We start from the raw sequence: 72,089 nt of genomic DNA on the forward strand, positions 1-72,089 counted from the left end.
AAGTAGCATTAACTAAACTTAGTAGTTAATAAAAAATGAAATTGGGAGAGGGCAAATTGAAGGGGATATGGAGGGAGAAAGTTCTAGGGTTGGTATACTCATCTATCATTGTATATGTATATGAAATCCTCATAATGAAAAAAATTTATAAAGTCAGTATCTGGCTTGTATTAAGTGCCTATTAATACATAGTTGACTTTACATTATTACCTTAAATTTGAAAAATCTTGGGCCGGGCGGTGGTGGCGCATGCCTTTAATCCCAGCACTCAGGAGGCAGAGGCAGGCGGATCTCTGTGAGTTCGAGGCCAGGCTGGACCGACAGCCTCCAAAACACTATAGAGAAACCCTGTCTCGTAAAACCAAAAAAATTTTTTTGAAAAATCTTGACTCAGATATGTTTATTAGCACATGTCCAAATCATATTTTAATTATTAATGGGTCAATTAGCAGGAAGATAGAGATAATTCTAAGATCATTCATGCCATTTTAAATATATGTTCATCATGGAAATCAAGTGCACATGAGTAAATACTGAGGAAAACAGTGCTGAAGTAGGATTTCATGTTAGATATGCAACTTGTTAATGCCATACAGAATGATACTATATTTCTTTAAGGGTTATTTCACCTACTGGACAAATTATAATAAAATTAATTTATAAAAATTGTTCCTCTCATAATATAAAATGTCCCTTTTCCATCCCTAAATTAATGATCAATATAGTTTTTTATCATTATTAAATGAATTTTTGAAGAAATTGTGAAACCTGCAAAACAAAGAAGAAAGAATTGATTATAGGACTGCATAGAAATAAGAGAATTAATGATAAGAGCTGAGGAAAAGGAGGGAAGGAAGATGGGGAGGACTGATGAGGGAAGAGGGTGGGGTGAGCAACTGGGGTATTTCTGTGTATGTTTAAGGACCATCTGTATGAGCCAGTATAGGACTCTTAGGAGTGTGCTCCTTGAATGGAGAGGGCAAAGAATTTTTGTGCCTCTCATGAAGTTTTCTCTTCCAGCAAATAGGTGCAGTGTCCCCCTGAGATACTTGTATAGTTTTAGAGATGCAGACTTTAGGGTGATGCATAGGAAGGAGAAGATTAAGAACATCTTAAGAGGGATTGGAAAAGACTTGGCCCTAGAATGTTTTTCTGAAGTTGATCTCTTTATGAGACTCTCTCTGTCTCTGTCTTTGTCTCTGTCTCTCTCTTTCTCTGTCTCTGTCTCTGTCTCTGTCTCTCTCTCTCTCTCTCTCTCTTTCTCTCCATCTCTCTCTCTCTCTGTGTGTGTGTGTGTGTGTGTGTTTGTGTTTTTCCTTTGGATTTTGCTGGTGTGGGATTATCTATTGCCTGTGTTTTTGTGGGTGTAGTTAACTTCTTTGGATTGGAGTTTTCCTTGTAGTACCGTCTGTAGGGCTGGATTTGTGGGTAGATACTTGACTTTGCCATGAAATATGTTGTTTTCTCCACATATGGTGATTGAAAATTTTGCTGGGTATAATATTCTAGGCTGGAATCCTTTATTTCTTAGTCTGCAAGAGTTCTCCTGGCTTTAGAGTATCCATTGAGAAGTCAGATATAATTCTGATAGGACTGTCTTTATATATTACTTGGCCTTTTTCCTTTGTAGCTTTTAATGTTCTTTCTTTATTTTGTATGTTTAGTATTTTGATTATTATGCGGTGAGGGAACTTTTTTCCTGGTCCATTCTATTTGAAATTTTATAAGATTCTTGTAACTTTATAAGTATGTCCTTCTTTTTGTTTGGAAGATTTTCTTCTATGATATTGTTGAATACATTTTTTAGGCCTTTGATTGGGGATTCTTCTTCTATTTCTATTATTCTGAGGTTTTGTTTTTTTCATACTGTTCCAGGTTTTCTGGATGTTTCTTGTTAGATATTGTTTTGATTTAGCATTTTCTTTGATCAATGATTCTCTTTTCCATCTCTTATATTCTGTTGGTGATGCTTGCGTCTGTAATTCCTGTTCACTTACTTAGGTTTTCCATTTCCAGTATTCCCTCTGATTGTGTTTTCTTTATTGCTTCTATTTCTATTTTCAGGTCTTGAACAGTTTTATTTGTTTCTGTCAAATGTTTGTTTTTTACTGGTTTTCTTGACATTAAGAGATGTATTGATTTCCTCCAATTTTTTGGTTGTCCTTTCCTCCATTTCTTTAAGGGAGTTTTTTTTTCATTTCTTCTTTAAGTACCTCTATCATCTTTATAAAGTCATTTTTAAAGGCCATTTTCTTGTACTTTAGTTGCATTGGAATGTTCATGCCTTGTTGTTGAAGAATAGCAGGGTTCTGGTGGTGACAAATTGCCCTTTGATTGTGTTCTCACACTGGAATTTATACATCCGTATTTGGGATGATTATAGGTCTAAGTGTTGATTCCTGTTTGTCTTTGTTGGTTTCTGTTTTCTCTCTGGCCTTCTGGCCTAAGTGGCCAAGGATTCTGGTGACTGGTGTGTCTTCAGGTCAAGTAGGATGTCTCTGATAGAGTTTTGGAAACCTTGGGTCACCTTAAACTGGTATGGCCTCTGGTAAAGCTAAAGTCCTTTTAGGTCTCTAGATCTGACATGGCCTCTAGTACAGCTACTGTTTTCTTCTGGAGTGTCTAAGACCAGGCTGCCTCTGGTAAAGCAGCTGGGGCTCTTCTTTCAACTGGTGTTGTCTATGTCTGGGCCTATGGAGTCTGCTGTAGATTAGCGAAGGGCTTGCCAGAGGGATGGTAATAAGGTGGGAGGGTTCAGGCTACTGTGTGGGTCTGGGGAAGCAGAATCTAGGGGCTGGCAACAGTTCAGCTGGCAGGCAGGTCACTCACCTGCTTGTCAACTGATAAGACTGCAGCAGAGCAGTGATAATCAGCTGGAATTAGGGCAGGGCCCAACTGTGATTCTGGTGCTTAGATGGGAGGGTGCCATCCCAGGACAGGTGGGTCACTCATTGGTTGTTCATGGTGTGGTCTGTGCTTCAGTGGTGGAAGTCCTCTGGGGTTTGGGGCAGGGCTCAGCCATAGCAGGGCCAGGGACCAGCTACTGATGGCGATGGTGTTGCCCTGGGGAAGGGTGATGAGGGACAGAATTCAGGGAAGAGTACAGTTCTGCTAGCAGGCTGGTCACTCACCCATTCTGCATCACCTTTATCTTAGTACACTTTGTAGGCAGGACAAGTTGTAGGAAGAAGGTTTTGTGGCTGGTGTCTCAGTCCCTCCACTAGAAGTCTTGCCCGGTTACAGGAGATGGCCAGTTCAAACTCTGCATCCCCCAGTGCTAGGAGTCTTAGCTAGGCATCATCCTCATAGATTTCTGGGAGTTGCCATTACACTAGGTTTCTAGCTTGTCCCTGAGATGCTCCCCGACTCCATTTGTCTTTCTACTTACTCTCTCTCTCCATTGTCCCACACCTGATCATGTCCCTTCCAACTCCACTCCTTCCACCCATGATGTCTGCTCTAGTTTCCTTCACATGAGATTCAGAGTTAGTAGATGTTGTTAACTTCAGAAATCAATTTTTGTTTCATATCAGGGAAACCTCCATACACATATCCATATATTCACACACGTGAATGTGAAAAGACATGGAAAATAATGCTGCATGACCTAAATCCAGACATATTCAGATGACCTACCCTGGAATCTCAGTTTAACCAGAGACATTATAAGTAAAATGAAGAAACAAGCTACATAAATGAGATAGTATAATAACGATGGAAATGCGTTCAAGTTTTATTGTCTGTATAATGTGGAGTACTATCCAGGCAATTGCGTTTATCTTTAATTTCCAAATATAACTTCTTGGTCTCATATCACAGACTTTCCTGCAAATTTTGGGGAGAAGTTAGATAACAGCTAAAGCAAGAAGCACGAATGGGGTGAAAGGGTTGCTTATTGACTCCTGAGTCTCATTTTAGGAAGGATCTGACAGCAACAGATTAGCTGAACTTGGCTAAAACCAGTCAGGTATAAAGGTCATAGAAATGTTGATACAGATATATGTATAATGTTTGATGTGTGAAAGATATTCTCAAAAAGTCCTTGTAAAGGTTTTTTATTTTTAATTAGTTTATAAAATTCTATACAATATATTTTGATTATATTCTCTCTCCCCCAGAGCCCTCCTCTCTAACCACCCAACTTCATGTTCTTTCTCTCTCTTAAACCCACCCAAACCAAACCCATATTAACCAACACACACACACACACACACACACACACACACACACACATACAACACACAACACACATACACGACCAACACCACCAACAAGAAATCTCTCCCCAAAACATGGAGTCTGTTTTGTGTGGTCAACTACTGAGCATAAGGCCCAACCACTGTGGTTGATATATCCAAGGTTGCTCCACTGAAGAAAACTAATTTTTCTTCTACCAACAGTGATCAATTGCAAGCAACTTGGTTAGGGGTAAAGTTTTGTGTCCACATCCCCTTTCCTGTGCTGGGATCTTTTCTGGTTTGAACTTGTATGTATGTGTATGCTGTCACAGCGTCTGTGAATTCATATGCGCACCATCTCAGTTGTGTCTGGAAAACACTGTTTCCTTAGAGTAGTCTGTCACCTTGGGTTCTTACAATCTTCCTGCCTCCTCTTCCACATAGATACCAGTGCTTTGTGGGGAGAAGTGTGATAAAGACATTCCATTCAGAGTTGAGTGCTTCAAAGTCTCTTACTTTCTGAGTTATAGGTCTGTGTGTTAGTTACTGCATACAGCAAGAACAAACGTCTCTAATGAGGGCTGAGTGATGTACTGATCTATGGATATTGCCATATAGGGAACATGGGGAGGAATAAGCATTGGTAAGGGCCCTTTGAAAAGTCATATGGAAACTTACTACTGTAGAGACTTCCTAAAATATGTACACATATAAAGGGAATTTACCTGGAATAACCATATATGAAGAAGATAATGCCCCAACCAGACATCCAGTACCACTAATTGGTTACATCTTTTTGAGTCATTGGCCAAAAGGGCCTCACAGATCAATTTCACCAAGACATTGCTAATGCTATTGGTTACCCTCTATAACCTGAGAAACTTCACCCTCACTGACTAGTATTCACAGTGCTGGAAGGTACTATGTACACCGCAGCAGGAGGAAAGCCATCACCAGTCTCACTCAGCTACAATTCTGATTAGCGACAACAGTGACTTGCCTATAAGATATGCCTATGGGTACAATAGTGGCAGAAATGCTGTAGGAGTAAAGGTTTTGGTTGGTTTTAGAACCTGTTCTGTGAGATAGAAACGAACACCTGACTGTAAATAAGGTTAAGAGCCCGAGATAGGTCATGGGCCCTAGGAGAAAAAAACTATTAATAGTATTCTGCTAAATGAACATAGCAATGAAATGACTCCTAAGGCCATATGGCTTCATCATTTTGATCATATTTTTTAGGGAGGGATTCCTACCTTGTGATTATTACAGATACCTGGACACATAGAACTTGCCAGTTGTCATGCCAGTTGACAGTGATTCATTTTTCATATATATGCAAAGCTCAGGAGGACACCGTTCCTTGCATGGAAACTGAGAGACTTGAGTAAGGATAGAATAAGCTGCTGAAGGCTGTAGGAGGCAGGTTTAGACTGCCAAGAGGCTGACTCTGTCCTTTTCATCTGAGATACCATTGATTTACTTGAATTATTCTGAGGACAGTCAGGAAACTGAAATTCTAGGATACTTGGGGATAAGTAAGTTCACTTGCCTGGTATGCACTATAAAGTCAGTTTCTCAGGTAGAGTGCTTTGTCAGGAGACCAAAGTAAGGACTAGAATGTACAGGCAGGCAGCCTGAGACTCCCTGATACACTTAGCAGCTGATAAAGCATATAATGCTGGTCTTAATTTTAGGTTACATACTGTATGCACACATTCACATACACAAAATCACTTACATACTTTCTTTATGCAAAGATATGCACACATATATGGGCACATACATTAAAGATGAAATAAAAAGATGTAAAAATGAAATGTAGCATTTTGATTGTCTATGCCAAATAACTAGTTCTGTTTTGTATATAGTAACAAACTTACTAAGTGACAAGTTTCTTCAGGAAAAAAAATTCAGAGCTGGGAAGTCAAGTTTGGTTTCATAATCAATGCATATGGATGGAGAGGCCTATTAGGAATAAAAATCATATTAATTTTGGTTGCCATTTTTGTATTGTGCAAAGTGAACATAACTAGTTTGGGCTACAATTTCTTTTGCATGGGATATAAGAGACGAAGAAAACTTTTCCTTCTTTGGTGGGCACATAAGCCCAGGTGATGCTGGTATCAGAAGAGAACTAAGACCAGATGGTGGCACTTTTAGCAGACTGGACAGCTGGGTGGAACACGTGCCACTGGCTTCTTCCTTTATGTTCTCTCTAATGCTGGGCTCCCTGCCCTTGGCCTTTCTACTGTCTGATCATCCTGAATTGTCCCAGCCACCTTGCTGCTCTCTCCCCCTATTTTTATTCTGTTGGTTTCATGTTTATTTTTCCTGGCTCCACTTATTAAAATCAGTCTATGCATAAACTACACATAACTACCAGACAGTTTGGGTAGATACAAGTCTACCTGATAGAACAAAGGAACCAAAACAAAAAGGGTGATTAAAGATGAGCTTTGTTTGTATGTGTGCATTTGAATGTGTGTATTTTGTAAGGTAGCATATAGAGAAATGGATTCCTTCTTGACATATACATATGGCATTATTATTTTTCTTAGTCCTTATATTTCTCCATAGGCTTCCACCAGATGGTTCCCTCTCTGCCCTAAATTATTCCTAACTTTTGTTTTCTTATTACACATATTCCTTTACCTCAATTGAGATATCCTCTTCTCTCATGGCTCCATTATTAGTTTCATGACACCATCCTTCAAATAAGTACACACACATAGCTGTAGAAATCTAGGTTAAAAATGCTGGAGCCTTTGAGGTTATGATGTGTTTGCATATTTAAAAGAATCTCAATTTGAACTTTATTTTTGAGCTCAGCATGGCCACACATGTTTTCAATTCCTGAAATTAAGAACCTAAGGTGGGAAGATTCTAAGCCTGGAACACACAGTGAAACTTTGTCTCAAATAAAATAAAACAAGTTTTATTCTTAAATGTAACTTCTTACCAAAAAGCAATGAAAAAATATCAAAGGTAATTTTGAGATATAAAATTAGTATTTCCAAAATAGAAGTTATTTTTAAAGAGAAGGTTGTTATGAAAAGGTGAGGAAATTTGCAATAAAGAAAAACATGAGATAGAAATGTAGGAAAGGGAGCTAACTACTTGATTAATAAAATTCTATAAAGGTTATTTGGTTGGTTTTAATACTAATAAGAGTAAGTTTGAGGTTTACATGATTTCAGGAATGTTTTTGAGTGAAATATTTTCTCAAATACTAGGAGCAAATAGTGTGAGTGCTGATAACACACAGCTGGACTGGCATCAGAAAGCCCCCTTCCAAGTCTTCGTGAGTAGGCTGCTGAGGTGAGATAGGAGAAATATGGGATAGAATTCAGATTGGAGGCTTAGAAATTAATGTCTTTATCAGGCTGAGAACACAGGAGGAGACTATTGTAGGGATAATATAAATTATTTTCCATAGTTGATTTTTAGGTGTGTGTGAGATATTCAAGTGGAGATGTTTGGGGATGTGTGGACAGTATAAGGCTGAGCTAGACATGAACCTATGGTCAGTTGTCAGTTGCATAACATGGAGCTGTCTTAGCCACTGTAGATTTATTTCATGTTCATTTTGGGGCTTACTAGTGTGTGGCATTGGCCAATGGCCAATACAATGGAGTATGTACTTATAGTAAAGATAAGATGTGTAAACAGGGATCTATGAGCTGTTCCAGGGCTAGAGGCTGCCAACACTGACCAGAAAAAATATTTAGATTATATAATATTACAATAGTGGACATATTATGACTAATTTTAGCAGAGCCTAGGCATTCTTAAGCTTGGCTACGCAAGGGGATTTTTGTCTACCAGAAGCTCATTATAAGTTTAGTAGACTTGTCTTCCCACTGTGAATTGAGGTCCTGAGAAAAAGGCCACACCCATATTAAAATTCTTTCTGAAAGTTCAATTGATGGGTTATGGAGAGTTAGGATTTTACAGGTTGGAAGGCAAGACTGTCTTTGGCTCTCTAACTGGACATTCATTGTCCACATTGTGTGTGACCTAACATGATCGTTCCTATTAGGTGACTATTTGTCAATCTCTCTCTATTTTCTACCATTCTATAGGCTAAGAATGTCATCAGATAGTATCTGAGATCTGAAGCAGAGATTTCTTTGCTTCATTGTAACCTGCCATCTTACTTTACTGTTGCTATGAAAAAATACCTTAACAAAGGAAACTTATTAAAAGAAGTGTTTAATGTTTAATTTGAGCTTATGTTTTTAGAAGGTTAGAGCCCTTGATGGTGGCAGGAACAGCCAAGAGCTTACATCTTGATTTGCAAGTAGGAGGGAAGGAGAGAGAGAGAGAGAGAGAGAGAGAGAGAGAGAGAGAGAGAGAGAGAGAGAGAGAGAGAGAGAGAGAGCAGACAAAGATAAACAATAAACAGATAAACTCAGAATGAATCTTTTGAAAGCTCAAAGTTTGTCCCCAGTGACACGACACACCTTCTCCCATTAGGCCATATTTCCTAATCCTTCCCAAACAGTTCCACTAACTAAGGGACAAGTATGGGGTTCCACCTTCATTCAAACTACTTGCTGTTTCAATCAACACACTTTAAAAATGCTTAAGATTATATGTGCATGCATGTGTGCTCTCTCTCTCTCTCTCTCTCTCTCTCTCTCTCTTTCTGTCTCTCAAAGTAAAAATTGCGTCCAATAAACTGTATCTTATTCCCTTTGAGGTGACTGTTTCTTACAGCAATACAAATGTTGCTGTTGGTTTTAGATGATGTACATTTTTGTAACCTTGTGGTGAGATGTATAAGAAGGCTCTAGAGAGCTTTGGACCTTTCCAAGGCCTATGTTTTAGGTGCTGAACTATATCATTTATCCATAATAAAGTTTTTTAAGTGTAAATGGTTAGTCCTTTTTAGCAAATGAATACTTGATATAACTACAACATAGTTAACACATTAAAGACGGTAAGCTACAGTAGTGGATGAAATTATTCCCAGGCAATTACATGGGATGAAGAGCTAAGAAAAATAAGGATGGAGAATTGAAGAACTTCCATGTTTATTGATGGAAAGGGATGAAGCCATGAAGTGTGACATGCATAACTTCCCGGGCTAGGTAAAACACATTTTGATCATTCATTTACAGAAGAGGGAAACTTAGGCTGAAAACATTTAGACTTTTCCAGGCCACAAAACTACGTGTGTAGTCCTGCTTGGTTCTTTGAACTACAGCACATTAATTCTAGAGTAAAACTGGTCCTAAGAAGACACTCCCCTACCAGAAGCTTGAAAAGTCTGGTAAAATTTTACAGAGAGGTTTTATGGCTTTCTGTCCAGCAGAGATGTTAAAAAATAGCAAAGAGCCTTTACCATCCTGCAATTAGGGTTTTTGAGACATTTCTGTTCAACAGAAAGTCTGTTGCTTTCTACTGATTAGCAAGTCTTCATGCTTGCAATTTACTAAGACCATTTGACATCACCATCAATGCCAAACGTTACCTTCTTCCAGCAAGTTGTCTTTATATGATGCCATGGTATCTCCTTGCATTTCCCTCTCTAACACAACCTTGGGCCGCAATGTTCCCTTTACACACCTGGAAAGCACATATTTTATGCTGCCAGTGCTGGTATAATTTGCTTTTTAAAAATATAGCACATATATTTCTGAGATGAATGTCACTTAAAAATGGATTCCTATTTTAAGAGCTCCAAACTGTGGGCTATGATGAGACTGTGAGCTGGGCAGCTCTTAACTTCAGAAGTCTTTTTGTAGCTTTTTGTTACCGAGTAACTTTCCTTTTGCTAGTCCTTAGAAATCTCAGGAGGGTCCTTCTAATGAAAAAACTCTTGGTACTGGAAGTATCTTTCAATATGGGTGCACCATAAAGCGTAGGGGTGAGACATGCAAGTTTAAAATCTTAAAGATTCAGTCAAGTTATGTGTATATAATCTATATTATTTAGTTTTAGACGTTGACTCACCCTGTAGTTATTTATTTATGGAAAACTTGAAATGAGCTTTACTAGTATTTGACAAAAATAAATGTATCCTTGAATTCATTATTTTTGAATGTGGGTTTATATTGAACATATTATTTTCCACGTTATTTAGTAAACATTGCTAATGAATATATTTATTCATCATTTTAGTTTATATTGGGCATGCAGGGTAATTAGCATTTGAACATGTGATGCTAACTTCAATAGCATGTAGCATAGCTGGAGCTGAGGTAATTGACACCCTGGATTCCTAATACAAAGACAGATAAATATTTAAGAAGAAAGAAACACTAATTACCCTAATTTTATTACTATAGATCATTTAAATTCAACAAACTGTTATACTCTATCTTATAAGCAGATAGCATTGCAATGCTGATAGAAATATAAATCTTACATCTATTTAAAAGTTAGATAAAAGGCAGAATTTGACCAAGTAACTATAACGAGAAACAAGTGAATAAGAACCTTGTGTTTTATTAATGCAGAGATAATTATTAAATATTGATATCTAATCCTAAAATCTATCTGTCATTGTGTTGATATCTCTGTTTACAGATTTCATCATTGTGACCCAAACAGTTTAAACTCACTAGGCAATGAAAGAGGTGATTAGAACACAGGTTATTCGGCTACAAAGCCTTCCAGGATAGCCATAGACCTTTGCCTTCTCTAACACATCCCTGTTTTAAAAAATTAAGTAACTGAGTTCTTGATCATTTCTTTTTCTATTTTCTTCATTCTTTATGAATTTCATGCATAATATATAATGTGTTTCGATCATATCAACTCCTTACTGCCCCTCCAACTCCTCTCTGACTCTGTCCCTTATCTCCCTTCCAACTTCATGTTCTTTTTCTGTAGCCAACTGAGTTCAGCAGGTTTTGCCCCTATGTGCAGGGGAGTAGGGTCATCAACCGGAGCATGAGCAACCTGCCAGGAGCCACACCCTTTAAGAGAACTGATTCTTTCTACCCCTAGCGACCTTCAACTGCCAAAGCTCTTCAGCTGCGTGGGGGTGCTTCATGAACTCCTCCCCATCTATGGGGAATGTTGACTGTCTCCTGGAAACACAAATTCTGTGAGTCTATGAATGTGACAGCCCTGATATATCCAGAAAATATCGTTTAGCAGCAATCCTTGTCTCTTACAATCTTTCTACACCCTTTCCTACAATGTTTTCTGAGCCATAAGGGCAGGGTTATGATACAGATATACCATTCAGGGACTGGCAATTCATACTTATTCATTCTGTGTAGTCTGACCAGCTATCAGTCACTGTAACCATCATCTACTATACAATGAAACTTCTCTCACAAGAACTGAGGGCTGCCCTAATAGAGATGACCAGCTTGAAGACAACTTGATACTATGTCCTTTTAGCAAAATAGTAACAATAGATTCCCCCTTAGTATCTATAACCAGCATGGGATGTTGGCCAGGTTTGTACTGCCAGGAATGAGTTCCAGTCCGTGTAGTGGATTGAAAATCTAATCTGAAAGAGGTAGTTATCTCTGTAACATTCATGTGACATTGCACCAGTGGGCATATCTTTGTATACTGGTCATTGTTGTAGCTCCTAGGATCCAGAACTTGGTAAGACTGTTGATGATTTTTATTCACTAGTAGTTTATATAGCATCTTCTGGCACTTTAAAGCAGCTTCTAGGGAGGAAGTTTCCAGCCCTATATCTTCATGTTCTATGACACGAGTATGTTACATTGTCAGAAATAGCAAATAATCACCAAGTTTTGATGGATAACAAAGAACAATGTTAATAGTAGCCTGTTTTGTTGGAGGGTGGTCTATGGGACACCACCTGAAAAAATACCTTAGAGGCTAGTATCCTACACTTGACATTTTACTGATATGGTAACAAAGAGAAACATTGTCTCTCTGTGTAAGGTAACTCCACTTAAGCTCTTGATACACACACACACACACACACACACACACACACACACACTTTTAATTAAGGAAACTTGTAAAATAGTAAGTTTCTACATGGATCTTTCAAACTTCTTTAGTTTTTTTCTATAACTTTCCTTCTCCCTCCTCTCTTCTACTCTCCCAGCCTTCTTTTCATTAGCCACATCCATCATTCCATTGGTTCCCCTTATTCCATCTGTATTCTTTCTTCCCCTTAAAAATTCCCTCATGGCATTTTTCTAGTTTCCCGATTTTTCCAAGTGCTCCAAGGTAATCACACTCATCTAAAGATTCAAAGCTAGAATAACACTTGAGAGCGAACATATGGTGTTTGGTTTTGGGGTCTGGGTTACCTTATTCAGAATGTTTTCCCTAGATCCATCCACTCATACTCATTGAGAATTTCATACACGTGTATAACACATTATAATTATTCCCAGCTCCCATCCTCCCCTTTCTCTGTCAACACTCCCCCTCCTACCTGTCTGCTTTCTGCATTCATGTCTTTTTGTTTTGTTTTCTGATCTGTGAGTTTAATCAGGGTTGTTTTGTAACCTCAGTGTGAACTGTCCATTAGAGCAACAGTTTCCTTTTCCTTTTGCATATTGTGTGTGGTTATTTTGTTTCACACTTAGCTCAACCTGTGTCTTCCATAATCCTCTCTAACATATGCCTTAATATTTTCTCTCAAACTCTTATACTAAGAACCTTTTAAAATTTCACAGTTCAAATAAAAATTGATGTATAGTATTTATACTTTTTGAGGTAATATTAAATTTAATGTTATATATTTATTATATATAATTAATAATTATAGTATTATAGTTTGCCCTATATATTTGATTGGTAATGATCAAATTGCATGCTTGGCCTTTTGATTTCTTCTAACACCATTGTTTGTGCATATTGGGTCTTTGTGTATATTGGACTTATTTTCATATGCTCTTGGATTTACTTTGAACACCTGGTAGTTGGATCTAAATTCTGTTTGCTCTCCATTTGTGGCTACCCTCATTATAGCTTCTGGGATTGAGGTTTTAGTCACTTTTAACAGGTAACTTTTCAGCACTAGTTCTATCCTTCCCCCATGACCATCATTGTAGCCAATACTGTGGCTCCTCCACCACAGCAAATAGCATTCCAAACTAAAAGGTTGGATTCCTTTGGCTCACAGACATGTTCTTATGCAGAGCAGGGCAATAATAGAGTCTACTTAATACTATTTTTTAAAATAAAAATTATCTGAAGTAATGTATGTAAAGTACTAAAATAAAAGAATTCTATTATTAATATTCCTAATCCATCAGGTGATTTCCCTTTTTGTTTTATATATTTACAGCAATTATGTATAGACTGGAGTATTAAGGAGTTAAAAACAATAAAAGTAAACAGAAACTGAGAATGCAATCTAACTGATGCACAGATTCTAATAATTTGTCTTCTGGAGCTAAAGCAAACTTCTTTCTATCTTTACTTTCTGGGAAGGTTCAGCAGTTTAGGAAACTGTACATGATCACTCTTGCTGCATGGTGATGGTTGATGTTCTTGAGGTGACCTCCTCAGACTAGAAGTATGAGGGTTAATGCACATGCTTCTGAAATATGCGCCTTTCCATGCATCATATAGATAATGACACAATAGAATGCAATAGACATAGAAAAACAGAAGTAAATAAACAGAGATGCATTCTACAAAAATCCCCATTCTGGAAAGAAGAGAGAACTGCAACAAAAGGGATGGTTAAGAATAGTTCTTCCTACACTGCTTTTTGCCTGGGCTTCATCTGCTCCTTAGGGAACATGACTTTAGTGAGTCCCCTGTTGAGAGGATTTGGAGACATAGTTCCCATGGCAACAGACTTCAAAGTAACATAAATGCAGAAACACTTTACTTGCTTATTCTTTCATACCAAGAAGAATCCTCTGCGGTACCAGGAGAAATGTCAACTTTTAATGAAGTCTGAGTGGGCTGTCTGTGCCCCCAAGGAGTCCCTTTCCTGTGGGTCCTATTTCTGGTTTGTAATAATAGTTTTTTAAATTGTAAGTTAACAACAATGAGAATGAGAGGAAAATTGGGATTTATCATAATTACCAGGGCAGTGACACATTTCTAAGCATAAGGTTTACACTTGTTACCAAGAGGTTACTGAAGCAAATTTCATTAAAACATTTTTAAAATATTTGCTTTGACTGTATGCATGTGTGTGTACCATGGACATACATGCCTGGTGCTGATGAAGATCAGAAGAGAATATTAAATTCCCTGGGACTGGAGTTACACATGATTATGAGACACCATGCATGTGCTAGGAATTGAACCCTGGTCCTTTGTAACAGCAGCTACTCTTAGCCACTGCACTGTCTCTCCAGTCCTGAAATATATTTTACAGTGAGCACTGATATACATACAAACATCACCTAACACTCAGACCTAACACCCATGACTGATGCAGGAGTTGCAACTAGCTTGTTAAATGGAATACAAGCAGCTGCTAACAGGATTCTCTTGACAAAAATGACTATAACAGGGTATGGCATGTGAAGGACTCCTAACGAGCTGTAATAATGATTGGGAGCCAGGCTGGCCTGGGACTTTCCCTGAGGCCCTAATGTATGGAGAAAGAAATTAGTTCCTTGTCTAAAACTAGACACATATTGGAAAATTCAGTAATGTCCTAGGGCCTTCGGGTACTGAGGTTTTGGATCATGGCAGACTTTCCTCATCCCTTTGCAAGTCTGTGGTTATCAGTTCCAAGGTTGCTGAGCACTTGGTCTATAGTGCACTTGAGATATCCTGTGCTCTTCTTGTGTAACATTGCTTGAGCAGCTTCCTGCTGACTTTGTCCCATTGTCCCCCTGCAAACTGCATATAAGATGCTGTACTTCTTAATAAATGTGACTGCATGAGCCATCAGCTTGTACAAAACCTCCTGGTCTCCAATTTTCCTGTCTTCTTTTTTTTTTTTAAATCTCATTCCCTGGTTCTCCCTCTCAGGAACCTGTCACTGATGAATGACTTGTTGATCCAGGTCGAGTAAGAATGTCCTGGTAGGTTTGTGAGAACCTTCCAGAGAACCAATGTGGACAAAGAATGGAAGGCAGAGCGCACGTTTAGCACGGGAAGGTTTGAAGAACGTCTGCTGAAACTACAAGTGGGTGCACAACAAAGAAAACGCGAGGCTGGAAGGGAAATCGTCACTTCTACAGTTTAAGCTTTGTGGTATGATTGAGCATGGGTTTTTGAGAGATAGGGCATTGATGGTGGGGTCAGAAACAAGCAAAGGATAAAATAGTGAAGGACCCTGGTACTGTCTTCAGCTATGTGGGGAAGATGAACCTTAGCTAAAGTTTTTTTCTTTTCCTCATTTTTCATTCTTTGATGTTTTCATATGTATATCCTGAGTTTTCACTTATGCTCTCGTCTGTCTTCTTTGCTGAGACATTTCTTCTTCTCAGAAGCTCCCACCCTAATTTGATGTCCCTTAATGACTCTCTGAGTTTAACTATGGTTACTTGTGTGAGTGGAGGGCTATTTACTGGCTATAGCTTTGAAGAAACAAGCACTGCTTCAAAGCTCCCCCAATCACCCTCATTTCTCCATTTTTTTCTATTCAGCCCCCAATTGCCTCTTTCAATCTACATCACTTTCAGCAAGACTTATTCTTTCTCACTCCACCCCTAAATTGTATACATCTTATTTTTGTTTCTGCATATATTTAGAATGTTAAGCAAGTCTTATCCATGCATAAGCCATTATGCCAGGCTCCTCTATTTTCTTGATCTAATTTGGCTCTCATAACACCTTAAAGTTATCATTTTTATCCCTATTTTGTAGATGGGAAGATGGAGAGTTGGTTGTTACTGAACATCTATACCAACAAGCCATGTTCTGCATTTATTCCTAATGGTATAAAATGAACAAACTTACTTGTCATTCATCAGTCCACAGAGGGATCCACTATTATAAGGAACAGAATGTCTCAAGGACAATAGAGTCATGAGTGGAGCTGTTGGATGCTTGGTGATTAAGTGCACAGAACTTTCTGAGTTAGTATCCATTAGTCAGTAAGCTGATAATGATTTGAGATCCAACAGCATTCTGATGTTTGACAGATTATGCTCAAGATACAATTTCTAGAATATGAAATTTCAGGTAATTGATAAATGCAGTTTCTCATGTTTGTTTTTCTGACATGGGATCAAACAGCTCTGGGTAAGAGTATATTCTCCCAGGTCAGGTAAAGTATCTAATACTTTGTTGAGAACTATTCCCATACCACTTTAAGAACATCTTAGCTGGGGTTTCCACAAAAATCTTTGATGGACACAGAAATGTGTGGTGTTGGTAGATTAGTTTTTTTTATTTTTAAGAAAAGATCCTTGGGCTGAAATGGGGTAGTCAATGCAAGCATATAGTCTTGGTTACCTTAATGGGAGTCTTTGGGATATTGCAAAACATGTGACCCATTAGAAAATCAGAGCGGCATTTAACCTTCATTAGTACCTGGCAATGACTTCAATGCCAGGGTTACACAAGCATCTGAATGACTGATGGGTCATCACATGCATTTCACTTTGTGTCTACAGAGACCCATGGCAGAAAGTAGGAGATAATTGGTGCAGTCAAGAAGCAATGTTCTTTGGCCATATCTGGACATAGCTTGCTGCCATAGTAAAAGTATGAGAGGTTGAGTAAAAGGGTAGGAGGAATACACATATCCAATGCAGAGCCCTGGGTGATGGAGACTAAACTCAGGACTTGGAAAAATGTTCAAAGTAGAGGGTAGAGTCACCACAGCTACTCGGCAGGGTCAACATTAGAAAATTTGTAAGATCCTATAAAGTATAGAAAGATAATCTGATCCAGTTACCAAGTACTTGTTATAAAAGTTCCAAATTTTTTATCTTAATGCTGGCTCACTTAACCAATAAATTATATCTGAATTAGAAATTTCAAACAGTACCTGAAGAGCTTTTCCATCAAATGAGTATCTCATTAAATTGATTTGTCTCCCTCAGCATAATCTTACCAAGTCACTCATTTGTTCAATGTGGTCCACAGAACCACATAATCTATATTACTATTGTGATATTCAAGTCTCGTCCCTGCATGACCCTGGGGTGCCATTCCAAGTCTGAGGCCAAACTCTGCAACTGACTTCAAAGGTCAACTGTGAGGGTTGGAAACTCATATTTCATTTTTGATTTTACTACCAAACAGCCCTATGACTATTGGAGTTTCACTATTTCCCCCCATGAAAGTATAGAATTTGAAGGGAGATGTTGGTTACAAAGTCTTAACCCCTGGAGATTCTGATTTATTTTGTTTTCATTGGGGGATCAGGATCCACATTTTAAATGAAGAAAAGTGCAATTGTCTAATTGTGCAGCTAGGGTAAAATGATACTTTTAAATACTGTTTTAAATCTATGTGGTCCTCTGAGTGAGACTGGACTGCCATTAAACTCAAATGAGGCTCAGAGAGCCATGGTCACCAAGGAGGTGAATTTTGTCACAGGAGAGGAATTGGGAACAGAGTAAAGGAAGAGCATCATGACAGTGAATGTGTGGTAGAGAGAAGGGAGTCAACCTATAGCACTTTCTCTGGCTAGGTATCAATTATGGAGAAGCAGCTCATAACTGATAGTGATTTCTCACTAATACCAAGCTCAGACTCTGAGAGACAGCAAGCTGACTTCTGCCGTGGCATGGTACTCTACTGCTCTCTTGATGAACTGAAGGGAAGCAGTCTGTTGTACACCCTCCTCTGAACCAGTGCAGCATTTTATTCTTACTCTTTCTGGACCTTATCATATATCTAGTCGGGTATTGAATCATAATATCTAAGACATGTCAGAGCTTTGAAAGAAAGGATCTTACTTTGTATATTTCATCGTTTCCCATCAGGAGATACTAAAAGTCATTTCGACATTACATTTGAAGTAAGGTGGGCCTAGGTTTAATGTGGTCTCCATAGCTTAACATCTGGAGAATTATTTCATATCTAAAGCTGGGTTGATAAGTGCAGCCCATATGATTCAAGGGTGAAGAAAAATGGGTATTAGATCCTATCATGATGGGTTAGACTAAAGCGCTAGGACAAAACATTTTTTAAAATATGCATTAAATAGTGTGTAGTGGGCTTCAAAAAATCCTTTACATAGTAACGAATATGAACACACACACACACACACACACACACACACACACACACACACACCCCACACTCAATTTGACAAAGGGTTTTCTCTATTCCAGACTGGCCTCGAACTCACTATATAGATGAGGATGACATTGGATCCCGGACCCCATCATGTTCATCCTTCCTGTCTCATATTCCCCATTGCTAGGATTACAGACAAGCACAGCCCAGCCTGGTTTATGTTGAACTGGGGATTACACCCAGAGGGCTTCATGTATGCTAGGCAAACACTTATCAATAAGTTGCATCCTCAGTTCCTCAACAAATATTTTTATTACCAAAAGCCCATTCAATTATTATTAATGCAGTAAGCAAAAATTTTCCTCTTCTTCTTCTTTTTTTTTTTTTTTTTTTTTTTTTTACAGGCTAACATCCCGTGTTGTGTTGTAATCCCCAGGGAATCTCAGGCTTCCTACATTAACCAGGTCCCAGATCTCCAAACCCAGAATGCAATGGTTCAGCCCTCGTTAAAGTCGAAGAAGATCAGGAAGAGCTCCTCTGTGAAGATCTTGTTCTCAACCTTAAGGCGCGTTCTGGCACGCCCACTTGCAGAGGAAGTGGAGGTGTCTGTTTTTAGCGTCTTTGAACCTTTCTGAGCAAAGGGGGATAAGAGCTGGGCAAAAGGCACAGTCCCGGCCACAGGAGCCGAAGGAGGGTGAGCGGTTGGATCTGAGTGAAGATTTGAATGATTGCTAAAGCTCTGAGCAAAACCCCAGCACTCTTCTGCTCTGACTCGGAGACGTTAGCTGGACACCTCGGAAATAGGCTGGCTCCAGCCTCTGAGAGCTCTTCCGGGAGACTGGCACACCTGTGTAAACTTGAACAGAGGCTGGAGTTAGCGGGGCACAACAGCACAGCCAAATTAAAGACCGGAGAGTCCGTCCCCCGTCCCCCCCTGTCCCCCTGGCTCTCTGAGGTCCTTTCTAGCCTCACTGGCTCTTGTGTCTTCCTTGAGGCACCGCGGTGCTGAAGTGCTGCTCAGGCAGCCAGAAACCAGACTCTGCAGAAGTTAAGAATCTCCGCATATGCAATTCTCTAGACCCCGGGAGGCGATGGGGAGGGCAGCAGTGTCTCTGTCTTCCCTACAGTGACCCGCTTCTCTTGTCTCTCTCTCAGCAGAATGCCTTGAGGATGGCAGCTGAGAATGCCTCTTTGCCAGAGTTCATCCTGGCAGGCCTGACAGACCAGCCAGAACTGCGCATGCCCCTCTTCTTCCTGTTCCTAGGCTTCTACATGGTCACGGTGGTGGGGAACCTGGGCCTGATTACCCTGATAGGGCTGAACTCTCATTTGCACACCCCCATGTACTTTTTCCTCTTCAACTTGTCTCTCATAGATTTCTGCTATTCCACTGTTATCACACCCAAAATGCTGGTGAGTTTCGTCTCGAAGAAAAACATCATCTCCTACCCTGGGTGTATGACTCAGCTCTTTTTCTTCCTTTTCTTTGTCGTCTCCGAGTCCTTCATCCTGTCAGCAATGGCATATGACAGGTACGTCGCCATCTGTAACCCTCTGACGTACACCATGACCATGTCTCCCCGGGTGTGCTTACTCCTTTTGCTAGGTGTCTATGTGATGGGATTTGCTGGAGCCATGGTCCACACAGCATTCATGGTGAGACTAACCTTCTGTGCTGACAGCCTTGTCAACCACTACATGTGTGACATCCTTCCTCTTCTGGAACGCTCTTGCACCAGCACCTATGTGAATGAGCTGGTGGTCTTCGTTGTTGTGGGCATTGATATTGGAGTACCTACAATCACCATCTTCATTTCTTATGCCCTCATCCTGTCCAGCATCCTCCGCATCAGTTCCACGGAGGGCAGGTCTAAAGCCTTCAGCACCTGTAGCTCCCACATAATTGCAGTTTCTCTTTTTTTCGGGTCAGGTGCATTCATGTATCTCAAACCTTCTTCCCTTTTGCCTATGAACCAGGGGAAAGTGTCCTCCTTGTTTTATACCATTGTGGTGCCCATGCTCAATCCATTAATCTACAGCTTGAGGAATAAGGATGTCAAAGTTGCTCTGAAAAAAACATTGAAGAAAAGTTCGTTTTCCTAAGAAAAGGGCAATGTTTTGAATAGTCAATCTTTTCACCTTTCATATATGACTGGGTTAGCATATGTTACACTGAGGAAAATTTCACTTTTCCATGACTGAGTTCATTTTCTCCATTTGAAAGTTTCATTAGCTGATTCTTAAAGCTGCAGAGGGCTCATATTTAGCCAGCCTTTTGGAGGACCACACAAAACAATTCTTATTGCTGGGAGTGGATGCCTATTTATGTCCCTTCATGGTGTGTGTTTGTGAGAGAGAGAGAGAGAAAGAGAGAGAGAGAGAGGAGAGAGAGAGAGAGAGAGAGAGAGAGAGAGAGAGAGAGAGAGAGAGAGAGAGAGAGTCTCAGCAGAACAGCAGGTAGACCACAGGTTGTATATTTCTCATACTGGTTGCTTTCCATCATAGCTTACTTTCTTCCTCTCTCAGGCCGTGCATGGAAGACTTCATTTTAACCGTGAGCTGGGATAGATGTTAAAGTCTGGTTGTGACTATAGAAATTTTATGCAACTTTTAAGGGCTAATTTTAGATGGAACAATTTTTTTTTGCAGAAAGGTAGGAGGTTTAGGATTTTGTTAAGAAGGTCTTGATAAAATGGCCAGAAAAGTTACTGAGGCATTTTATAGATTTTAGAGGAAGTGTGTTATGACTTACAGGGTAGTAACATGAAACCTCTCAAGACAGTGATGTGGAAACCTGGATGTTCCAGGGTTTGGTGGTGCTGCTGCCTGGAAGAACTTAGAGAAAATGTTAAGCTTCTGAATGGTGGACACTTTCTTTTGCCAGGAAACAAGACCCTCTGTATCTCAGACTGGTTTCAGTTTCACTATGCGGTGAGGCTAGTTTTGAACTCTTGATCTTCATGCCTCTACCTCCCAAGAGCTGGAATTACAGGCATGTACCACCATGCCTAGATCAATTAAAGAATTTGTATATTACTTCAAACAAATTAATTTCCTTCTTTTAATATTACATTTGTAAAGTTAGCATGGAGAAGTGTATAGTAGCTCAAGGTTATTGGTTAAGAACCTGGAGAATATTTTAGGAGCACATAACTGTTTGCGTTACAAGTCGTAATCAGGTTAGCCCCACTGTGACCAATTAGTGAAAGAAATGTGCATGGAAAGTTACAGCTGTTGCAAGCAACAGAGACTGTGAAGTTCGTACCTTTTCAGATCAACTCGCTGCCACTTGGTACCTTTTCTCTCCATGTCTTAGATGAAATTCTCTAATGATCTTCTTCCCTTTCTTCTGGGTGATTTTTGTGGGTCAAGTTGACTGCAATCTTGACAATGGAATCAGGAAGCAAGCAAAGAGTGATATGGTGGCATTTATTTCTGGACTTCTTCCAGTTAGGCAAAAGGGGGCAGTAACTAAAAGCTCCATTTTCTTTCTTTCTTTTTTTTTTTTTTTTTTTGGTTTTTTCGAGACAGGGTTTCTCTGTATTGTTTCAGAGGCTATCGGTCCAGCCCAGCCTCGAACTCACAGAAATCCGCCTGCCTCTGCCTCCCGAGTGCTGGGATTAAAGGCGTGCGCCACCAACACCCGGCAAAAGCTCCATTTTCTATTGAGCGTCCCTCCCTTGATTCTTCCTGCCAAGACACCATAGTGCATCCTCTAATGCTTTTGCTGGACAAGCTTGGCAGTCCCTTTGTGATTTTCTCCACCACAATCGTGCCCAAACCCGTGCAAATAGTTATTACATTGTACTTTTAATGACTTTGTTTGACTGGATTATTTGTTTTCTCCTGGGACTCATGGGGATACCTCCCAGTGAGAGGTGGATGAGCTGATAGACCCCATACTCATAGATTATTAAGCTGATGTCATCATGTGAAACCTTTTGGTTTCTAAGAAAAGTATGAATGGTAGATCTTTTTTTTTTTTTTTTTTTGGTGAAGTAATGATATGTAAAATGTTTGTCTCCAGGAGCTGTCTTTAGAAACAGCCTTTTCCTTCTCAAAAATGAGAAGTTTGAACAGATGTATATAGTTTTACCTCTTGGATTAATGCAGATCTATGAAGATAAAATCATAGGAGTGAGCATGGATGCAGGAACAGTAGAATTTGGACAAATAGAGCAAGGAGAGGGAAGACAGCACCAAGACTAAGAAAGAGCAGAGACTAGGGAAAGGCCTTAGAGTCAGATTGGGTTTCTAGATTTTACTCAGTAGTTATGTCACTTTAAGCCACACTATAGTTCTGAACAAGAAATAATTAAATTAAATTAAATTGTGGGAATTAAATGGCAGGCACTCAACAATTCTGTTTTCATTACCTAGGTCTAGACTTTTTCTTCACATACTAGCACTTCTAATAACAGTCACTGTGCAAGTTTGGGCCATCATCACCTTTATGAGTCCATGCATGCCCACATTAAAAAACAACATGTTTGATCAGATCATTTCTACATTCATTTATAATAGATACTTATTTGCATATTAACTAGAGAGTAATTGTTTGCTGTATATGACTGCTAATGAACTGCTCTAAATTAAAGGACACATTAGGAGGTAGAACCTTTGAGAGGCAAATTCATGAGGGTGAGGTCCTCATGAATGGGATTCATGTCTTTACCAAAAAGAACACTTGACTAAGTCTCTTTTTTATAAGGGCACTAAGAGACTCTGATATTTAAGGACACAACAAGAAGATTCGGTCTGTTAACCAGAAAAATCAATTCTCCAGTAGAACAATCTATCTATTGATAACTTGACCTTGTATTCCTAGCATCTGGTACTGTGAAAAATAAATTGCCTATAAGTCATTTACTGGATAGTTTTTGTTATAGCAGTCCAAACAAGCTAAGAATATGTTTATAGAATTTGTAAATATTACCAAAGAAAACTATGGAGAAGACATCTCCATTTATGCTGGCTTTCTGGTCCTCCCTAAGTCTCACCCAGAGTCCATTCTTAGCCCATCCACCTCTTAGCTGTGCATTTTTAGACTCAATGCATGTCCAAGTGTGTGTGCATGCCTACATATTTTGCCACAATATTTTTCTTGTTTCCAAGTCAGGAAAAGCATATTTAAAATGTATCTTCTGATAAAATTTAGTCAGAAGTGGAAGAAATTGTTATCATGTAAATAAGTGAATAAGAAAAAATAAAGATGAGCATTCAGGGTTGTAGTTATGGGAAAAGGAGTCAGGAGAGATTGCAAAATAAAAAAGCTTATTCTTGGCTGCCAGAATGTGAACACTGAGGAAGACATGGCTCACAGAGAGACTTGTTTCTCATCTTTGTCTCTGACTCAACTATCACAATTGCATAACATCCCGTCATATGGATGTAGTTTGCTTAATTAGTAATCCTCTATTATTGTACATTAGGTTAATTTCTATCCTTCAAAATGATGCTTGTTAAGCACAATTATATACATCATGTCTTAAGGCTCTCCCCTATTAGGATATCAGGTTATATCCTTAGATAGTTATTGGATTATGTAAGATTCTCCAGTTTTATAGAAAATTCCTTTATGCATTTATTTATTTATGTAGATGAGTGTTTTTTATGCATTTAGAACTGTGTGCCACGTGCATGCCTGGTGCCCCTGGAAGTCAGTATAGGGCTTCAGATCCCCTGGGTCTAGAGTTACAGGCAGTTGTCAGCTGCCGTGCAGGTGCTGGGAATTGGACCTAGGTTCTCTGTAAGAACATCCAGTGGCCTTATCCACTGAGCAATCTCCGGCCCCTGAATATTTATTCTTGAAAGTTTTTTCAACTTGTTCTCTTTCTCTGGAAGCTGCTCAGGGAGTCTACTGCCTTTGACTTTTGGTGATGGCAGCATTTACTTTATTGTCCTCTTCTTTTACACCCCTTTCTACTTTATTTCATCATCTGCTGTGATAAATGTCTGAAGAAGGAAACAAAAAATGGGCTATGGAGATGTCTCCATGGGTAAAGTGCCTGCTTTTGCAAGCATGAGGACTAGAGTTTGAATGCCTAGTGCCCACATAAAAAGCCAAGCATGGCATCTGTAACCCTAGCATGCAGGGCGGCATGGGGGGGTGGGAGTTTGGTGGGGCAGAGAAATTGGTGCCGAGGACTTGCCAACATAACCAATTGGTGAGCTTTAGACTCGGTGAGAGATCCTGCTTCAAAAATGTATGGTGGACAGTGACTGAAGAAAGTGTCTGGATATCAACTTCTGGATTCTACATGTGCCCAACGAGGCAGAGGACACCACACAGATATGTGCACACACACACACACACACACACACACAAACACACACACACACACACTCCCCACTCACAAGGGGAGCAGCAGCAGAAGAATCCCAAATATGACCTGTTCTCCACATGCAAACATACACATGTACATTTACATCCTTGTGTAGACATACACATACACACACAAGTACTCATACTACAATGTACATAGAAAAAATAAGCAAAAATAAATAAGGAAAAAGAGCAAAACTGGAAAAGGTCCTTCTTTTCTTATGTGAGTTTTTTCCTAAATAGTTCATTTTATTGCAGGAGGAGGAGAGTATCAGGAGACTTAGCTTTTGTGCTTATGTATTGTGAGGTGTCCTTCTAGAATAGCTCTCCCCGCTTTGGCGTCCGTCTTTTCTGTGTGTTCTCACAATGCTTAGCACTTAGCATGGGACGCTCTGGAAGCAAGGTAGAGCCATTGCTTGCTCACTTTTCGGTATTCATCCTCACCATAAATTGGGTGCTACATTTTGTGCATGCAGCCCCAGATGTCCTTGTTGAGGTATCACACCACTCGCCCCTGGCAGATTAACCCTTGTCAGGTAGGTGTTAATGCCATTGGACACAAGCATAGGGCATATACTTTCAGGAGGTGACTTACCAAATGGGCATTCATGTTCTCCTTCTTGTGAGAATGTCCGTCTCTTCCAATATAGAAATGAACGTGTTTGGACTCACTGTACCATCACTGCAAAGCCTAATTATATTTTCTTTGTTTGCTTGAGACCTCTGACTTGGTGGCTAATGTACAAATGTCAGTTTCAGCTTTCCATACCTTCTTATGTTAAAATGAATGACATAAGCTAAGATGATTAAACTAAATCTTTAATTAAACCTTGGAAGGATGTTTTATAAAATTCCTAGGCTTGATACTCACTTTTCATTCTGTCTTAAGTAGTATCCCAGAGATAATAGGAGAGAAAACCTGGACAATGGAGAAAAGGAATCGCTCACTAGTAACCGCTGAATTTCTGCTCTCACAAGATAAATTTGATGAGTACAAAGACTCCAAAATCAGCTAGACCTGGTGGCACACATCTTTAACCCTAGCATTTGGGAGACAGAGGCAGGTGGATCTCTGTGAGTTCAAGGCCAGCCTGGTGGTCTATAGAATGAGTTCCAGGATAGCCAACGATACACACAGAAACCCTGTCTTGAAAAATAAAAACAATCAAACAATAACAACAACAGCAACAAAACCAAAGCCTCCAAAATCATAGCATGGTTTATGTTTTTGTTGTTGTTGTTGTTTTGCTGACTTAAGCGTGTTCACTACTGCTATGTCAGGATACATCTTCATTATTTATTCTCTCAGACACAAATATGTATTGTATACCCTTCTGCAGACATTTGATAATATTAGGTTTTGTCATGTCATCTGTACATTTAAAATTGACAGTAGTTGTAATGAGTACAAAATATGTTGCTATCTTTCAGACTTTCCCACAGAATTTTAGCATACTTTGATGACTATTGCCTGAGTATTATTATTTGGATGTTTAGAAAATAGAGATCTTTGAAACTCCATACGACTTTCTTAGTTGGAATTCTTCTACAAAGATCCTTTTTAGCCACCTGTCATGTGTATCATTGTGAAAGCATTCTAACTTTGTCTAGTGGATTATGAGTCTTTATTACCAGCCCCTTTATTACCTTAATAGCCAGCTTGCAATGACTTGTCTGGAGGAGCTTTCGTATGACTTATTTCTTTGTCATCTTACTATACCTTCATTAGAATTTGGGGATTTTATTTCTGGAAAATCATATATCTTAGACCTATCTTGTTCAAAATTGCCCATGTTTAGAGACTGTTTGAAACCGAGGCATGAGCGTGAGGTAGGATGTACCTACCTTATTTAATGTGAATCCATGATCAAGTATTTAGTGGAAAAACATGTTTAAAAAGAAACATTCAGGTGTTTGTGTTCCTGAGCGAATGGGGTCTGTGTTAGTAGGCAGTCTGCTGGCACTCAAATATGATGACCCATGTGTGTCATTTGTGGTCTCCTTTTCACCTTATCCCATGACAGCTTCCTCAGCTTTCTGTTAAAGTTTTGTGGGGCCACCCAAAAGAAAGAGATGGACCGAGGATGAGAGGGAAAAAGCCATACAGTTTGCTTGTAAATGGAATTTGGTTTGGTTTTCTTCAAGATATAACCCCTTGTTAAGAGAAGCTTTTTCTTTTGCTAGCCGCTTTGGTTTATCCCCCGCCAGTCGCCTGGGCTCTGCCGTGCCAGCCTGGTTCTAGATCCGCATGAGTCCCAAATAAACACACAGGAGGCTATATTAATTATGAAGCTGTTGGCCTTGCTTGTCCCTTACTGGCTAGCTCTGCCTTAAGTAATTACCCCATAATTGTTAATCTAAGTATGTTTCTTACCGGAGAATAGTTCTCGGCTTCCTACCCCCATGGCGTCACATGTCGACTCCCTTGTGTTTCCCCTCCCAGAATCCTCCTCGACTCCTAGTCCCTCCTATCTAGGTTTTCTATTGGCCAGACAGTACTTTATTGACAAATGCACAGGCAAATAACAGGACTTCCCCAACAACCCCTTGCTCCATTTGCTTTCTTGCTTCCTTTCCATTTATAGTAATAGTTCCCTTTAAAAGAAAACTTTCTAGACTATCATGATTTGAACATTATAATAGATATGTGGACAGGAAGTTCCAAAGTAGGCCCTCATGATTTTCAATCCTTAATATGTTTTTGAGGCTTTACTGTGCACTGTGAATTTTATATACAAGTTCCTATTTAATTTTTATGCAACTGTACGAGACAATTTTTACTGTTTTATAGAAGAGACAGGCTAAACTTAACAAAGTGAAGGGACCTGACTAGATTGCACAATAATAAATGGCATAATGAAGAATTGCATTTGCATTGTGTAACTCTAGAGCCCACATTCTTCACACTAGCTGCCTTCCAGAAAGCTCAATCTGGGTGTGTAAGAAATAGAACATGCAGTGCATATATATTCACCTGTAAAAAGTTCAAGTTCCTGTTGTTTTGAGCTGAGTAAGACCCTGAATTTACTCTCACTTGTAAATGATTTGCACAAAAGCATATGCCAAAAGAAAGACACAAAAGTAGTACTTTAAGGAGGTACTAAGTTAATAGAGTCAGAATATATATATATGAAGACTGATGGACTATTGTATTACAGATACCACGGTTACATATTCACAAGTTGTTTATTTAAGGTTATATTCTCAATTTCAGCCAGATGAGTGAACATGTTCAGGGAAGTTGGTGCCTGCAGATACAGAAGGTGTTAAATGAAAGTTGAACAAATCCCCAGTGATACCTTAAAATACTGAAATTATGCAGTGTTTTATTCTTAATTTAATTTTTAAAAAGCATTTTTGTTGCAAATTTGAAAAAGCAATGCTCATATGGTGAAAATGTGTGAGATAAGAAATACATATAAGCAAATCTTTGAAAAATAAACCTCCATGATCTTAGCACTTAAATATTACCATCCATAACATTTTGGTGTATGTTCTTTCAGAATATTCCACCCCAACCCACTTTCTCTTTCTCTTCCTCCCTCCTCTCTCTGTAAGTAGAATAAGATGAACCTGCTTGCAAAATTTTATATATGCATATATAAAACATCACATTAAGTATCATTTTATAATTTTATTTTCCTTCTATAAACATGTAAACAGCTTTCAGTACAATTAATTATGTATTAAATTATGTTTTTAAAATTGTATTAAAATAAATTATGTCTTAGAAACACACATGCATGCTTCACATGTCAATCCCAACTCCCTCTCCCACCCCTCCTCCCTTGTCCCTCCAATAGCCCTCCTCCGGCCCCCCACCCAATCCCTACATCACTCCCCAGGGAGGGGGAGGCCCTCCTTGGGGGGATCTCCGATAACTGTATTGTGTTTAATGCTGTGATGGCAGTGGGGTGCCAAAACTTTCTGATCATTACAGAGAAAGATAGTATTGTTTTCTTCTTGGTAAAGGTTTTTAAATAGCCACATGTTCCTAAGATGTCCTAAATTCCTTTTATAAATCCTAAGCTGAGTTTTCCCTTTGATTTTTTAGTAGGTGTTGAATTCTGTACATCTATTTCACCTCTTTAGTTTTCCAGTCCTCAAGGTCCCAGGACACATTCGTTGGATTAACTTTCTTTCATAACACACACTAGCCAGTTAACTACTACTGCAATTAACTATGGAGCTATCTCCCTTAAATATTAAAGAGTCCCCTTTTTGATCATCCTTTTGATTTTGTTTTGCCTTGTTTACCACTGATTATAATCAAATAGACCTCTCTGGTACCATTCTGGTCTCACTTAGTCTTCTCTTTATGTCCTCTAGATGGAGAGGAGCCCTGTGTTCTTCTGGATATATAAGGAAGCAACATTTTCTTGATGCCTAATTTCTCTCTATTGCACCCTAGGAGAGAAGACATATGGTTAGAACTGATGAGGAGCTGGCACAACAAATCTGTGGCTCAGTGTGGTTCACCCTCTTCTTCTGGGTCCCAGCTCCCAACTTTCTATTTAGGACAGGTTCTCAGGACCTTGACTTGCTGGACCATTTACAAACCCATGTTCTCTGGACAGAGGAAAAACTGTTCTCCAGCTTCTTTTGGACTTGAACTTGGATTAAAAATTTCGTCCATGTTGTATCCCCTTGATCTCACTATTTGCAGATGATATGATAGTCTACATAAGTGACCCAAAGAATTCTCCCAGGAAACTCCTACAGCTGATAAACACCTTCAGCAAAGTGGCAGGATACACAATTAACTCAAAAAAATCTGTAGCTCTACTATATATAGACAATAAAGGGGATGATAATATGGACAATATCCATAAACAACATAAAATATCTTGGGGTAACTCTAACCACACAGGTGAAAGACCTTTATAACAAGAACTTTGAGTCTTTAAAGAAAATAATTAAAGAACATACCAGAAAATGGAAAAATATTCCATATTCTTGAATAGGTAGGATCAACATAGTAAAAATGTCAATCTTTCCAAAAGCAATCTACAGATTCAGTGTAATCCCTATCAAAATAACAGCACAATTCTTCACAGACCTTGAATCGACAATCCTCAACTTTATATGGAAAAACAAAAGACCCAGGACAGCCAAAACAACCCTGTACAACTTCAGGAGATATCACCATCCCTGACTTCAACCTCTACTATAGAGCTATATTCCTGAAAACAGATTGGTATTGGCACAAAAATAGACAGGTAGACCAATGGAACCAAATTGAAAATCCTGATTTTAACCCACACACCTTTGAATACCTGATCTTTGACAAAGAAGCTAAAACTATATAATGAAAAAAGAAAGCATCTTCAACAAATGGTGTTGGTGTAACTGGATGCTGGCACATAAAATACTGCAGATAGATCTATATCTATCACTGTGCACAAAACTGAAGTCCAAATAGATCAAAGACCTCAACATCAATCCAACCACACTGAACCTCTTAGAAGAGAAAATGGGAAGGACCCGGCCAAATTGGTACAGGAGACTGCTTCCTGAACATAACACCAGTGGCACAGACAATTAATAAATGGGACCTTCTGAAACTGAGAAGCTTCTGTAAGGCAAAGGACACAGTCAACAAGACAAAACAACAGTCCACAGAATGGGAAAAGATATTCACCAATCCCACATCAGACAGAGGGCTGATCTCCAAAATTTACAAAGAACTTGAGAAGCAAGTCTCTAAAACACCAAAGGATCAAATTAAAAAGTGGGGTACAGAAATAAATAGAGAATTCTCAATAGAGGAGTCCAAAATGGCTGAAAGACACTTGAGAAAGTGCTCAACATCCTTAGCCATCAGGGAAATGCAAATCAAAACAACTCTGAGACACCATCTCACTTCCATCAGAATGGCTAAAATAATAAAAAAACACTAATGACAGTTTATGCTGGAAAAAATGTGGAGAAAGGGGAACACTCCTCCACTGCTGGTGGGAGTGCCAATTTGTGTAGCCACTTTGGAGATTGATATGGAGATTTCTCAGGAAATCAGTCTACCACAAGATCTAGCAATTCCACTCTTAGGCATATACCCAAAAGATGTACACTCATACAATAAGGACATCTGCTCAACTATGTTCATAGCAGCATTATTTGTAATAGCCTGAACTTGGAAGCAACCTAGATGAGTGGATAGAGAAAATGTGGTACATTTACACAATGGAGTATTACTCAGCAGAAAAAAAACGGAATCTTGAAATTTACAGGCAAATAGATGGTACTAGAAGAAACCATCCTGAGTGAGGTAACCTAGTCACAAAAAGACAAACATAGTATGAACTCACTCATATATGGATTTTAGACATAGAGCAGGGGATTGCCAGCCTACAATCCCACCACCAGCAAGTCTGGGAAAAAGGGAGGACCCTAAGAGAGATATGCATAGTAACTTGGAGAAGGGAAGTGGGACCAGATCTCCTAATTGGAATGGGAGCAGGGGGGAGGGGAGGGGAGAAGGAGATGGGAGAAAAGGAGGGGAGAGGAGGACACAGAGGAGCAGGAAGGTTGAATCAGGGAAAGAATAGAGGAGAGAACGATGAGAGATACCATAATAGAGGGAGCTATTATAGGTTGGAGGAGATATCTGGCACTAGTGAGTTTCTCAGAGATCTACAAGAATGACACCAACTAGCATTAAGGCTACCTTAAATGCCCTTCCCTGATAATGAGATTGATGTCTACCTTATATGCCATCCTAGAACCCTCATCCAGTGGCTGAGGGAAGCAGAGGCAGACACCCACAGCTAAAAATCAAACTGAACCCCTGGAACCCATTTGCAAAATGGAGTGATGAGCAAATGAATCAAGACTTGGTTGGTGAAACCCTCAGAGGCAGCTGACCTAAACAAGGGGGAATGCATGGACCCCAGACTAGTGACTGAGAGGCCAGCATGGAACTGATCCAGACTCCCCCCACCAACCTGAGTGTCAGAGAGGAGGTCTCTGTAATCTATGGAACCTTGGAGAGTAGATCAGTATTTATTCCTGGCATACAAATGGAATCTGGGAGCCCATTCCACATGGAGGGATGCTCTTTCAGGCTGGACACATGGGGGAGGACCTAGGCCCTGCCCAGGATGATATGACAGACTCTGAAAATCCCTCATGGAAGGCATTACCCTCCCTGAGGAGCAGAGAGGAGATGGAGTGGGGTGTGTGGTTGGGGGATGTTGGGGAACTGGGGAAGGAGAGGATGGAGAGGGAACTTGGAGTAACATGTGTAAAAAGTTAAATAGTTAAATAAAAAATTGTTATTAAAAATTTCATCCATGGTGTGATGTGCAATGACAGAATTATAAGATCATATAAGAGGTGTGCATCCAAGCTATGACTTCTAATCCATTTTATCCTCCACAAAGCTTTCATTTTCTGTTTGACTCATAGATAATTTCTTAATTGATTATGGACTTATAGAGGGAGGAGAGGATAGTGAATTTACAGAATTAGCACACTCTAACAACACCAAATTCTCCTTGCAAGTATAACATGACTCAGTTGTTAACATCATTGACCATTTTCTAAATTTGAAGCTTTGGACCTTTCTACTTTATGACCCTCCTAACTTCCCTTTATGGTTTCTTGTGCCCAGAATACCCTGCTGATTTCTCAGTTTGAAATCTCTTTGCTATTCAAAACCAATATGATATGAAGACTATATGATAAAGCAGAGTGTGCATTTCCATGGTAACAACATGATAATTAGAGACTGTTTCTGAACAGAATTGGCACAAACAACATGCTATTAACTCAAAGATACATTTTCTATAAAAGCCTGTGACAATTTTCTGAGTAAAACTATTTTCCATATTTTAAGAAATAAAATACTTTAATTACTTGAGAATATCATACATGCATATAGTATATTTTGGTCATAATCACCCCATTCCTCATCCAACCTCCTCTTATATTTATCTCTTACTTTGCCATCCCTTCGCAACTTTTTGTCTTCTTGTTCTTAAAAAAAACACAACTATATACACATGAGTGTGAGGCTATCAACTTCAGCATAGTGATGCTTCTTCCTTCAGAGGCCGTCAACTGTCAAAAGCCATCAACAGTTAGGTGTGGAGGCTGATGAAGCCATTCACCTCTACTTGCTAGAATGCTGATTGGCTTGATCTTATATAGATCTTAAGCAGCTGCTGTGCGTTCATGACTGCACTGGTTTTTTCGTGTCCAGAAGACACCATTACATCCAGGTCCTCCCAGATCTCTAGCTCTAACAATACTTCTGCTCCTCTTAAGAGATGGCCTCTGAGCCTTTTGGAGAGGGATTTAATATAGATATCCCATTTGTGCTTGGCTGCTCCACACTTCCTCTGCATGTTTCACTTAAAAAGCTGGCCAGATATTTAATTGTATGCATATGTCTTTATTCAATAAAGCAATTTGTCCTCATTATAGCATAGTTTTCTTCATTTTATTAGTTCTCTGAGAGTTTCATACAATATTTTTTGATCATTTTTGTTCCTTCCTTCCAGTTCTACTTGCTTTCCTACCCACTCAGCTTTGTATCTTGATTGTTTAAAGCTACTCAAGTTCCATCTTTTGCTGCTCATGTACTCTTCTACAAGAGCAAGGTAAACCTACCAAGGACCATCTCTCTTCCATTAGCTATCAATTGCCAATAGCCCCTTATCTAGGACTTCATGACAACCTCCCCTTTCCATGCTGGCATTTTGTGTGTCTTGATCTTGCAACAGGCTTCTTGCTTGCTGTCCAAACTGCTGTGAATTCATATGTGCAACTTCCCCACACCCATTACCTCTAGCTCTTAGCAAAAATACTCTAGAAAGCAAAACCTTTGTGGTTATTTTCTCGGTGTTGAGAGAGAACATCCCTTTGGGGGTGTGCATGAAAGGAAAAAGCACCAACAAAGTGACCAGGGGAATAACCAGGGCAGGTTTGGGTTACTTGAACCAGCCAGATCTTGCTCACTATCATAAAAAATGCCCCTTCTGTATTTGAATGATGTTTTTATATGCAAGTCAAGGACTTAACTTTGTAAAACAGAAGTGTTGATTATGGTTAGCTTAAGAAAAAGGATGCTTATTGCTAAGAAATGGGGTAGGTCACAGGTTCTTAGAACAGGCTGGTGAACCAGCTGTCAGAGTCAGGCATGATGGGAAAGCCAGGTGGTGAAACTGTGGCCAAGTCACACTGAAGAACTGTCTGGCTAAGCTGCACCAGTTGCTCCTGCTGGCTGTGCCAGAGCCCTGTCTGTGTTTCTAATGGAGATATTTGTTTTTTCTTAATCTTTGCCAAAGCGCAGTGTAAACAGTTTCTGATCATAGTTTGTAGGAGTTATCAGAAGGATTTGGAATCTGGGACTACTAATAAAGACTCACATGCGGGCAGATTTCTCACACGTGGAAGGAATTCAGAGGCTGGGTAGTCACAAAATGTAACGAATTTCATTTCCACGTATTTTCAGTCTTGCAACTTGATTTCAGTTTCTTAGGGAGATCTTTTCAGACCTTCAAGACTTACTAGGGTTCCACTTAAGTAGTTTCACACAGGAGTCAATAATCCCTCCCTGCACACTAACTGTATTTCTAATCAGTTATGTGTAGGCTTTGTTTAGGTCCAGGTTTTTCCATCTGGATTATATGTCTGAGCCATAGGAGCTGTGTCTATTTTGATCACTGCCTCATTTTTAGAGCAGAGAATTGGGTCTAAATTGAGTTAAGTGTTCTGTGTATGTAATTGTCTCTCAATGTACTTGGGGGGCTAGAACAGATGTTCAGATTAGCCAATTTAAAATTTCTTATGTAAAATGACATACTGTTTAAATACAATTGCATGTATATATAGCATTGGTAGATCATTTATAATACCTAATATAATGTTGGTGCAACATATAAGTGGTTGTATGTTATTAGAACTACTTACAATAAAAATAATAATAAAAAGAAATAATAGAAAGAATAATAAAAGGAATGATAAAAAGAAACAAGTTTGGGTAAGTTCAGTATAGATGGAACTTATTTTTCTTTACACACTTTTTTGAGCCACTATTGTTTGAATCTGTGACATGGAAACCATGACAGCAGAAGGCTGGCTCAGCTTACTCAATATTTGTTGGGCCTTCTTATTTCTAGATTTGTTACATTGTATCTTTAGTCCATGGTCTCCATACTCTCTTCTGATACCCACTCTGTAGTTGACTAATTTTATTTTCTATTTATTTTGTCCACTATGTTGTTTAATGTATTGATATGGGTTCCTATTTCAAGGACTCTATTTTCCCGTATAAACTGGGTCCCAATTTCAGTGACCCTATTTTCATGTCTAAAAGAGCTACTTGATATTTTTTAGCATTTTGATGGCTCCTTAATTAAACCTTCAGTTTGTTTTTATTTAAACATATTCAGTTCATTTATTTAGTATGCTGCCATGACATGCTTAGCAATTCTGTGAGTAGTAAACACTATGAGGCATGGCTTTTTTGTGTGTGTTTGTCATTCATGTGATTCTCATTTATGTTGTCTTATTTTGTGTTTGCTTAATGATTCACACAATGAGCTCTTGAGCCTCAGATGTTTATCCAAGGACTTGCTTTGGCATTTGTATTTAAATTAAATTCTCCATAGGTGATTTTTTGTTATTATATTTGTAATATGGATTTTTTTACCTCACACATGGAGGTGATTATAGATTCTTAAGAAATATTTTACCAATATTCTATGTATTTATTTTATTATTATTTTTTATTCTCTCATACATTACATCATCCTGACCATAGGCTCTCCATCCTCCTCCTCATCCCTGTCCCCACCTTCTCTCTCTCCCAGATCCATTCCTCCTTTCTTTCTTTTCTAAAAACAGAGCAGGTCTCCCAGGAATATCAACCAAACAAGACATAACAAGTTACAAAAAGACCAGGCAGAAGCCCTCATGTCAAGGCTGGATGAGGCAACTAGTAGGAGGAAAAGAGTCCCAAGTACAGGCAAAGGTTTCAGAGACTCACACTGTTGGGGGTCCCAAAAGAATATCAAGCTACACAACCATGCACATATGCAGAGGAACTAGCTCAGATCCATGAAACACAACTAGCAAAAAAAGAAAGAAAAAAGAAAACATAAATTTTCTATCTACTTAAGACCAAGCTTAGTCAGACATGTTTGAACCTTTTCCTTTGTGACTTTTTTCCTTTTTATTTACACATAAGAAGCTTCCTTTGGGGCTTGGCACTATGTGCCAGGTTTTATCTTTTGTGTTCCACATAGGAAACTCATTCAATCCAAACTCACAGGCCACCAGGAACCCACAGGCTCCATGTTCTAGTGGTTGTTACCCTAATTTTACTCTTTACTCTTGAAGAGTTTTTACTTAGTTTCTATAAGATCTTCTAGGAAAAAAAATAGATCATTTATATTTCATTAAGAATTCCTACATTTTTTAAATCAAGAGAAATCCTTCTGAATAAAGCATTTTAATACTGCAAAATAGCTGATCTTGATAAATATTTATTAAGGAATGAGCAAAGTGACTTCTAAACTGATGACCAGGGAGAATTCGTTGCCATACAGCTGTTAACCTGCTGTCCAAAGTAGTAGAGTGCAGTTGATAAGAAAATACATGCACTACAAAGAAACTCCCATTTTCTTCATAGAAACAAACCTCAAAACCATCATTCAAATATAGAACTGAAAGGAGACTTTCTGGATAGTGGGAAAGATCTAACTGGACCAAGTAACTTAGACCTGTATTAGTTACTCCCCCAGCCACTTTGTGGTATGTTTTTTCCAGATATCTACTCCATTTCATGAACATTCCAAAGGGTGTCTGTTCTCTTTCAACACTGGAAAAGCAATCATAGTTTTTGTCTTGTAGTGTGCTTTGCAACAAGTTCAGATTGCTTTGAATATACTGTACCGAACGAAGCTGAAGGGTGACAGGCGAGAAATAAATGCAGTATGAATATCCTTATATAATCTCTTGTTGGATGTCATGCAGCATCAATTCTACCATGCTCTGTTGGTGCAAGACACCCCAGACCATGTATACCATGAATAGAGCCAAGATCTCATCACTTCACTGAAAAAATGTTAGTTCCGTTACACCAAAAACAAGTGGGTGCAAGCTATGTGTGTGTGTTGGTATGGCCATCTTTAGAAAATACAATCTGCCACATGCATATACATTCCATAGTTGTTATAAACACAGTATTATATTAGAAAACATCCTGCATAATGCTTGGAACTCTGTAATTGCTCCAAATGCATTAATTATCTTTTCTATAGCTTTCCTCCCTTTATGTAAGAAAAATACAACAGGATTTTATTTTAAGAGATATATAATGGATGAGAAATAAAAAACAGTGTTATTTTTCTTGCATGTTCTACTATAATGAGTTGCCAGGCCAGCAAATGCCCATTTTTCAAATGAGAGAATTATGGCACAAGATGTTTAGAAACTTTATGCTTAAACTAATTTGGTAAGATGATTTTTTTTGTTCTCTATTTGTTCTTTAAACATTTAGTTTAAGCTAACGTATATCTATAACTTGATGAGTGTTTTGCTAACTAGATGCAGTTAAGCAGTAGTCATGTCAGAAATAGAACACGGCCAGCAGCCCATATTTTATATCTCTTTCCAGTCACCAGTCTCCAGCTTCCCAGCAAGAGGCAGCAGCTTGACTTCTAAGATCACTGATTAATATTGTTTTACAACCTGTATGCATATTTGTTAGTTTTATTCCTCCTGTTACCAAATATTTGGTAGAAATGACTTAATAGAGATAAGATACATTTTATCTTACATTTTTTTCTGGGCCAGTTATTTGGCAGGAAATCTCAGAGGTGGGATGTGTGGAGGAAGAAGTCAATCACCTCATGGTAGAAGGAATCATAGAGCAAGGAAGGGTCTAGTGACCAGGTGTGATCTTCAGTGTCACAGATCTAATGACCTACTTCTTCCTGCTATATTTCCTAAAGGTTCTACAACCTCCTCAAATGCCACAACCACTTAGGAACCAAGAATCCAGTGCTTGTGCCCAGGAAGGCATTTCATGCTTAAAGCACAATTCCATAGCATCACAGGCAGGTGCCATTTTGTGCTTGTTTTCTTTTGTTTCATGATAACCTGATAATACAAACTTTCATGGCTAAATGGAATCTTATTTTGCTAAAATCCCTGTATTAATTGCCCGTTCTAGAGTTGGTTTACGTGTAGCTTTCAGCTTTTGACTGACTTGTATCATCCTGCTATGAACATAATTTAGCATGAGTTGTGGTCAACCCTTCGTACTTACTGAGCATGTACCTAGCAGTAGAAAGTGCTCTTTTTGGAGTTATACACTGTCGACCAATTTATCATACTGTTCTTGGTTCCACTGTAGTTTCTCTACACTTAGTTTTCTTTTCTAATCTATTTTAGGTAGGTAGCTTGAGTTTCTAGGTTCCTGCTTAAAGCTCCTGGCTTCAGTAAATCAGAAGCAGCTTGAAGTTTAAGCCCTTCCTGTGTTTGAAGGCAAAGTGATAATGTACAGGAAGGGTAACTTTAGTTAAGGAGGACTTTGAAGGATAAAGAAGGCAACAGACAGAGGGTTGACAAAAAGCAGACAAAAGTCATGCGATCTGTAAGACCACAGGGCCAGAGGGCTTGAATACTTGCTTATGCTCTTTTTAGTAGTGCAAACATAGAATCTGTGATCTACACTGGGGTATATTTAAGAGTGAAAGGACATGTTATTAATAATTATACAAGGGGAATGTGTGTCTTTTAGGGCCACCTCAGGAAAAGTGGGATTATTTTAGGTAGCTTTAGGGGAAACTTACAAATGTGGATGCTTGAGAATGTGAAAGGCAGCTTTATTGTCTAAATAAGACCAGATGGTGAGTGGTGGCACAAGCCTTTAATCCAGCACCCAGGAGGCAGAGGCAGGAGGACCTCTGTGAGTTTGAGGCTAGCTTGATCTACTGAGCAAGTTTTAGGACAGGCTCCAAAGTTACAGAGAAATGCTGCCTCTCCTTTCCTCCCCCCAAAAGAAAAATATAGTAGGGTAAAACTCTGAAGTGCCTCCTATCCCACGGAGATTTCAATGCTCCCGTCATGTGTGCTGTGGTATTTTATCTGATATATGATCGAGGCTTGTTTGTGCTTTTTTTGTGGCATAAGTGGCATATGTGGAGGTGTCTCATAGTTCTAAGAAAGTCATTGACCTAGGAACATTTTATGTGACTTGTTCTCTTTGTTTTCCTCTCAAAGTTCCCAGAAGAAATTGGAAATGGTAGAAAATAAGTTTGGTGTCAATTTTAGGCTCCAAGAATGAAAGAGAGGAAAATGAGCTCCCAAACCTAGCAAAGAATAATCTAACATCCCTGGAGTTCAGGGGAAGTATGGGTAGAACTTTAGTTCCCCAAGATGATACATAAATATCCAACCCAGCTTGTAAACAAAGGCAGTAGCTTCATCCCCATAGAGGCCGCATTTAGAGAAATTCCCAGGAGAAATTTGTCTAATCAGGTTCCCAAGATCACTAAACTGTGCAACTTCCTGCAATAAGCCAGTTTTTAGTTCTTTTAAAAAGGGATGTTTGTGTTCTTGAAGTTGATTGCGAGCAACTTGGACAATCCAGTTGAACAGTGGTCCATTCCTTGAGCACTGCAGAGACCTTGGGTCAGATAAAGCTCCGTTTCTAAGCATCAGGAGAATAAGAAGAGTGAGTATCCATTGCTGTCAGATTCTGGATAATGGATAAAGCTATCACATGAAGCCTTGTACTGAGAAGAACCAAGGAGAAGGAAAGGAAAGTTCTGAATTCTGTCTTTCCTGATGGTTTTGTGCTAAACATATACACAAGGGTTCTAGAAAGCATTGACCACTCCGCAGCCCTCAGCACTGACTCTGAGGTAAGTAAAGGAGTTGAAAGGCAGTATATACAGAGACAGTAGGGAAGACCATGGGCTTGGTTTTCTCTGTAGGCAGGAACTTTGTATGTGATTAAGAGGGAGAGTTGTGCAGAGCATAGTTTCTGCAGGTCTACATTTAATAAAGCCTAAGGCAGTGGACTGGATTGTATTCTTGGATCTTCAGTCATCGTTTGGAGAGGTCATGGGTAATCAACTGAAACCATCAGCTTTTTCATGTATCAAGCAAGATCAGAATCCTTGTTGCCCATGAAAACAGAAAGGTTGAATTTTTAATCAGCCCAGGGGAAATGAGATACTTTCAGTCATTCTATTAATGGCTTAAGATGAAGAGAAGTGTAGATGAGGGAGGAGAGGCCAAAGAAAAGAGGGCACGCATATACATTGACTTGTCTTCTAGAGCCTCCGTCCATTGTGCGTGCTCATGTCTGTCACCTTCTGTGTGTTTTACTCCACTTCCCCAGGCATCTTGTCAGAAGAGAATGACCCTGAGAAACAGCTCTGTGACTGAGTTTATCCTTGTGGGATTTTCAGACCAACCAGCTCTCCAGCTACTCTTCTTCTTCTTCTTCTTCTTAGTCATCTATGTGCTCACTGTGGTAGGCAATTTGGGCTTGATCACCTTAATTGGGATGAATTCTAGCCTTCATACCCCAATGTACTTCTTTCTCTTCAACTTGTCCTTAATAGATTTCTGTTATTCCTGTGTGTTTACCCCCAAAATGTTGAATGATTTTGTCTCAGAAAATACCATCTCCTATGTGGGGTGCATGAGTCAACTGTTTTTCTTCTGCTTCTTTGTCAATTCGGAGTGCTATGTGTTGGTGTCAATGGCCTATGATCGCTATGTGGCCATCTGTAACCCTCTGCTGTACACAGTTATCATGTCTCCGAAGGTTTGTACTCTGCTGATGCTTGGTTCATATGTGATAGGGTTTGGTGGGGCCATGGCCCACACTGGAAGCATGCTGAGACTTACTTTCTGTGAATCCAACACAATCCACCACTATCTCTGTGAAGTTCTCCCCCTCCTACAGCTCTCCTGCACCAGTACCTATGCCAATGAGCTTGTATTTTTTATTGTTGTTGGCGTGGTCATCACAGTATCCAGTATCAGCATCTTTATCTCTTATGCTTTGATTCTCTCCAACATTCTTAGGATTCCTTCTGCTGAGGGCAGATCAAAAGCCTTTGGCACATGTGGTTCCCATGTAGTTGCTGTTGCTCTGTTTTTTGGGTCCGGGGCATTCACCTATTTAACAAACTCTTTCCCCGGTTCAATGGAAGAGGGAAGGTTTGCTTCAGTATTTTATACCAACCTGGTCCCCATGCTTAACCCACTGATCTACAGTTTGAGGAATAAAGATGTTAAACTTGCCCTAGATAAAACCTTGAAGAGAGTGCTCTTCTGATGGGTCTGGTGGTATCATTGGTAATTAAATACTAGTAAGCATACTCAAATATTATTTTCCACAAGCAAAGCTTTCCTTCTACTTTAAAAAAATTGATATGTTTTTGAGGATTATACCATTTGGTGTCTCTTTGCCATAACCTTGCATCTACTATATGATACTGTTTATTGGATACAACACTAAACCCAAGAGAGAATTATCCTGATGTACTTTTCATTTTTCTTTGATTTGTCCAGGAAGAATATTTCTAGCTGGAAAAAATGGCACAGAGTGGTAGGAGTCCCAAGAACAATTTTATCAAGCTTTGTAACATGTCTTACCAAAGACCCAAGATAGAGTCTTAGTGTCATAGGCAACAATCTTCTACCTCTTGAAGAGGCTACTTGACAAAGAAGGCTGTAAACTTCCCTTTCACATATATGTATGTATACACACACACAAGAAGACCTCACCCAAGAAATTTATATGTCTTGATTTGTAAGGACAGATCAATTCTTAAATATTCATTACAAATTCCTGGTCCTTGGGATGGTAATCATAGTGAGTGGTTTTATAATTGATAAATCTCCTGTGCTCTAGGATTGAGGGCAAGAGGAAGAACACAGAACTTCTATGGATTTGCATGATGATATAACATATTGCCCCCCTGGAGAACATCATGGAGCTTTGGAACTTTTAGAAGAATTATTTTTATTTTTACTTATTGAGTTTTTTGAGGTAGTATCTTTGTAGTCCAACTGGACTTGGACTCATTAGGGAACTTAGGCGACTTTGAACTCTTCATCTACATCAGTCTCCCTTTCTGTCGCATCTGTCTGCCTTCTTGCTAAGACAGAAAGATGGCAAGTTCAAGGTCAGCTTGTACCTGTGTGCATACATTACTATGCCTGGCCCTCCTTTATTTTTCAAGGTGGATTTAGATTTTACCATCTCTGAAAAAGTGTGTTTGGGTTATAACAATTATAGAACCAGGAAGCAGGTGTAATCTTATACTTCCTATCTCTCAGGGATACTGGACTGGATACGCATTTTGAGGGCCATGGACCATTCTGTACCCCTATGTCAAATGTTTGGCTATTCTATATTGAACAGCTCATATTTTGAGAAATATAGCCTCATATTACCTTGGCTATACAGAGGAAGATGAATATGAAGTCATGTTGGCCTGAATTGAGGTGGGGAAGACCAGACTACTTCTTTGGAAAGGCAGGCAATATTTAAGAAGAAAACGGAACTTAGGGTGTTCTTGAGGAAAACCTGTGCAAAGCACCATTTGGTGCTTTTACTTAGGACACTGGGAATGTCATAAATATGAAAGATTACATCTATATTTTTATTTTGGTTCTGTTTTTCCAACTCTTCTAAAAAAACGGGTGAGAGGCTTGATGTGTGCTAATGTGAGGCATAAAACAGTGAAGGGGAGTGAGGCTTCTTCTTGTTACTTCCCTATCGATCCACACACTAGGATGATGAAAAGAAGGCATCCACAGTGTCCCAGGTGGCCAGCAAGATGTCATGGGTGGTAGCTTAGAGCAGCAAGGATACTCATCTGAGATGTGGGTCTGATAGATGAGAGGTAAGACAAACTGTGTTTTCATCGAATATACTAGATGCAAAAGATCACTGAAAAATGGTGAAAATGTAGATACCCAGATTATGTCTAGATTATGATGATGAGACTCAATGTTTACTGAACATGCAAAGCATTGTATATATTTTATATGCCAAGAGGTGACTAATGTGTAGTACCTCATTTATTCGATTTGAACCTATGCTAATCAGTCCTTTTGGCATAGCTAAACTCCACCTTTTATACAGCAATGTGTTTATGCTATTTTGTTTGTTTGTTTGTTTTTTGAGACAGGGTTTCTCTGTGTAGCTTTGTAGACCAGGCTGGCCTTGACACAGAGATCCACCTGCCTTTATATGGTGATGTGTATCTGGGAACATGGGGGAGTATTAGGGAAGAGTCAATAATGAAGGATGGCTAAGCATTGTGAAATGTGTATACAATCCCAGCAGTCTAGAGGCTGATGAGGGAGGATCTAGAGTGGGAGGTTATAATAGGCTACACATTTAGACCTTGTCTAACGGGAAAAAGTAAAGAAAAACAGATTAAAAGTACTATTAACTATTTACCAACCCCTATAATAATGCAGTTCCATGTATAAATATACATGTATAGTTTTCATGAACTTTTTTCTTTTGTACTGATGGTGATCTCTCCAATGGCCAATGACCAGACATGAGAAACCCTCTATTGAGTTGTTAGCCACAGCTGTTCAAGAGACTCCCAAAATACATAGCTATTTCTGTGGCCCTTGATTTTTCCCTAGAAGTAGAAGGTTAAGTGCCTATTGCTAAAGACATCATGCACTTCAGAAACAGGGCCCAGAGACTCCTGAGCTGGTATTGTCCTGAATGCCCCCTCCATCAGTACTAGTTTTCATGGTACTAGAGTGTATCATCAAAGCTTCCAAAGGAGGGAGGCAACCAACAGTCCTACCCAATTATGATGTCCGTGAACTCTACCAATACCAGCATAGCATGATAACCTTAAGAATGCAGTAGTGGCATGCATACCTTGGTGGTAACAGAAACTCTCTAATTGTGCTTATGGCTTGCTCAAACAAGAGAAAAACCATGCCTCACACTGGAAACCTAGTCAACACTCAGTGCTAGTGAAGCCATCGTTACTAGAGGAGACTCAATAACCACTGATTTACTAAACCAGCGTAACCCCTAACAACAATCCATACACATTTGTCCTTATATCCACAGATAAGTGTAGTCTTTGCCCCTCTTCAAGAAAACTTTCCCTTGCAACAGATGGAGGCCACTGCAGAAAGCAACAACCAATAAAAAGGCCTAGTTGTGGAGCTCAGTCCTAATGGATATGTCTAAAAACCACTCCCACGTAAAGCTCAGGGAACATTGCCGAAAAGGAGGCGGAAAGATTGCAAGTGTCAGAGGACCAGGGAGTTTGCTATGATATGGTATATCCTAGAAATAGCAGAAGCTACATGCATAAGTCTCACCAACACTCTTGCCAAAACATGAGCTGAACAAGGATGACACCAGTTAACACATCAAACTGGAAGGAGAAAAGCCCACGAGGCCTCAACACTGAAGACAGAAATATAGGCAACTGAGGAAGAGATGAGCTTCCCCAGGGAAGAGCATACTAGTCAGTGACCACTGCCAAATGGTCAGATCTGAAAACATTAAACTACAGAACAGGCAATATTTAGGAATCTATATGTATGCATACATACATAGGCACACAATAACAATTAGTGAAGAAAGGGTCATGAATTTGAAGGAAAGTGGGGAGGGGCATATGAACGAGTTTGGAGGGAGGAAAGGGAAGGAAGAAATGTTGTAATTAAATAAGAATTTTAAAAAAGTTAATCTGCTTTCATGTGGGTAAAGAAAAAAAAGTCAACCATGATTGTCAGCCATAAGTAGGCACAGGGAAGAAGTGAGGTCCTAAGATCTGAGGAGAAAGAAACATATGAAGTAAATACATTAAATTCAAGAATGACTTTTTCTGCACTTATTCTCTGTTGGCACTGGGGTGAATGGAGTGAGAGTCTAAGTTTCACTTAGTGAAACATTGACTTGGACCTTTTGAAAAGCAGTCCTTCCATCACACAGCATCTGAAATGGCAGAAACCCACAGCAATTTTTCTTGATTGTTACAACAGTCAGTTAAGAGCCATTATTGCTCCTGCAGAAACTTATGATCTTATAAACCCAGAAGGCCTTAGAGTCATCTGTTGACTACAGATCTTATTTGAGAGTTTGGGTTAGTGATGGAGACTTTTTTCTCAACTGTCAAAAGTGGGAACAAACAGGAACTGCTGCTTTACAGTGGCAGTTGATGTCAGATGTGCCAGAGAGACCTCTTCTGATAGGACTCATCATTCCACCAGATGGTGGTCTTTAGCAAGGCCATTTTTTTCTCTTTATAAAGAGAAAGTGAGTTGAGATTCTTCTGGGTTTTATTTTCCCTTTGGTCTACTTTTCTTGGCTATTTGAAGCATCTCTTCAAGTCACGTGGTTTCCGTAACCACCGATATGATGCCGACTTTCTATTGTATAGCTCTGACTCTGACAGTTTAATATGCAGTTACTTTTAAATCAAAATCATAAAAACACTATCAACATGGGTTCAAATGGAGAACTGTCTAACAATCAAGGAGTGACATTTCTGTGAAGTATATGGATGAATGCATTGCTCTTTACGTCTATGAGGCATTTTCACTCATTCTAAACATGAAAAGGCAGAGAAAAGTGAGAGACGTCACATAGTGCGGGGAGAACCCAAGGAGTACTTAGGAGGTTCTTGCGAATAAAGGCTGAGAAGCAGATGGGAAGGTGTCTGTGTCCAACGCAGTGCGATCCTCATTCTCAGAGCAGATCACACTCTCCTGTCACACTTCTCTAAGTGGTGCATTTGGCAAGTGCATCAGCTGCTAGTAGCCAAAAACTTATTGTTGTGGTGTGCGCATGGAAGGGCTCGAGTCGTGCCTAACACAAATGGCACCTGGAAGCAGGCAGTCCTGGACTGATGTGGCAGAGCTGAGTCACCGAGGACTTAATCAATATCTTCCTTCTTTTCTTCTTAGATGCAAGTTCATTATCAAAGATGCATTATGCTTTCCAGATGGCCACTGTGATTTTATGGTTTTGTTCACATTTTAAGCAGAAGGAAGACTCGGGAGTGAACAAGAGAAAGCAGAAGGGTGCTTTACCTTTCCAATAAGTAACTTCTACCGACACTTCGTTAGTCATTTTACTTGCATGGGAGATGGGGGAAAGTTGGCATTCAATTGGAGAACATTATCATTCCAGAAAAATTTATTGCTTTTGCTAACAAATGAGGGTATGGCTACTGTGTGGATACTAGCAGTTATTACTAAAGAATCAGCTTCCATTTGCCTGGAAGGAACAGGTCAGAATTTGGTAACATATTTCTATTTTTGCTTCTGTGGTTCAGGGTAAGAGAGGAAGATTGACTAATTGGGTAGATAAGACTGAAAGAGAGTAACAAGTTAGTCATTGACTCAGCTATGCCCACTGTCCCTATCACTAACTTGAGGGAGCTGAACTGAAGCAAAATTTTCTCAAGGCCAAGCCATGTCTGTGCTACTACATTTCCAATTCTTCTGTCTCCCATTGGGCTAATTTAGGGCCTGAGTTCTAAGAAGAGGTGTGATTACTGGCATCTTTACTAATAAAGACATAATGGTGTTCTATTCCATTTTGGCTCCTTGAATTTATTCTCACTATTGAGATCTCACAGAAGAAAAAGAGTAAGTGATTAATATTGCAACTCCACTACAGAAATTAGGCAAAAATGTAAATTAGAAAAGCTTTATAAAGCTATAAATTACCATTCAAAATTAATCTATAACATTTATGACTGTCACTGAACAGCTACACAGAATAATAAACACAGTGTTGAGGGAAACTTCTTTCTGTCACACACATTATTTATAAGTGTCAGCCTCATGTTCATGGATGATATAGTCTAAGACCACATTAGATTCCTAGCACCCCGGACAGAACTGACTTCCAGCTATCCTCTGAGTTAGGCACACATATACACCCGTCATAAAATTTAATTTAAAAATAAAGCATTGTAAAAAATTAACAACAGCACATTATAATATCACACTGTAATAAAATTACCAGCATGACTATTCTTGTGTTTTGGAGACATTAACAAATAAAACAAGGTTTCTTTGGATATAAGTGTCATACTATTGCAACAGTTTGGCACTCTAGAACATAACTAAAGAGGCAAGTTATCAAGTACAGCATGGGTTTGATGGACAAAGGGATGGTTCACATCTCAGGGAAGGTGGAATGGGATGGTATAAAAATTTATCATGCTACTGAGAATTGCACTAAACTTTACTTAGAATTTATTTATTTTCATTTAATATTTTCAGATTATGGTTAATTACAGGTAGCTGAAACTATGAAAGGTGAACCCACTGACATATCTGAAATGATAAAGACTACATTTTTTGATCTGCATGTGATAAGCTAAAAATTACATCATCAGAAAATAAAAATTCTATTGTCTTTAATATTAAAGTTCTCTATTAAGTACATTTAAATCACAAAAGATATAGAAAAGGACATTAAAATATCATGCAATACATTACAAATTGTGGGACACGTAAAACAGAAAAATAATCTTACATATTATACTGTGTAATGAAAAGAAATGAAGTTAAGTACTTAAACAGGGTTGAAAGAAACAGTAAAATTAACTAAAGTAAAACAGGGAAGGATTTAGTAAAGCTAAAAGAAAAAAAAACTGAATTAGAAAGCAAACAGCAGCAGTGTTAATGCTTTTAACAATGTGTTCCTTGAAGACAATGATATGGCCAGTATTTGCTATCCTAATGGAGGAAAATGGGAAGAAGCGTAAGTTAAAAAAAGGCATAATGATGGAAGAAATAACAAAGGAGGAACAGTGAAAAGATAATGACAATTTTCATTAATAGTTAAATGATTATAAAAATCAGTTTTGTATGACAGATTTTGTTTAGATGAAAAAAAAGCAATAAAGTTGTCAAAGGTTTAAAACACAAAAACACTAGTTACAGATGGTTTTGCCCAGGAATTCTACCAAAGAACAGATAATCCAAATACTAAACAAATTCAGAGCCCAGATGAAGACAAAAATCCTTTGAAGTTGTTTTTTATGAAGTGAACATAACATGAGTCCAAAATCTCAAACACTGCATTCAGAACAGAACTGCAGTCAAATCTCACTTCCTGAACAGAAATGTAAAAAAATATTAGTAAATGTTCGGCATCAGAAAAGAATAACACATCAAATCCATGTAGCATTTACTCCATGAGTGCACAAATAGTGCAGTATTAAACCTATTCTTTTTTTTTTGTTTTAAATTTTATTTTATTTCATTTGCGTGTTGGGAGGGGAGTTGCGAGGGTAGAGGCTGATACAAAGGGATGAGGAAATGAATTAAACCTATTCTTTCAGCTTTCTTTTCCTTCCCTCCTCCTCCTCCTCCTCCTCCTCCTCCTCCTCCATACGGTTTCATGCAGCCTAGTCTTGTCTTGATGTCACTAAGTAGTCAAGGCCAGTTTTGTACTCTGGATCCCCCTGCCTCAGGCTTCCAAGTACTGAGATTTCAGGCATGAGCCTACAACCTTGGCTGATGCCCACAGATGTTTTTCCTTCCTTTTTGGTGTGTACACATGTGCACTTCTGTTTGTGCAGAAGTCATGGAGGGCAGAGTAAATCTCAGGAGTTGTGCTAACCACCTTGTTTTTTGAGACAGGGTCTTTTACTGGCCTGGCCTTGAACTTACTACAGTACAGACGCACACAATAAGAGCCAGGAATATCTGCTTGGGTCTCCTCCTAGTGCTATAATTACAGATGTGATACCACACCTGTGTTGTGGTTGTTTTCTGTGAATTCTGCGGATTTAACTCAGGTCTTCATTTTCGCATGCACTCATCTGCACAGGAGAGGCCAATTAAGGATTCATTCTTGCTAGATTCAGTTCATAAAAGGATATTGAAAGGAATAACTTAAAGGCTGTATCTCTTTTCTTTATTTAAAATTCTAGGATTAAAATGTCTATTGGCTCTTTCACTTGTTTTTATTTCTAATCATCCATGATCATCAAAATACTCTATCCTTGCACACAATTTACCAAATTTTATTTTGTAATGCTATACTAGTAATACAATTAAGCTATATTTTATAGAGTGTTAATATTCTAGCTGCATTGTTCATGTTTAGTCATAGCTTCTTTTTCTTTCTAGAATCTTCTGAGATTTGGACGCATATTCTAAGCTCCAGACTTGACAGAATCAAGTCAAAACCAAACCTAGAATAATGTCCAGTAAGGGCCTTTGTTTTTTTAGTTTTCTTTTATTTGTTCTATATGTCTTTTACATCATGTATCTTGATCCCATTCATCTTCCTGTCCCTTTGTGTCCGTGTACCACTCATGAACCTCCCAAATAAAATAAAATTTAAGAGAAAAAATAGGGGGATAAAAATCTCATCACAGAAACTGCAGTGTCATGGAAGACACAGTGAATCACAGTGAACCCTTTGTGTATCCTTGCTTGCAAGTGTTCATTGCAAGGAGTCATTGGTCTGGTTTGAGGCCTCTGGTTTCTATTATACTATCGATGCTGGACCCTCACTGGGAGTCTGCTTGGATAGCCTGTTGTTGCCCTGTGTTGTGGCTATCCTGTAGCTTTGTGTTTGTGAGTCATGCCCCCTCACATGCTACTGTATTTAGCATTTGCTAGTGCAAATGAATAAAGACTTTTATTCCTGAAATCTGTGGAGTAGATGACATACTGTTCCATGTGACCCCTCCATGTTATTTGCTTCTTACAAGACAGACATGACATGTCCATCCTACTTACTGCTTATTGTTTTCTAGAGAGGGGCAAACAGAGTCAGACTTAAAGTATCTGTAGTTCACCAGACTGGGCAGACCCACTTTAAGTCCACTGCTATGTGTCTGCAGCAGATGAGCTTGTATCACTAATATTCAGTGAATTCTAGGAAGGAATGAAATATATCTTTGAATTTTAGAAGTGGGAGAATTGATAAAGGAATGGCAATAGAGAAATGGCTGACCTGGAAATGACCCTGATTCCCATAGGGCTTATAATGAACAAAAAGGGTTTCCACATAGATGAAGTCCTGAATCCCATTAGCAGGAGATAATCTGCCTTTGTTTTGATCTCAAAGTGGGCATACGCACATATCCTTAAGAGGGCTGCAGAACTAAATAGAGAATTTTCAATAGAGGAATCAAAAATGGCTGAGAGGCACTTGAGAAAGTGCTCAACATCCTTAGCCATCCGAGAAATGCAAATCAAAACAACTCTGAGATACTATCTCACTCCTGTCAGAATGGCTAAAATCAAAAACACCAGCGACAATTTATGCTGGAGAGGATGTGGTGAAAGGGGGGCACTCCTCCATTGCTGGTGGGAGTGCCAACTGGTTCAGCCACTTTGGAAATCAGTATGGAGATTCCTCAGAAAAATGGGAATAAACCTACCACAAGACCCAGCAACTCCACTCTTAGGCATATATCCAAAAGATGCCCATTCATACAACAAGGATGTCTGTTCCACTATGTTCATAGCAGCATTATTTGTAATAGCCAGAACTTGGAAGCAACCTAGATGTCCCTCAACCGAAGAGTGGATAGAGAAATTGTGGTATATTTACACAATGGAGTACTATTCAGCAGAGAAAAACAATGGAATCCTGAGATTTGCAGGCAAACGGATGACACTAGAAGAAACCATCCTGAGTGAGGTAACCCAGTCACAAAAAGAGAAACATGGCATGTACTCTCTCATATATGGATTTTAGACATGGATCTGGGGAGTGCTAGCCTACAATCCCATGGCCAGAGAGTCTGGGAAACAGAAACTTCACTCAGTGGCTGATGAAAGAAGAGGCAGACTCACTCGGTTAAGTACTGAGCTGAACTCAAGAAAGCCAGTAACAGAGAGGGAGAACTGATGACCAAAGGGATTAAGACTGGGCTGGTTTAATCCACAGAAACAGCTGACCTGACAAAGGTTAACTCTTGAATCCCAGGCATCAGCCTGGGAATCCAGCATGGGACTGATCAAGACCCCCTGAATGTGGGTGTCAGTGAGGAGGCCTAGGGAATCTATTGAGCCTTGGGCAGTAGATCAGTACTCATCCCGAGTATACACACAGATTTTGGACTCCCATCCAACAATGTGAGGTGCACTCTCACCCTGAACTCTTGGGGAAGGGTCTAGGCCCTGCCCTATATGAAATGACAGACTATGGACACCCCCATGGAGGGCCTCACCCTCCCTGGGGAAATGAGGGGATAATGGGGGGGGTTGGGGGTAGGGCACGGGAGGAGGGGAGGGAAAGGGAGAGGGACCTGGAACTGACTTGTGAAGCAACCTTGTTTCTTATCTAAATTTAAACTGAAAAATAAATTTTAAAAAATCAGAAAAAAGAGATTGGTCCCTGATAGTGGGCAAACAAAGCTGTCTATCTAGAAATGTTGAATTGTTGTTTGCTTTCAGCAACAGTACTCACAAGTCTGAGAAATGGGCCAGCTTAATTCTGAGACAATGTCAGCCTTACAAGGACATTGTATGTAGTTAAATATGTGGTTTGTGTCATATAACTTCAAATATTTAAATAAAATAAGTAAAATATTTCCTAATGCTATTTAGTTATAGGTTTTAGGGGTCAGAATACAAAAATAATGGAATCTATTTTATTTATCTTTAAAATTTTTTAAAAATTTAGTTTGTTTTTTTCAAGACAGGGTTTCTCTGTGTAGCTTTGGAACCTGTCCTGGAATTAGCTTGTAGACCAGGCTGGCCTCAAACTCACAGAGATCCACCTGCCTCAGCTTCCTGAGTGCTGGGTTCAAAGTCATGGGCCACCACCGCACAACTTGTCTAATTTATTTTAAAAAACTTTAGGGATGTGTAAATTTTAAATTCTTATTAAATGATCTTAATGTGACTATGAACACCTATTTTGCGGGAGCATATTTGGACTATAAATTGTACTGGTGCTCAATTTAAAACCCAAGGACACCCAGATTAAAGCCATCTTTTATGTAATCGTGAATTCATCAAATCAGTCACTCATTTGGCACTTGTCGTGTTCCTAGTGTATTACATGAATAGGTGCTAGAAGAGAGCAATAAGCAAGTCAACAAAAGATACCTGTAGCTAGCGTTCAAGTAAACAGCCATGCTGGACTCAATTGTTGGTGCCTCGTCTGTATTATGATTGTCATGTCTTTTCAATTTTGACTTTTGTCACTGAATAATTTAGGTAGTGTCCATTTCAGATTTGCAAATGAAACACATTCAAACTGCTTAATTTAAATATTGATTTAAAGAACATTTTAAAACGTTTATGGTTTTTAATAAGGTGTTGCAATTTTATATAAGGAGGAGTTATGTAAAATCCATGGTTATACATTTCAGGGACTTGAAAAAGATTCAAAGCATGAATTTGCGGCAAAATGCTTCTTTTTTTTTTTTTTTTTGGCTTGAACAATGTTATTGAGTCACCAGCACAACCCGGTGGCTACTTGAGGGAACTGCCTGGCATAGTTGTTTAGTGTTTCCTGAAGGTTCTCAGTTGTGTCTCAGTTATGTACTGGTCAGGCATTGTGTGTGTGTGTGTGTGTGTGTATGTATGTGTGTGTGTGTGTGTGTAAACCACTTTAAATAGTTTATCAGCTGCAATCAAAATCTGAACAATGTTCTGTAAAGCAAATATAACTTCTTTAAAACTAAACAATGAACTGATCTACTAACATACTGACTAGGCGTTTTCTCTCTGTAATGTGGGATTGGCTTCTCGACAGTGAGAATGGTCATCCAATCTTTATCCCAGTTCTCCACACTTCACATACTTTAAGGATCAGAAGCAGCTGTGATTTTATTTATTTACAACATTTTGAAGGCTTGTGGGTTTTGCAGTTGATTGATGCCCACTTAACAGAGTTTGGGGAGCTTGTCTTTGTGTCTGTGATGTCTTTTAGCTGGGGAGGATGAGACGACCTTTCCTTCAAGTAACTGTGCTTAGAGATAGACAGAGTGGAATGTCTGTTCACCAGCGTTGTCTTAGGTCCTTCACCATGAACTTGGGTGATTGCGTCTAATCCTGAGATTTTAAAATTACAAATGATTCATTACATTGCATCACACCTGAAGAGTTCCCACTAATTACTGCAAGAATCAACTCCTGAGAAGCCACTGACACATTTCTGAGATCCTCCAGAGAGATCTGGTTGTGCTCAGGTGACAGTCATCCTGCTGGCAGTGTTGCCAGCTCCTTGGGCATTCTCTGACCTCATCCCTCCTTCCCCTAAGTGAGAGGATATCATTATGGTGGAGGGGAGGGGAGGTGCTCCTGCATTTGAGCTTCCGGCAGCTTGAGTTGCTGCTCTCTTTCTCTAGTGAACTGGCTGCTGAACACAGACACACTTTCCAAGGTTCTTTTGCTATCTCCTGGCACAGAGTCCGCCTTCTGGGCCCTTCATTTCCTCCTTGTTACACTGATTGGCTGCTTTACAGATGCTGGCCACTTTCATCTCCACCTTTCTTTTTCATTTTTATGCATAAGAAGCATCTAAATGAACCCTAGAGTTATTCTGAGCCCTCCCCTTGGCTCTGGGGCACAGGATGGAATCATTTAAGCAGCTCTCCACATCTCCTGGAGTGTTTGTTCCAGCTAATAAATGGGAATGCAAAACTGATCATATTGCTATGAATTCATGAAGCCTACTGGTTTGTCAGACACTATGAAACTTCTTTAGTCTTTGTAGCGATATATTGTTTATGATTTAATAAAGCTTGACTGAGGATTCAGGAAAGCAAAGTCAGCCTCAAGCTATAGAGATCAGGCAGTGGTGATACCCACATTTAATCCTAGCACCAGAAGCTAGGGCATGGTGGTACACATCTTTAATCCTAGGACTCAAGATTAAGAGGTAGATGCATCTCTGTGAGTCCAAGGCCACCCGGATTTACACAAGATTGAATGAGTCTACAAAAGAATTACAGCTCATACCTTTAGTCCCAGCACTAGAGCGGTATAAAAGACAGGAGCAAGTAGTCAGTATGAGACATTCATTCTCCATCCACACTGAGGAGAGGTTACAGTCTGAGACTTGGTGAGAGCTCTTGCAACCAGGATCAGCCCATTTAGCCTGAGGTAGAGGTAAGGAGCTAGGGGACAGCTTCTTTGATTTTCTGATCTTTAGCTTGAAGTTTGAACTCCACTATCAGTCTCTGGGTCTTTTATTAATTCATGTTGCAGTGTTCTCTGGATGCTGTTATATAAGTACTGATTTTTACTGACTCTGACAAATGCTACAACATTTAGTGAGGGTTTACAATAAAATTGTAAACAAAAATGTCTAAACAACAATGAAAATCCAAGTGAATCACAAATTAAAAATATTATCACATTAGGTTAAAACATATACATAATGTAATAATATAAGAGGTATTAGGTTTACACATTGAGAAACTATATTTTGAATACTATTTATGTACCCAACCAAAACCCTAGTTTATCATGCTATGAGTTCTATGGGTGCAGAGAACTCTGCTTTGCTTTATGTCACATTCCAAGTTTAACCCTTGCTGACACCATGGATAATTGAATGGCTAAATTATCATCAGCATCTCTGTTTGCTTAGGCAATTTAGGGAACTCACCAGTATGAGAAAAATTAGAGCAGTGAATGGGGTGTGCATTATCTTCAGAAATATGAGCAAGAATTTCTCTGGAGAATACAGCAAAGCTTTCTCTGGCTGTTTCCTTTGGAGAGGACTCAGTCTCTATATTCTTCTCCAGTTACACAGATTCAAGCTTTAAAGTTTGTGTTCAGCTGCTTCATCCATATTCATTTCTGAGCCCAGAATAACCAAGATGGTGTCAAAAGATGAAACTGCAATAAATTTAGTTTGAATATCTTACTTAGCTTTTATTCACAGTTCTGGAATCCAGCAGTTCCCAGAACTAGAACAAGCTCAAAGAACTGCAGGGCTACCATATGATCATACATTTATCGACTGAAAACAGAAGTGATGAACTGGACTAGTTATAGGTTAGGGCTTTGCCTATTCAGCTGCCTGTTTACCATGGGCTACAGCCCAGCTGCCATGACTTCTGAGGTCTCATCTATATGTCCTATGCTAGGGTGTAATTAATTAGGAAGGGTTAACATATAGAGGCATTCTTAAGGCCCGGATTTAATTCAAATTTACATTGGGCGATGTGAATTGTATTTGTACAGCAGCTTGCATCCCTTAACTCCTTATTAGGAGGTCATGCAGTGACTGTTTCTACTCCCACAATCTCCTGGGCCTCCTGTAGTTTCCTCTATCTCCTTCTGTTGGTGCCTGGGTTCCTGATTATAATCTGCTCCCTTTTGAAACTGACTAGATGCTTACCCTAAATATTGATCTATATCTTAGCCATCATCCACAATTAACCAGTGTTAACCTTTTGCCATATTTCTTCCCCATTCCAATTGCAATTGCTATACAATATTGCATTGTGGACCTGCTTGTTAGATTAAACTTTTTGTCTCCTGTGGTTCCCGGCTTTGTTCCCACACTTCACATGACACATTATTATACCTCCATGTCTTGTTTCTCTAGCTCATTTCCTTCTTGCAATATTTGTCTAAGTATTACTTTCTCCGTTGAGATGCTCAGCCTCCTAAGTCAATCTTCCTGCCTGGGCATCCATGTATACATGTGTAGAAAATGGTTTTGTAGATTCTCCTGGACTTGAAACACTTCCAGGACAAAGGGCTTACTTAAATTATTTGTCATCATTTCAAGACATCAGTGGCACTTTGATATGCAGGTAGAAGATTTCTAAATCTGGAAATATAAGTAGAGGTTAGTGCTGAAGTGGAAGACAATGAACATCCCATGACACGTGCCATTTATTAATTACCCTCTGCTCTACTGTTGATGCTGAGAAAAGTCCATGAAGTTCAGTGTTACAGTGAATGTAATTAAGACTGTGCTGGATTTAGTTGGACACCAAACTTTCTGAGAGTGTGATTTGAATGCAGCACTAATTAGATAATTCCAGTGGACTGAGCCCTTTCAATCTTATTATTCCTCATACTTTTTGGAAAAAATTATTTTACATTCTTAATAGATTTTAGTGGCAACCACCAAACTACAACACATGAGGCTGACATTTTATGAAAAAAGACTCAGTATTGGGAGTGACAACAATGTCATTGCTTGCCACAATAGGAAATTGGAATCCATTTTGAAAAATCAGGTACAAGTAAAAGCTGCAAAAGCTACTGCTTTCAATGATTAGTTGTGATGTGAGTTAAAACAACTTACAACATTCTTTAAATAATTCTTCATGTTTATGACTTAGAAATGAACAACTTTTTCATAGATACCTCTGCTAGTAGTGCCTGACTTGCTTTATCATTTAAAAAGTACTGTGTCAAGATTTATGTTGACAAGAAACAGAAGTGCCTCTGTGAGCTGGTAGAGAATTGCAGAGATGTAAGAGTTGGAATGATGGTGTGAAACCGTGCTCAGAGAACAAGCAGATGAAGAAATCTCCAATTGTCAAGAGCAGGACACATATTTTGGCATCAGTGGGACCCTTGAGCTACACATGACTCCACCACCTATGATCCTGTTGCAACCACAGATGGTTCCCACTGCTTCCCTGTGCTTGCATCATTGCAGAAAAATCGCTCAGGTGGGAACTTGAAACATGTCAAACTTAGGAAAATGTGCTGGTGTTATGGTTTAGATGAGGCTGAATGCTTCTACCACAGGCTGGAAGGTTGGTCTCTGGTGTAGCAATGATGAATGGTGGGGGACCGTTTAAGAGGTGGAGCATAGTGTGAAGTGATGTGCAGATGCTTTCCTTTTTAGGAATTGCAGTTGGCCTTTCCAAATGGATTACTCTTCTCAGAGCTAGTTGTTTTAAAGCACACACTTGTCCCTGCAAGGGCTGATTCCCTTCTAGATTTTGTTGTGATGTGTGATATGTGATATGTGACTATGAGCTCGATAAACTTCATTAATAAAAAGAAGTCTCACTTATTTGTCATAGCAAAATAGATTGGGCTTCCGCAGTTTATTTTCTGACTTCTACATTTAATGTAATGTTGTATATAAATGCAGACCTTCTTCATGAATGATCACAATATGATCTTTACAATGTACTGTGAAGTGGGCAAAACCTTCTTATACTTGTCCCAGCCTTCTGCTTGGTCTGCAGGCATGTTACACAGGGATTACCTGAGACTCTTTACTGCACTTTAAGTTTAGTCTCTCATGAATCCTGTCTTAAACCTTTTGTATTGTTTGGACATGTGTTAAAATATGTTTGATTTATCTACAGTATTTTAAGGTTTATATAACTATAGAAACTTGTACCGTGTATAGATGTCTGCAAGTTCGCATGGAGTTTAGATCCTTGCTTTCTTATATCTCTTTATCCTTTTCTGTTTATAATAGAATGTCTTAAGTATTTCTCCTACATGTATTTAAAATGTCTGTGACAATATAGCATCTTTTAGATCCAAGAATGAAATTTAATTTGAAAACTCAGGAGGAGAAGAAAAGTCTAGTATTTTCCTCCTCTTTTTGGTCTGTGTTTTTTCTTACTTCCTGTTACATGAAAATTTGTTGTTGATGTTTGTTTGTTTTTGTTTTTTGAGACAAATTTTCATTGTGTAGCTCTGGCTGTCCTGAGCCTTGCTGTGAAGACCAGGATGGCCTTGAAATCAGAGATCCTTTTTTCTTTCCTTCCCAAGTGCTGAGATTAAAGTTGTGCACCACCACTGCCCAGCTCCATGTATTTTTTGTTATTTAATTTTGTTTACATAATTTTATTTCTATTCATTTAGATTTGGATGGATATGTTATATCTGATTTTCTTTTGTGAGCACAGTGTGGTTTTCATTAGTTCCTCAGTATAAAAATCACATGTTGGCCGGGCTGTGGTGGCACACGCCTTTAATCACAGCACTCAGGAGGCAGAGGCAGGCGGATATCTGTGAGTTCGAGGCCAGGCTGGACCGACAGCCTCGAAAACAATACAGAGAAACCCTGTCTTGTAAAACAAACAAACAAAAAATCACATGTTGACAGTATTCAACTTTGGTATTTGAGGAATGTTTTACTTCTATCCCTTCTGCTTTTAACTTCTCTGTCTAGACCTAATGGAACTGCTATTGGATCTTTTGTGATGATGCTCTTGGTCTTCAAGACTCTGTGTATTTGTATGCCAATCTTTTCTCTATATTGTTTAACTGAGAAATTTCCGTTTTAATTTTCATTTCATCAGTTCTACTCTCTATATGTTAGCTTATGTCCTTCTAAGAATTACCATTTGTCTTCTTTATCTGCTATTTCTTTGATAATATTCTCTATTTCATACCTGAGGATTCTAGTTTTCTGCTTTATTTCAAATTTCCTTAGACAATTTTATTTTGTTGCATTTAAATACTTCTTAAATAATTATGCACCTGACATTAGATGTATTGGTATCTGTACACTATCTTCTCCCTTCCTCCCTTCTTCCCTCCCTCCATCCCTCTATTCCTCCCTTCCCCTCAGGTGTAGGCCTCCAACACAGCTTTCTGTAGTAGGCGGTAGAGTTGCTTTCTTGTCATTGCAACATACGACTTGAGCAAAGCAACTGAAGCAGGAGTCTTTACTTTGGCTCATAGTCTCAGGGGATCAGTCCATCACTGTGGGAAGCCATGGCACTTGGAGTTGCTCTGTCCTGGACAGTAGAGCTGGAGGTTATGGCTAGTGCTTCTCCTGTCTTGAATGATTAGATTCCTACTAGGTTAATGTGTGTGTGTATGTGGGTGTGTGTGTGTGTTTGTTTTTATAATAAATCAAGGTTGTTTTGTCTGTAATTAGAAGTAGGAGTAGGACAAAGAACATATATTCCATCTTCTTAGAAGCAAAAATCTTTGAAAAATCTAACCTTGTGCTGGTGAGATGATTGAGCAGGTAAAGGCTTCAGCTGTGAAGCATGATGACCTGAGTTGGATGCCCCAACCTGCACTGTGGAAGAAGAGAATTGACGACCCCAGTCAATTACATGTATATATTCCCTGCCTCATTCAATAAATAAAGGTAATAAAAATTAAAAAAAACCCACAGAGCTGGAGAGATGGCTCAAAGGTTAAAAACACTGGCTGTTCTTCCCAAGGTACTGTGTTCAATTCCCAACAACCACATGGTGGCTCACAACCATCTATAATGAGATCGGGTGCCCTCTTCTGGTGTGCAGGCAAACCACATTCAGGGAGAACACTATGCATAATAAATCTTTAAAACAAAATTAAAAACATTTAGGAGTGTTTACTAAGATTAAAAGCTTCTTTTCATTTGTTTCAAGAGTCTTTATGATTGAGTGTTGAAGCAGTTATATGATTGCTCATTATTCTTAGATAATTTTTAAAATCACTATTAAAATTTGACATACATATATTCTCCTATTCCTTTCCTTCCTCCAAGTCTTCCCATGCATCATCCTTGTCAATTAATTGTCAAATTAATTGCCTTTCCCTCATTAATTATTGTTGCATACATAAATCTATTATCAGATAATTTTGACAATGTTTCATCCTAGGATTGGTCCAGTAGTTCATCTTTTTTTTTTCTTGAAAAAAAAAAAAGGATAGAAGATCAGCTTCCACCTCAGGGCAGCTGATGACAAATAAGCTAAATGAGGATTCTGATTTTCAGGCTGAAATGCCACCATGTGTGGGTAGACTTAAAGGTCTCAAGGTGACCTTTCTGACTGTAGAGTCCTGGGAAGCAGTGTGATGTGCATCATCTTGTTTCTTCATTGCTTTTGTCTGTCTGTGTGGGGGTGGAAGCTCAGGTCTCCATTTAGTCTCACTGATTCACACTGGCAGGGGAAGTAGAGTGCCACCTGCAATATCTTATTCAGATATGTCGTTTCTCAGCATAAGTTTGGAAATTTCCCTGGCCACAGTGTAGGCATCAGGTTTCCACCTGCATTGACTAGGTACAATGAGGGCAGGAGTTTAGGTCAAGTTTTCCCAGTGATATAGATGAGGAATTACAAACTGGGAAAAACTCAAAAAAATGTAGCAATCTGTGTTTTCATCTTTTCTGTTTCTGTTAAGTAAGAAAAAGATTTTCAGATCTTTCTTTTTAGTTTGAATTCTGAGTTCTCCCAGAAAAAAATATGGATTTCATCAATATACTTTTTCTCAAGTACTGGGTTCCTAAACAGTCTTTAGAATTTTAACCATCTGTCCATGTTTATTCATTTTTATTTGAGTAGTTGTTAGTCTTAAGAAAGCTAAAGGGAAGAATGAAGCTCTCAATCTGGCTTGAACCAGATTTCTTATCATTCAAATTTTTAGAAACATTCCTGTGCATCTTCTTACATTTGGCATATGTGCAGCGGCTCCTGCATCAGGCTGTCTCAGTGCTCACCAACAATGGAAGAAGTTGATCACAAATCCCTCAGCTGCAGATGAGATTTTTCTTGGTTAGTAGAGGTGTATGTTTAAGACTGAAGGCATTTTCAAATATACCGTTAGTCATATTTTATCATATGGCCTTGAACACTCTCAGTTTTAGTTAGATATAGCTTCCTTGTCTGGTAGGAGTCTGTGGACAGCTTCAGATGTCTTAATCTCTAGTGCACCCTGCAGAATTGGACTAGGATGTACTTGCTTAAGCATGATTATGCCTTCAGGATGATAGAATCACTGAATTTCTGCTTGCTTGTTATTTAGAGTAACAGCTATCTACAGCTATGGTATATGTATTGTGTATGGCTATATTCTCACAACTGTGCCAGTCCTTGATACAGTTCAACTGTTAACACTCACAAACCTATCCACCTTGATATGATGGAGTAGAGGATGAGTAGCTGTTGATTGGAGGGACATATGCAAAATGGTCACAGATTCCTGTGTTCTTATATAGCCAAATGCATTTTTTAGAAAATTGTTTACCATTGATAATATTGTTCATTTTTACAAAGAGTAATGATGAGGTATTACTTTGTTCTGACTTGTACTAAGAATTATGAAAGTCTGTGTTTCTTAGGGAAGAAAGAAAGATGTTCTTGATTTAAAGAAGAATTTGATCAACATCAAGCCCATGCTCCAGTAAGATTTACCACAAACTAGCTACATTTATATTTATGTCAACACAGGTATCTGTTATACTTTTTAAAATTAAATTTATTTGTATAATTTTGTGTGTGCATGTGTACACGCAACAATACACATGCCGAGGTTGGAGGACAACCTGTGGGAATTGGTCTAGCCTTCCACCAGGTGGGATCTGGCAACCAAACTTAAGTTATCAAGCTTGGTAGAAAGTGCTTTGACCTACTGAGCCAAGCTTCTGGCCCGTAATTACTCTTATAATGAACAAAGATGCTTGAATAAACTTGGCTTGTGAAAAACTGAATACTACTCATAAATAAAGGAAATACATCAACAGCTAGTTTGGACCCAAAGGCCCTTATTCTTAGTGAAAATAATGAAAGCAAATTTTGTAGGTCTCATATTTTATAAGGCCTGCAAATTGACAGAACCATGTTGGTAAATAGCAGGTAAATGTTTTCCAGAGAGTAGAGATGAGCATGAGAGTGGGTGGGTTAGCATAAACACAAGTAGTGTGTACATGCTTGTTGATGACAGTTGACCAGAACTGTTATTAATTGGTTTCTATGCACTCGCATGTGTGAGCTGTTGAAAGTACAGAAAGATCTATGGTTTATTTAGCATTAGTTTGAATGCTGGCAGTTAAAGAAGAACTTTAAATGGAATTATGGGAATGTTTTTATTACTTTTGTAAATTTCTATGATTTATAATTATTTCAAACTAAAGAAGCTAAAAATGTCTTTTCAGATGCAGAAGCACATACTCAAATATGCAGGACAATTTTAAACTCATTACTCATGGCTACCGATGAGTAGTGATTTTCTTTTCTTTAAATGCTTGATTTTAATGGGTTGATAGCAAAGACAGATCAAAATCAAGGCAATTAAAATTTCAAGGCATAAAAGATTATTTGATTTTTGCCTTTATATTTTATTAATTTTTATTTAAATGAAAAACAATCTTATTTTACATAGCAATTCCACTTTCCTCTAGCAAATTGGTCAAGGGTTCAAGGATACCTCCCACTTTCTCTTCTAAGAGGTTTAGTGTGGCTGGATTTATGTTGAGGTCTCTGATCCATTTGGACTTAAGTTTTGTGCATGGCAATAGATATGGATCTATATGCAATCTTCTACATGTCTGCATCCAGTTATGTCAGCACCATTTGTTGAAGATGCTTTCTTTATTCCATTGTATCACTTTAGCTTCTTGGTCAAAATCAGGTGTTCGTAGGTGTGTGGGTTAAGGCTAGTGTCTTGAAGAATTTTGTTTCATTTGTTTTCCTGAATCCCTTTTATGAGAAGACTTACTAAATCCCACCCCACCCATAGTTAATGACTCTTTTATATTTTTTGTTTATCAGAATTTCTCACAGTGTTACTTTTAATTCATAGACCTTTTCTCATCCTCCTTTTCTTCGCCTTCACAGCTGCTTTCCTCTCCTCTCCTCACTCCCTGTCTTACCTTTTCTTCTGTTCCCACTATTGTAATTTCCTATGCAACTCATGGTACTTCCCTCTATCTATCTATCTTTTTGTTTTCAAGACAGGGTTTTTTTTCTGTGTAGCTTTGGAGCTTGTCCTGGCACTTGATCTGTAGACCAGGCTGGCCTTGAACTCACATAGATCTGCCTGCCTCTGCCTCTGAAGTGCAGGGATTAAAGTTGTGTACCACACCACGACTGCCTGGCAATATAAATATTTATAAGCATTGTAGGTGTTTCAAATTTGTGCCACAAGAGAATAAACTTATTAGTGGCTTCCAATGGCATCACAAAAGGAACAGAATCTAGATTTTGGTATTTCAGGCCTTATTATAATGCATTGTTACAAATTTCACTCTGATCTGAGGCTATGTTATAGTTGTGTGGGAAAAGACATTTGAGTATTGCCAACGTTTTTTTTTTTTCAGGAAAACAGACATGGAATCTACAGTTTGTTTTCTGAGCTTGGTAACTCTGATATGGAGTTCCCTTCGATGGCCTCTGAGAATTAGTTATGGAATTACATATCTTGGATATTGTCCCTGTCCATATTATTGTCTATAAATGATAGCATCAGTACTCTTATAAGTCTTTGATTGTGGGGTAATATCCTGTCTAGCACCCAGTATATATTCTAAGAGAATTGGAAAAGGATTTTCATTTATTCATTACTCTATTCATATTTATAAATACCACCTGCACAGGCCATGGTTTAATTGTTTTAAGTGCATCAGAAGCAGCTCTGAGGAAAATAGGCAAAATTCTTTTGGTGTTATAGACATAGATTAAGAAGTATGTGTGATTTGTATAAAGAAGACACTACAAACATTCATACAGCATTTCATCTAGTGATGTAAGGTATGGAGCATTCATCCAATGTATTTGAGTTGTTTATTCATGCTCTTCTATTTGGAAAGAATTAGCAGTAATAAAATGTATGTAAAACTGAAGCACAGGTGGTATAAAACAAGAATGGGGATTAATGTAGCAGGGATGATGGGCTGGGACAGGAGATGGTAAAGCAGACTAGAGGAGAGAGTTTGATGACAGTGAGCTAACATTAAGACCTTTGAGAAAGTCATGTGTGTGCCTACTGTTGGATGAGATTCCTAAAATATATTTATGTATAAAAAGGGTTTAAGCGGAGTTACCCTATATTGGGAAACAGTGTTCCTCCTAGACTCTATAGCGTATGAAATAAAAACTGAGATTCAGGAAAGGATACCTTTTTTGGAGTTGTTTTCCAGTTGTGTTCTATAGAGCCTCTCCCACAATATTAAAGGCTGTTGCCACTGATCTTGATTATGCTCATCACTTGATGGTGAGATTCTACAGCTGAAGATACTATGTATTCAAATCATAATGTGGGGAAATAAAGCTTGCATCTGTCTAGAAGATTCATCTGTATAGTCTAGCTTTGATAGTGCTTACAGTCTAGGCATGCTATCAAAAGAAAATAATAATAATCAATTATATGGAGCTGTGAATCTTGAGAGCTACAATAATTGCTGATCTGGCAGAATACATCCTCTGGTGCTTCAATGGTACAAGTGTTGTGGGAGTAACCAAGCACTCTCTGTCTAGATATCAAACTTTCTCTACACGCAGAACTCATTCCTAGCATAGTTGCTGGGTCAAACCTCCTATAACTAGATAGGTCATAGGGAAGTACCTATGACTTTTTTTCTGCTGTAGATGCAGAATTAAACTGACTCCTAATAAATTTCCTTCAAACTTTATACCCAGAGATTAGTGCCTCTTTCAACCTTCATCAGAAATTCTTTTTTTGGTGGTAGATGGTTACTGACATAGACATCCATAACTGGGAATTAGTCAGATCGACACATCGTATCCTTTCTTGCACGTCTATGGGATCATAACAGAAGTAGGGTTGGAAAGATTTTAAGAGCCAGGGATGATAGGTAGCTGCTACACTGAAGCAATTTTTTCAGGATTCAACATTTTCACTGCTCAAATAAACTCACAGTAGTTTTAATAGTATGCTTAAGACATGTGTAAAATCAAATTGGACAAAATACAGTCATTGAGGGATGATATGGCCATGGAATTCCACCTCAGGGGAGGAGCTATTGTCAGTTGGTGGCTACTGGGAGAAACATGGTCAGTTTCAAGGACGTGGCCCCACAGAGGCTACTTATACTCATATAGATATCCCTATATTCATATACATACTGCCAGTACTGACTGAGCTCAGTAGGTTAAAAAAATAAGGAAAAAAAGATGAAGTTGTGTGAGTATAGTGGTAGGAGGTTGGGGGAGGAATCACAGAGGAAGGATGCTGGGGTGAACTTGATGAAAACACATTGTATATATGTATAAAAATTTTCAAACAATAAATACAAAACAAAGTTGTTTACCTCCAGTAAGCCAATGTCATTACTATTGAACTAGTCCCTAAGTACCATGGCAATGAAACTGGATCTCTTGGGGAGAATACCTGAGAAGCATAAACCTTTCCATTTTTAATGAGGTTTCTAAGATTACAGTCTCACGAAACTCTCTTGAGTCATAATCAGTTGGCTCTCTTGGTATCAGTAGATGCTATTTAACAACCTCTGGGCTAGAGGGTACAACTTTGGAAAAGTCACCACTGGAAATAATGATCTACAATCATGACTTTTCTTAATCTCAAGACATGATGACTCTGACTTTGCCAGTCCAAATTTGATTACCTTCATCACCAGAAAGACAAATGTAGTAGCAACACACACACACACACACACACACACACACACACACACACACACACACATATATATATATTGTTTTTCACCTTTACAGTTTTTCAATGCCATGAGTACTTGACCACCTGTGAGAGTAGAGAAGAGTAAGTAAGGTCACTTATGAGTTCTCCATGCACGAGGGGTAAGTATTGAATTGGATGCATGCTTGTTTTTCTTTCTCCAAACCATTTTGAGTCTTTGGGTGCCTCCTTTCTTCTCTTTTGAGATTATCACTGAACCTTAAGTGAGAGGTGGATTTTCAAGGTAAAAGAAGAATAGAGATGATGCAGAACCAAAAATGATCACTGGTTCCCTGAATTTATCCTCAAGGAAATGACCTTTCATTTATTTATCTTCATTATGCTCATAAAATTTAGAAAGAAAAGACACAGAGAAGTCTGAGCTTGAATTTATCAATTGCTTCTGGCTGTTAATCTCATTTTAAGTGGTAGTTTGGAGCAGCTATGATTTCATTTTAATGCTATGATTTTTACTATTCTCACAGAAATGACCTGGAGAAGAATGAGCTTAAGTAATGACTCTTCGGTGAAGGAGTTCATCCTCCTGGGCTTGACACAGCAGCCAGAGCTCCAGCTGCCTCTCTTCTTCCTCTTCCTGGCAATCTATGTGGTCTCCATGGTGGGGAACCTGGGCTTGATCGTTCTGATTGTTTTGAACCCTCACTTGCACACCCCCATGTACTACTTTCTCTTCAATCTTTCCTTCACAGATCTCTGCTACTCCTCTGTCATTACCCCCAAAATGCTGGTGAGTTTTGTGAAGCAGAACATCATCTCCCATGCTGAGTGCATGACCCAGCTCTTCTTCTTTGCTTTCTTTGTTATTGATGAATGTTTTATTTTGACAGCCATGGCCTATGACAGATATGCTGCCATTTGTAAGCCCCTGCTTTACCAGGTCACCATGTCATATCAAGTCTGCCATTTGATGACAGTGGGTGTGTATGTGATGGGATTTGTGGGAGCCATGGCCCACACTGGTAGCATGCTAAGTCTGACCTTCTGTGATGGCAACATTATCAATCACTACATGTGTGACATACCTCCTCTTCAGAAGCTCTCCTGTACAAGTACTGCCATTAATAAACTAGTGGTTTTCACTGTTGTGGGTATCACTGTCACATTGCCCAGTCTGACTATCTTTATTTCTTACACCTTGATCCTTTACAATATCCTCAGCATCCATTCTGCAGAGGGTAGATCTAAAGCCTTCAGCACCTGTGGCTCCCATGTAATAGCTGTTTCTCTTTTCTTTGGAGCCTCAGCATTCATGTATCTTAAGCCTTCTAATACATCTGTAGATGATGATAAAATATCTACTATTTTTTATACCATTGTGGGGCCAATGCTGAATCCTTTCATCTACAGTTTAAGGAATAAGGATGTGCACATTGCACTGAGAAAAACTTTGAAGAAAACAGTGTTTACTTAAGTAGAACCTGTATTTGTTATTGAAGTAAATCTTAGGACATGTGCAGCATAGGACTGGATGACCCACTCATTGGCAGAACATTTTCTCAAATGTGTGAGGTCCTGGATTTGACTCACTGTCTTGAAAAACTTCAATGACATCAATAACTAAGATAATATCAAAATCCTAAACACAAAACAAAACAAAAACTAAAAGCAAAAACCAGTGGTAAGAATAGTGTGAAACTAAAACTATTTAATATTATGCAAATTAAGTTAATTATCAAATACATTTCATTCAGAGATAAATACAGTGAAGGATGTTGAACTCATCATCCTTTTTGGGGTAGAGTACACAGTTTATTCTATAATTTTCCAAAATCATATGTATCCTTTTTTCAGTATTGACAACTGAACAAACACATTTGTGCCATCATCTACCAGTATGTTACACTCTAGCCTTAGAATAGTGAGGTTTTAAGGATACCAAGCACTGGATGATATTATATTCAGAAACAATAAGGTCATGAGATTGTTTAAATGTACACTTTGGAATATTTCTGTAGGTTGTGTGTTTGGGGAGTCATATTCATGCTTTCTTGCATTCTAGGCAAGTTCTCTTCCATTTATCTTCATCTTAAGCACAAGTGTGAGATTTTCATTAGGGTACATCTAGGGGTTTTATGTCACTGTGACACTGAGATACTGATTTCAGTAGTCTTAGAGACAGTTTCCCATTTATTCAGTTTACAGCTCTCCGAGGATATTTGTAGATTTATTTTTGAGTGGTTCCTTTGTATCTCTAAAGGTTCAAGTATGGAGGGCAAATGCCCTCCTTTTCACTCTTGTCTTTTCTCTTTACCCTTAAATAAGTTAGGTACAGAGGAATTGATGAGTCTATTGTGATTCCAGTGCTTTCAGGCTAAAAACTGAAAGAACAATTGTGGTCATTTAGGCTAAAGGGAACATGAGGTTTTCTATTCATGGACTTGAAAGCAACATTGTGCTTTTAAAGACATGCTATGTCTTCATTGGCAAGAATTTGACTAAACAATTTTGCTTGTCATTGTTAAAGAATTTTGTTTTTTCCTATAACAAATTGTATAATTTTAATTTATTATTAGTCACTCTTTCCCTTTAATAGTTTTACTTTCATAGTACACATTGATTGAGTTTATGGAGGAGCAAATATAAACTGAGCGTGAACCCTATTTTAGACATCAAGATACCTAGGATTTAGTTAAACATTACAAATGTAGTTCTGAAGAAAGTTGAAGATTCTTATGATCTCAGAAGGCTGCAGACTAGTAAGGTGATGATAAGATTACAATTTGTATTTGTGAATATATAATGGAAAAATAATACAAAGTCTTGAAAAAATGTAATTGTACTAAGAATAACAGTCTTATTATCTTGGGTGGGCTGGTTGAAGAACTCTTTCTGAAGGGGCATCAGGTTACCTGACTGAAAGCATGGTTGCCCATAATAACATCAAAAGGAGGAGCCAAGCAGAGTTTTAGAGGCAGCAACCATCTTGATGATGAGGATGAATGGTTTTGGGAAACAAGTGATTGCTGTGGATGAATGCTAAGCAGAAGAATGTGCTTACAAGTGTGATGAACAATTAACATGAAGTTGAGGTTTTGCAAGGAAAAGGATAGATGTAAATAAGAACAATAAAAGTTTGGGTGACATCAATCAAACATCTGGTAGCTTTTTCTTTCTTCTCTCATATTCCAAAACATGGTAAATGTTCACTTATAACTAATCTGGCATCCATAAAAACTTTGTACCTAAATTAATGGAAGAATAAATTTAAATAATAAAAATTTGGATGTTCCAAAGAATGGATGATTCTTTGCTACTCGTACATACCTGAAAAATGAGTTCAGGTTGCTAGATGTCAGCTGAAACAGCAGGAAGAGTTAGGTAGTAGCCCCTTGATCCTGTATCTGTATGAGTTTAGCAAGCTGTGGCAAGTGGAAAGATCAACAGAAATGACTTGGTTTTGAGTCTAAGCTTCTAGTTTTGAGTCTCAGTCTTCTTTGTTTTACATTCTGCACACCTAATATTAAAACCTCTGTGGTACACATTACATAAATTATAAAAATACCACATACTTTGCTTTAAAAACCATATTCCAAAAATATAAACATGTATATTTTCCACTTAACTTTCTTGAAGTAAACATGTTACCAGATACTCAAAGCTTCTCAGTTCTTTTTTTCCCTTGAGACAGGATTTTGTTGTGTATATCAGACTAGCCTTGAAATTATCATCCTCTTGACTATGTCTCTTGATGACTGAGACTATAGGCAGGTACCACTACCCTTGGCTTAACAACTTCTCAGCATTGATGATGGCCTGCTGGCAGTTCCAACATAGCTGCCATCGCTAGTATCAGTATAAACAACTGATCATAGATATTGGTGTTGCTGTCACTGCAATTGAGCTGGGGTAGAAGTTGTGTTAATAGATAGTTGGCATTAAATTAAGATTCATATATATATATTTATGAAAAACATATTTATTGTCACAGTTATAATAAGATCGATTTAAACAGTAATATAGAAAACAAATGTAATTTGCCACATATAACACATATGAATAAGCATATGGAGAAAAGAACCAACCTTGTTTCTTATCTAAATTTAAACTGGAAAATAAAATAAAAAAATAGTAAGATGGAAAAAAACAGGAAAACAATGAGATGACAAATGTACAATTAAATTAGCAAAAAGGGAGATTGTAAATTAGAAGATACAACTGCATATTTACTGAGTGTAATGGCTAATTAGCTGATTTCAATTTGATAGGCTCTCAAATTACTTAAAAGGTAAACCTCTAAGCATGTTTGTGAGGAGACTTCTATAGTCATTTGATGGGGGAACCTTTGCCCTAAAGGTCCCTAGTCCCCTTGTGGACTGAGGTTCCTGACTAAATAAAAAGGAAAAAGCAAAAAAAAAGTATTTAAGGAAAAATAATGTTTTGTACTGCTTAGAATGGGTGTAGTATCTTCCCATGCCAAACAAGCACCAATATCTATGTATGCACAGCCAGTTAGAAAAGACTTTATTGCAGAAATAGTACCATTTTGTATATTTACATTTTATTCACTTAATACAAAGTAATAGTCCCAAGATATCAAGATAACCACAAGACCACAAGTCACAGAAGCTATGTCATTATATCTGAGACTCATGCACAAATATATATATTATAAGTGTAACAATAAAATAAATATATTTTCATATATATAATATATATATTATATATAGCCTCATTTCTGAAGAAAGAATGAATTGTTGAGTCATCTGTAAAGTATGAGTGTATACACACATATAACAAGACCTTTTAATAAGACTAAAGTGGAAATTTAAAGCAGTAGATTTCAGGCCAGTATGGGTTGACAGCCTCCCTTTCTTTCCTAGTTAAATGTAATACTTCATCAAGTCTTACTAATATTGATATTGCTGTCTCAGTGCAGTTCCATACTGTCTTTACTTTCCTTGTACAATAATGATTATTATGCAGGTGTGTTTCTGCATGAACTTTTGTGGTGTCTCATTCCCCAGGACAGTGGAAAGTAACAGTATTAGGTTCTTACTAATGTGATTAGTTTAAACTCATTTAAATTAATTTGCCATGTTAAAGTTTGCCCTAAACCAATCTGACTAGTGTCCTTAGACAGCTTCCTGAACATAACACCACTAGCACAGACAGTGAGATCAACAATTAATAAATGGGAACTCCTGAAACTGAGAAGCTTCTGTAAGGCAAAGGACACAGTCAGCAAGACAAAAAGGCAGCCCACAGAATGGGAAAAAATATTCACTAATCCCACATCTGACAGAGGGTTGATCTCCAAAATTTACAAAGAACTCAAGAAGCAAGTCTCCAAAACAGCAAAGGACCCAATTAAAAAGTGGGCTGCAGAACTAAATAGAGAGTTTTCAATAGAGGAGTCTAAAATGGCTGAGAGGCACTTGAGAAAGTGCTCAACATCCTTAGCCATCTGGGAAATGCAAATCAAAACAACTCTGAGATACCATCTCACTCCTGTCAGAATGGCTAAAATCAAAAACACCAAGGACAATTTATGCTGGAGAGGATGTGGTGAAAGGGGGACACTCCTGGTTCAGCCACTTTGGAAATCAGTATGGAGATTTCTCAGAAAAATGGGAATAAACCTACCACAAGACCTAGCAACTCCACTCTTAGGTATATATCCAAAAGATGCCCATTCATACAACAAAGATGTCTGTTCCACTATGTTCATAGCAGCATTATTTGTAATAGCCAGAACTTGGAAGCAACCTAGATGTCCCTCAACTGAAGAGTGGATAGAGAAAATGTGGTACATTTACACAATGGAGTATTACTCAGCAGAAAAAAAGCAACCTTGTTTCTTATCTAAATTTAAACTGAAAAAATAAATAAATAAATAAATAAATAAATAAATAAATAAAGAGAAAAGAAATGGGGACACATAATCACTAAGAATGGACATACATATAGGAAGGATCTGGTGACAACACAACAAAAGCATAGTAACCCGTAAACCAAACAGAGAAGCCTCAGAAAACACATAGCCCAAACATTATAAAGGACTTTTAGCCCACGTATCTGCAAGAAAATTATCCCTTGTTTAAGCTATCTGGTCTGTTGCACATACCTATATTTTTTGGCAGACTTAAGCAATCGAAACAGTGGTAAAATGCAATTTTTAATCTTCATGTGCCAGGTATTAAATTTAGGCCTTTATAAAGGCTAGGTAACTGCTCTACTATTGAGCCATGTGTAACCATATCTCCTTTAACTTTTTTATTTGAAGCAAGTTCTCACTGAGTAACCCATGCTGACTATGAACACTTTCTGGAGACCAGGTTGGTCTTGAACTCAGGCTTTAGAGTTTTTAGGAGTACTGGAATATATCACCAGGCGCAGCTACTTTATGTTCTTAAGAGCCTATAGTGAGAAAATGAAACGATAGAACAGATAAAAAAAATCGTAGCAGTTGTGGTGACACATACAGTAATCCCACACATCCACGTCTGAGGCAGAAACATCACTAGTTCAAGGACTCCCTGAACTACATAGTTAGTTCTAGGCTAGCATGTGTTAGAGACAGAGGCTGTGTCTTTCAAAACCAACCAACCAACCAACCAGCCAACCAACCAGCCAACCAACCAACCGACCAACCAACCAACCAACCAACCAACCAACCAGCCAGCCAGCCAGCCAGCCAGCCAGCCAGTCAGCCAGCCAGCCAACCAACCAACCAACTAACCAGTCACCCAAACAACTAAAACATAAAAAGAAATACAAACAAACAAACAAAAACAAAATAAAGAGTAAAAGTGAAATAAAAACTTTCAAATATCGGAAAGATTACATTTTGTGTGAAAACTATAGTTTTGAGCTAATGAATAATAATTGCACATTTTTAAGAGTTAATCTTTTCTAAAGTGACTTTTATGTTTTTCACTTGAAAGGAAAGTGAAGGGACTATGATTGTGAGAACAAGGAAGATGTTTGGGGAGAGAACACAAATATAGGCTCCCAGAGAAAGAGAAGATTGTTTCCAAAATGGCATCTGAAGACTACATTCTTACAGTTTAAAAGGAATAATAATAATAACAACAACAATAATAATAAGAAGCAGAGGAAGAAGAAGAAGCAGAGGAAGAGTAGGAGAAGAAGAAAAAGATGAGGAAGAAGAAGCAGCAGAAGAAGCCAAAGTGGAGGAGGAACATGAGTAAGAGGAGGGGCAACATCTTAAGGCAAGCACCCTGTTCATTACCATCACACCTTGA

General features: G+C 38.6%; 3 protein-coding genes across 5 annotated transcripts; all 3 read left to right on the plus strand.

Moving 5' to 3' along the window:
- The first annotated feature begins 9,993 nt into the window (after positions 1-9,993).
- On the plus strand, positions 9,994-20,593 carry LOC101833995 (olfactory receptor 145). Of its 3 annotated transcripts, none has more exons than XM_040729946.1 (2): positions 9,994-10,033; positions 19,447-20,593. In XM_040729946.1, exons 1-2 carry the CDS (start codon positions 9,994-9,996, stop codon positions 20,349-20,351), a joined length of 945 nt encoding a protein of 314 aa, XP_040585880.1. In that variant the 3' UTR covers positions 20,352-20,593. The 3 variants fall into 3 exon arrangements, with proteins under 3 accessions (XP_040585880.1, XP_040585881.1, XP_021080128.1); XM_040729947.1 differs by lacking the exon at positions 9,994-10,033 and adding an exon at positions 17,311-17,322 and having other exon boundaries at positions 19,431-20,593; XM_021224469.2 differs by lacking the exon at positions 9,994-10,033 and having other exon boundaries at positions 19,252-20,593.
- Positions 20,594-39,949: 19,356 nt separating this feature from the next.
- On the plus strand, positions 39,950-40,882 carry LOC101828630 (olfactory receptor 8B4). The gene has a single exon (XM_005069344.3). It carries the CDS (start codon positions 39,953-39,955, stop codon positions 40,880-40,882), a length of 930 nt encoding a protein of 309 aa, XP_005069401.1. The 5' UTR covers positions 39,950-39,952.
- A 24,468-nt stretch (positions 40,883-65,350) lies between these two features.
- On the plus strand, positions 65,351-66,295 carry LOC101835572 (olfactory receptor 145-like). The gene has a single exon (XM_021226682.2). The coding sequence runs from the start codon at positions 65,351-65,353 to the stop codon at positions 66,293-66,295; it is 945 nt and encodes a 314-aa protein (XP_021082341.2).
- Positions 66,296-72,089: the final 5,794 nt, after the last annotated feature.

The sequence above is a fragment of the Mesocricetus auratus genome, unplaced genomic scaffold (genome assembly GCF_017639785.1).
Source record: "Mesocricetus auratus isolate SY011 unplaced genomic scaffold, BCM_Maur_2.0 Super-Scaffold_100022, whole genome shotgun sequence".
Lineage (NCBI taxonomy): Eukaryota > Metazoa > Chordata > Mammalia > Rodentia > Cricetidae > Mesocricetus > Mesocricetus auratus.

What these genes read in the sequence shown, in the direction of transcription:
- LOC101833995 (XM_040729946.1), top strand. Translation starts at nt 9,994, where the DNA reads ATGAAAAAACTCTTGGTACTGGAAGTATCTTTCAATATGG. An exon ending in GGAAGTATCTTTCAATATGG is followed by an intron (nt 10,034 to 19,446) that starts GTGCACCATAAA and finishes CCTCTTTGCCAG; the next exon opens with AGTTCATCCTGGCAGGCCTG.
- LOC101828630 (XM_005069344.3), top strand. Translation starts at nt 39,953, where the DNA reads ATGACCCTGAGAAACAGCTCTGTGACTGAGTTTATCCTTGTGGGATTT.
- LOC101835572 (XM_021226682.2), top strand. Translation starts at nt 65,351, where the DNA reads ATGACCTGGAGAAGAATGAGCTTAAGTAATGACTCTTCGGTGAAGGAG.